Source organism: Notolepis coatsorum (genome assembly GCF_963971535.1).
Source record: "Notolepis coatsorum genome assembly, contig: SCAFFOLD_546, whole genome shotgun sequence".
Classification (NCBI taxonomy): domain Eukaryota; kingdom Metazoa; phylum Chordata; class Actinopteri; order Aulopiformes; family Paralepididae; genus Notolepis; species Notolepis coatsorum.
Window position 1 is genome coordinate 81,822 of NW_028169069.1, and position 59,931 is coordinate 141,752.

General features: G+C 47.9%; 1 protein-coding gene across 1 annotated transcript; it reads left to right on the forward strand.

Moving 5' to 3' along the window:
- Nucleotides 1–38,920: 38,920 nt before the first annotated feature.
- Nucleotides 38,921–45,869, forward strand: neff1 (neuronal intermediate filament family member 1; the record flags this gene model as incomplete). Its single annotated transcript, XM_084339626.1, has 4 exons — nucleotides 38,921–39,679; nucleotides 43,446–43,763; nucleotides 44,832–44,956; nucleotides 45,497–45,869. The coding sequence occupies 4 exons, from the start codon at nucleotides 38,921–38,923 to the stop codon at nucleotides 45,867–45,869; spliced, it is 1,575 nt and encodes a 524-aa protein (XP_084195752.1).
- Between the last annotated feature and the right edge of the window lie 14,062 nt (nucleotides 45,870–59,931).

Consider the following 59,931-nt stretch of genomic DNA (forward strand, 5'->3'; position numbering starts at 1 on the left):
AGGATGCTATGAGATATGCTGTTGATTCATGTGACACCGTTCTAGTTGAAGAGGCTACAAGGCCTGACTTAGGCTGCCAGCCTTCCCACAGTAGCTCTATTGTCCCTGATGTTTCACTTGTGGGAAGGGATGGTCCCAGTATGTCAGTTGATGGTTCTGACATTGATTCACGTGTCCACACTGACTCTCTGCCATGCACTAGGTGTGCTAGTCAACCTAGTTACCTGTGTCCTGTGGAGCAGGAGTTGCCTTCGCGACCTGGTCTGATGAGTGGCAACCATTTTGATCAGGACAATGTTATTTTGTGTGACGCCATTTTAGTTGGTGTTCCAGACGCTTTTGTGACTGATGTATTGCCATGTTCCAGGGACGGTGGGGCTGTACCTGAGGCGGTGCATCCTACTCTGGATGTTCACGGTTTGCAGTATCCTGAACTGCCAGTGCCAGGTGGGATGGATATGGGCGCTGTGGTGGTATCAGAGATCTATGGTTTTTGTTTTTCTGTGTTCTGTCCTGTTGAGCGCAGTGAGCTTAGCTCTCAAATTGATTTTGGTTTGCAGTCTATTTTTGACAGGTCGGTATCGGTGGAGGGGCCTGTTGAAATGGAGCTCATATATGATAAGGTCTTGGTTTGTCGATGGGGTCCTAAGTCTTACGCCTCAGTGGAGGAGGCGCCTGCCCCACTCCAGTCATATACCGCAGTGGCGGAACCTTTTGTGAGGTCTAGCTTGCCCGAGAGTCGGGACAGGGTTGTTTTTTGTTTTACACAGCATTGGCGAATGTTCCACAGTGGGGAGCATGCGACACGGTTGGTGGTCGTGTTCGACAGGGGCCGGCCCGTTATCGCTGTCGTGGTAGTGGCCCTGACAACTAATGGGTCACAATATTTTTTGGTTATGGGTTTGATGTGTAGTGGTTGCCTCTTGGGCAACCATTTTGGTGGGGGAGGTGTTATGTACCATGAGCTTGATCACTCCTGTGTCACTGGGCATGCAGGTGAGGGCTGCTAATTAGCTAATTGCTGCTGATTGGTTACCTGCTGGCAGGTTAAAACCAGTCCCTGAGACACACATGCACTCCGTCTGTGGCTAGAGGAGTGTGTGTTAACAGAGAGTTGTCACGTTCTCCCATTCTTTGTTCTTTAGTTTGTATCAGTATTTCATTGTTAGAGTAGTCTTATGGGTTAAACACGGGTTTTGGTGTCTGTTTGTACATAGGTTGCGTTCCTTTGAGCCAGGGTCGTAACACTATTGCATGCACTTATCTGTGTTTCATTACACATATGAGTGCATTGTTACGACCCTGGCTCAAAGGCACGCAACCTATGTGCAAAACCGACACCAAAACCTGTGTTTAACCCAAAAAGCCTACTTTAACAATGAAATACTAATACAAACTAAAGAACCAAGAATAGAAGACCGTGATAACTCTCTGTTAACCCACACTGTACTCATGGTACATAACACCTCCCCCACCAAACTGGTTGCCCAAGAGGCAACCACACACATCAAACCCATAAACAAAAAAAAAAAAACGTGACCCATTAGTTGTCAGGGCCACTACCACAACAGCGATAACGGGCCGGCCCCTGTCGAACACGACCACCAACCGTGTTGTATGCACCCCACTGTGGAACATTTCCCAATGCTGTGTAAAACAAAAAACAACCCTGTCCCGACTCTCGGGCAAGCTAGACCTCACAAAAGGTTCCGCCACTGCGGTACATGGCTGCAGTGGGGCAGGCGTCTCCTCCCCTGAGGCGTAAGACTTAGGACCCCGTCGACCAACCAAGACCTCATCATATATGAGCCCCCTTTCAACAGGCCCCTCCACCGATACCGACCTGTCAAAAATAGACTGCAAACCAAAATCAATCTGAGAACTAATCTCACTGCGCTCAACAGGACAGAACACAGAAAAACAAAAACCATAGATCTCTGATACCACCACCGCGCCCATCTCCATCCCACCTGGCACTGGTAGTTCAGGATACTGCAAACCGTGAACATCCAGAGTAGGATGTACCGCCTCAGGTACAGCCCCACAGTCCCTGGAACATGGCAATACGTCCGTCACAAAAACGTCTGGAACACCATCTAAAATGGCGTCACCCAGAATAACCTTGTCCTGATCAAAATGGCTGCCACTCAACAGACCAGGTCGCGAAGGCGGCTCCTGCTCCACAGGACACAGGTAACCAGGTTGACCATCACACCTAGTGCATGGCAGAGAATCAGTGTGGACACGTGGATCAATGTCAGAATCATCAACTGACATACTGGGACCATCCCTGCCCACAAGTGAAACATTAAACAATAGAGCTACTGTGGGAAGGCTGGCAGCCTAAGTCAGGCCTAGTAGCCTCTTCAACTAGAACGGTGTCACATGAATCAACAGCACCTCTCATAGCATCCTTCCCACACTCATCCTCCAATACGTTCGTGGCCTCAGCCACCATACAGGCTGGGAAGACCTTGAGACACTGCGCTGCCAGATCATCTCCTACCACATGCCCCTCCGGCACGCATGTCAACCCTGGTTTCACCACCGGGCCTAACACAAAGGCACAATCAAGAGAATCATTATGCAGAGGTACATCCGCAGTGTGCTTTCCAAAATTCTCAACAGGTACACATTTCAATTCAACAAAGAATGTGTCACTAAGTGTAATGTCCCAAGTCGAAGTATCAACAACATCATTTTTGTCCTTTGACATTTCCCGTGTCACAGCACACACAGGGAACACTCCTGGATGTTTCTGTGCCAGCTCATTAGGGACCTCAGAAACCACAGGAATGGGAGTTACAACTGGAGTAGCCAACACTTTTTCACCAGCCAAATCATTCCCTAGAATGAAGGACACCCCCCTTATGGGAATGTGAGAACATACCCCCACAACAACATTGCCTGATACTAAGGGAGAATTGACCTCATGCAAAGGTGCATCCACAAATCCACCCCAAAGCCCAGAACAACAACACCGGAATGCAAAGAAGACTTTTCTAAAAACGGCAAAACCCCCTCCAGAATGAGGGACTGAAAAGCACCGGTATCTCTCCAAATTGTTATAGCCTGTTTGGACTCTAGTGCATTAGTCAGGGAAACAAATCCATCCATCATAAATCTTGAGGAACCCTCGAGCTCTTTGTCCACACGTTTGATACTTCCCCCATCACCATCTAACGTTGGCATAGGTGTTCTGCATATGGTTTCTACCAGAGCCACCGTTCTGAAATTTTTCTGCTCAAGCACCGGGCACCCAACAACGATATGACCAGGTTCTTTACAGTAGAAACAGATAATCCCTTCTGGGAATGCACGAGCAGAACCACCCCGCCTAGGAGGTGAAGTTAACTGACCAGCAGACACAGGTTTTGGGAAACGGCCCCCCTGAACAGGACGCCTATCCCTGGACTCAACACAGTAGTCCTCCAAAAAAACGGACTTGTGTGTCAACACAAACTCATCAGCGAAGACAGCGGCGTCGCCTATCTCCGATACCCTACGCTCGTTTAGATGAGTGGAAACGGTATCAGGAACACATCTTTTAAATTCCTCTAGGAGAATCAACTGTCTAAGCTGCTCTCTTGACTCTGCTTTCTGAGAAGTGCACCACCTGTCAAACAGGTTCTCCTTCTCTCTTCCAAATTCAACATAAGACTGTCCTTCCGACCTGCGATAGGCTCTAAAACGCTGACAATAGGCCTCGGGGACCAACTCATAAGCCCTCAATATGGAAGCTTTAACAAGCTCATAGTCAGCGCTTTGTTCAAGGGACAGAGCAGTATAGGCTTCTTGTGCCCTACAAACAAGAACGCATTGCAGCAGCAGTGTCCAGGCTGTATCAGGCCACTTCAATGTGGTTGCCACCCGTTCAAAAAGGGGAAAATATCTTTCCACCTCTTTCTCAAAAAAAGGAGGCACCATCCTAATATTCCTGCCTACATCAAAACCGGAACGCGACTCTGACTGCAGAGCCCCCGCCTGTAAGGCAGCATGTGAAGTCACAAAGGTCTCTGTCCTGGTTCTGATGGGTCAGAACCAGCTTGATCGTCCTCTGCGTTGTGAATTGTTTCCCCTAAAAACCCTTGTACTTTCAAACAGACCAAGAGGTCTTGTTTGACGACCAGCGGAGCAGCAGGAGAAATGGAGTGGAGAAGGTGTACTGGCAGCTTGTTTAATTTCAGAGTTAAGAGTATAACAAATTACAATAAAGAAAAGATTCAAGGTACCGGAGCACTATGCCGCTCTCGTCCTTCTAAGAAATTAGATTAAAGAATGCTAGTTGATAAGTTGTTGATGGTCTTCGTTCTCTGGCTGATGAACAAAGAAAAGTCTGTTCTCCCTCCAAATGTTCTTTGTCTTGTTGATCTCCTCTGCCCGCGTCGTCCGCTGTGTGAAAAGGTGGGGTGTTGTCCTGGTGGTTCCGTTTCAGAGTCTCCTCCCACCATCCCAACACCCCCCTTATATCAAAAGCCTGGAGTCTCTGCATGATGTCATCAAAGTGACATCAGCAGATGTGTTCCTCCAATCCCAGGCCTCTCTAAGTTTGAATTTGAAATAGGAGGTTGTCCTCAGCAAGCCAACCCTCTATTTCCTTTGTTTTCCAGTCAAAGAACAAACACCGTCTAACTAACATAATACTTTAGTTATTGATCTCAAGATATATATATTCGAGTTGCGATTGATTACATAAACACAGAGATATCATAATTGAACAGTTTATCTTGATGCTTCATGAGTATCACAGTCTGTTACCATTAAGCCTAGTTTCAACCTAAGTAAAACTAGTCTTACTATGCAGGGGATTAAGTCTTCAACACCGTCTTTCTGGCTTTCATTGAATAGCTACAATATAATCACACCATTCTATTCAGCCTCATCAGTCCAGCCTAACAGTCATATATGCAGGTATTTCACATTGATGGTAAACCTCCTACCTCAGTAAACACACATTTAAGTATTTTCCAATGTAGATTCAGACGTGGCCTCATTTCAAACTCTGTGTTTCCCCGTCATACCCATGTCATATTTCATATCATTTAATTCAGAATTATTACCACAATATAAACAGGCCCATTTGTAGTTCATATCAACCTAATCTAAGTATAGTAATAGACATTTGAAAATGTACGTTGTGTTAAGCAAGGCAGGAGACAGCCAGGTGGTCACATGAAAATGCCGGTGCGTCTGTTGGGACACCCGATACTTCTTTGAAGTGAGATAACCAACTGTTCTCAGGGAGATGTTATCTCTGGTTTTACATAGAACTGGCCGACCTGCGTGACCAGTATCCTGTCTGTCTGCAGCTGCCAACAGTTAAATGCAAATCACCTCCTGTGGTGATCCCCCGGTCTCTGTTAACACCCACACACACTCCCGAAGGGGTGCATGTTCTCTCGAACTCGTGTTCCCCGGACATGGAACACCTTTCTATCCTGTGTCGTCCGTTTCACCTCCCGAGGGAGTTCACCGCGGTCATCATGACCGCCGTATATATATTCCCCCACACGCGAATACGGGCAAAGCGCTGGGAGAACTACACGATAACCTCAACAGACACCAGATCAAACATCCAGACGCAGCGATGGTAGTGGCCGGCGATTTCAACCAGGCAAACCTGAAGAAAGTGATGCCGTCCTTTTTTCAGCACATCGCTTGCTCCACCAGAGGGAAGAACACACTCGACCACTGTTATTCCCCGTTCAGAGCCGGCTACAAGGCAGTAGCCGCTCCGCCATTAACGGGGACCTCAAGCTCGAGCGACCACGACTCCATCTTGCTATTTCCGGCATATCAACAGAGATCACGTGACGCCGTCGTGTCACGTGAGACAAAGAAGTGGACCGACGAATCAGAGGCCACGCTCCAGGACGTGTTTACAGATACGGATTGGGATATGTTCAAAGGAAGCGCCAGTGACGTCAGCGAGCTCGCAGACACAGTGGTGAGCTACATTACAACAATAGCTGATGGTATTGTCCCCAGGAAAACGGTGCAGGTTTTCCCAAACCAGAAACCGTGGGTGGACAGCACTATTAGAGCAGCTCTGAACTCTCGCACCACCGCCTACAACCTGGGTAGAGAGTCAGGAAACATGGAGGAGTATAAGGCTTCAGTCTATACTCTACGCAAGGCTGTTAAACTTGCTAAGAGGACATATGCTGACAAACTGGAGACACAAATGGCACAAAACGACACAAGAGGATTATGGCAGGGACTGAAGACAATAACTGACTATAAAGTCAGCGCCCCCTCAATGGGGAGCGACAACGCCTCCCTCGCGGACAAGCTCAACATCTTCTACGCTCGGTTTGGTGTAGACAGTGGCGCTGCTGGCTCTCCGGCTAGTGACGTCACTGGTGCGCCGGCTGTTGTGGAGGGGGGGGGGGCAACCGCGGGGGCGGGGACGCTCTCTCATTGTCGGAACACAGTGTGAGAAGAGCATTTATGCAGGTGAACACCAGGAAGGCTGCTGGCCCAGATGGCATAACAGGACGCATACTCAAGTCCTGTGCCAACCAGCTGGCCCCAGTGTTCACCGCCATATTTAATCAATCCCTGGCGGAGTCAGTGGTCCCTGCCTGCTTCAAGATGTCTACCATCATCCCTGTACCGAAGAAACCCTCCCCAACATGTCCAAATGACTACAGACCGGTGGCACTCACCTCTGTGGTCATGAAATGTTTCGAGAGGCTGGTCAAGGACCACATTTGTGCCTCCCTCCCCAGTGATATGGACCCTATGCAATTTGCATACAGGACAAACAGGTCCACCGACGACGCGGTCTCCCAGGTACTGCACAGCACCCTCTCGCACCTTGACCGTCAGAAGGGGGGCTATGTGAGACTGTTGTTCATTGACTACAGCTCAGCGTTCAACACCATAGTCCCCACCAGACTGGTGGACAAGCTGATCGAGCTAGGTCTGAGCTCCGCCCTGAGCGCCTGGGTACTGGACTTTCTGAGCGAAAGACCCCAGGCGGTCAGGGTGGGGGGTCAGACCTCCAACACCATCACCCTGAGCATCGGGTCCCCCCAGGGCTGTGTTCTGAGCCCCCTGCTGTACTCACTCTACACACACGATTGTGTGGCCAAGTTCAGCTCCAACTCCATAGTGAAGTTCGCAGACGACACGGTGGTGGTGGGGCTGATCTCGGACAACGACGAGAAGGCCTACCGGGAGGAGGTTGAGGTACTGGAACGCTGGTGCCAGGACAACAGCCTGCTCCTGAACATTGGTAAAACCAAGGAGCTGATCGTGGATTATAGGAGAGGACAGCAGGAGACGCACACACCACTGATGATTAACGGGGCTACCGTGGACAGGGTGAGCAGCTTTAAGTACCTGGGGGTCCACATCTCAGAGGACCTGACATGGTCAACACACATAGACACAGTAGTAAAGAAGGCGAAACAGCGCCTCTACCACCTGAGACAGTTAAGGAAGTTCAGAGTATCGGGGAAGATACTCCAGTCCTTCTACTCAGGAGCTGTAGAGAGCATCCTGACCGGAAACATCACTGCCTGGTATGGAAACAGCACGGCACAGGACAAGAAGGCCCTACAGAGAGTGGTGCGCTCAGCCGAGCGTACCACGGGTATTGCACTACCCCCCCTGCAGGTTCTATACAACAAGAGGTGCAAATCCAGAGCCTGCAGGATAATGAAAGACCCTCACCACCCCAATTACAGCCTGTTCCAGCTGCTGAGGTCAGGCAGACGCCTGCGAACCCCAGCTACTAGGACAGAGCGGCTTAGGCTCAGCTTCTTCCCCCAGGCCATCAGAGCCCTGAACAATGAACATTGAGTGCTCAGAACATTGAACTATCCACACACAAGCACACATGAACACACACACGACACACACGCTGTGCACGCCCACACACGAGCAGCCACTTAACACTTTAACATGAGCGGGCACACACTCATGTCGCACACACGCACACTTATGGCCAAAAGGAAAGGACACTTTAAATTAGAATAACAGGAACAGTGTATTGCACTACCAAAGCTAACTAGCATGTCCCATATGCTCTGTAAATAACTATGTACAGATACCGAGATGTCACTCCATGTTACCTGTTACCTGGTTACTGCACAATGTTGTTTTTTCATTTTTTGATTCTATTATATGTTGCACCACTGTATTGCACATCGTTGCGGGCAAGACCACCCGCATTTCATTGTATACCTGTATGCCGTGACAATTAAAACTCTTGACTTGACTTGACTTGACTAAGCTTGTCATCCTCTTCAAATCAGGTTTAATGATAACCTATTTTTGATTGACATGTTTCTACAAGACTAAAACACATTAGTTTGATTTGAACACCAGTTTCAGGCAACATATGTCTATCTATGGTTACCAAATACTACCACAGTCCACACTTGGATAGAGATTAACTATCCTTAATTGGCTAGTATTATATGTTAACCATAGATCCCAACTTCTACGTATTGCTTTCCACTACCTGGATATAAATAAACCATTTTAAATCATATTACATACAGCATCCCACACTTGGATCCTAAAAAATCAACACAACATTCTTTTTCTACATCTCTTTCTTATGTATACTTATCATCACCCATACATTTTTATTTTCAGTCTATTTTCATTATTGTGCGCAGTGTGCAGTCTTTGACACTCTCTTTCGTACCAGGATCAATTTCCACTGGTTTCCAGTGGAGGTTTGTCAAATTCTGACTTGGAGCAGGGAGAAGGGGGGTCAATGTTTTCTGGATTGACCTGGCCCCCCTCCTCAATTCTCAGAGCTGGTGCAGTTCAAGACTGCTGATTGCTACAACCAACTCTGGGAGGTAGAATCAGAAAGCCAGTTGCCTTTCGATCCCACCCCGTCTTCTGTCGAGACCTTGTGCCACGTGCTGTTACTCGAATAGGGGTATGACCCCCTGCTGTATTGCCAGTTCAGTTGAACCAGGAGCTCTTCCCTCGGGTGTCAGTTGCGTCGATCTCAGGTGGGGTGATTAGATCTCCCCTCTGGCGCTGTCACGGCTGTGAGGAGGTTGTTGTTGTCTCCCGCAGTCGTCGCTGGCTCAATCCCCGTTGACCCTCGAATTAGTGGAAGAGGTTTGATTCTCCCCACCCTCCGCCTGGTCGTTGATAGGGGCGATAGCGGCTCCACCCTTTCGCTTGATGACACCCTGGTCAATTGCTAAGGCCTTGCAGCCTGTCTGTTGACAGCCGGAGTTGATGACACCCTGGTCAATTGCTAAGGCCTTGCAGCCTGTCTGTTGACAGCCGGAGCAGTTGATGAGGCCTAGCAGCCTGTCTCCTCGTAGATTGCCTGTCGTTTGGCCTCTCTCGTTCCCCTCCGAAGCCTCAAGACCCGGTCACTGCGTTGGCCGGAAACTCTCAACGCTTGAGAGTTAGGCTTCTCCTGGATCTCTTGGTACCCGCAGTGTTGTGATTCCCCATGGAACCTCTGGGTAGACACTATCCAGTGTCCTGGATCAACAGTACCGCTGGAGTCCTTGGTCTCCCTCGTACCACACTCGGATGACTGCTGATTCCCCAATCTCCCATTCGTATCCTGCAGTGAATATATATCGCTTCGGTGGACAGCGCAGGTTACTTCTACCACAACAATTGATTGAGAATCCATATTTTTCCTCCCTCAGACACTCTTTACTGGTCTGAGTTTGACAACTTTCTTTTCCAAATCATTTATCTATATATTTCATGGCTTCTAGATCGTTAATATTCAAAATTCAGAAAAATTCACATGGCTCTCATTATATTATGCTGTCAAAACAGTATAACCCCACCACCCTTTGATGTGGAATAAAATTCTAAACATCATACCTTCATCCCTGGACAGCTGCCTCCGGGCCCGGACAGCCAGTACTGACACGACCTCTCTCCCAGTAGTCCTACACGTACGGCAACAAATCACAGTCTGCCTTAAACACACATCTTCCACATGCTCTGCCAGCCTCTACTAAGCCGTCAGAGTCCCCCACAAGCCAATTATCAATTGCACATGTCCACACCCTATACAAAGACTATTTGGCCAATGGCGACCAAAACCTACTGAGCTTATCAATGTACAGAGAATCATGTTTCCCAACACTTTCACCCATCGCGACACAACCCCCAGATCCTAGATCCGGATTTTTAATGGGCGGAGAACAAAAATCCATGAACCAGCTCATGTCCATTCACTTTGTTCTCAGTCCATTATATAGACATATACTACCCAGTCCTGCTGTGTCGAGATCACTCCCACCCTGCCAGGTTTCCTAAGAAAAAATATAGAAAAGAAACAAAACTACGAAAAACATGCCCAAAACAATAATTGAAAACAATAAACAAAACTTGTGAGCATTTCCTTTTCAACTCACTCTTAGAAACAAAATTAACCTATTATCTAGGGGTGTATCCACCCCCGTATATACTAAGAAACAAAAACGGAAAAATCAAACGAATAAACAAAATGAAAGCTTCCGGCCCAAGTCAGGAATTGCTCGTAACACACTAGGAAAGAAAAAATATGCAGAAATAAAAATAAACACCTATATCTATTACTCATGATTGTTGATGTCCATCTATCAATATCATAAAAACCTAGGAACAACTATGGGTCTTTTTAATTTCTTAATCATGCAGTCCACCCTTTGACCAATCTGAATGTTGATCAAACATGGATAATCTACTGACCACTAGCTGCCGCAGTGTCACATCATTTCATTGTCTAATATTGAATACCTAATATTAACCGTTTAACATTTGATTTGATGTTCTTGTTAGTCCGATTAGTTCACGCATCCGTCAGTTACTCCATCACGCCATATTAATCACACATCCCTTTTAGTAACTTCCACTCATAACCTAATCACCTAACCCCTCTATTTATTTTTTATTCTATTTTTATTCTAATCCGTAGTATATATTTTTTATTCTGCCGGCGGCCTCTGCAGACATGACCTTTGAAAATGACCTATCAGTCCACAGATCCAGCAAACCTGTCCTTGTTCCCTCGGTTGTGGGGCCCGGTGGGCCCCCCGCCTGTAATCGGATGGCCCTGGGGTCACCAGGCCCAGAGTCTGTCCTTGCTCTCTGCCATTACCGCCATGGCTCTCACCTCTGACAGTCCCTTCCTGGTCTCGCCCCCCTTGAGCCTGTTCTGGGGAGAAAACCACGTACCTATTTTGTTCAGCCACAGTTCTTTGAGCCTGTTGTTGGGAGGGGTCTGGAAACCTACCGCGCCCGAGACTCCCAGCACCCTGTCGAGGCCCCGCTATCTGTCCGGGCAACGGGGCACCAGGCATTGCTTGATCATGGCGGCCTAACTCCGACGCCCGAAGCATGATCTCAATAGCTGTACCATCTAGCAGTACAATCTTTCTCGCCAGTTCTTGTTCCAGTCTCTGCGTCTCGTGTGCGGCTTGACCGATCTTCAGCTGTGTCTTCATCAGATCTCGATGAACTGCCTCGTGCCGTTCGAACGCTGCTATAAACGCTCTCGTTTGTCATCTGTAGGTCGGCGCCCCTTCCCCCATCTCAGCGCTGGCGGTCTGACTTCCCATCGCTGGGCCCCGCCTCTCATCTTGGCTCTGGTGCTGAGGGGGTCCTGGACAGGGGGAGCTTGCGGGCTGTGGGCATTGTTCTTGATACCGACCTTGGTTTTGCCCATACCCACCTCCTCTGTTCCCCCATCGAGGGCCTCCTGTTGTGGATAGATAGTCCCGCTCACAGTTTTTAGAAATATGGCCGAGATTCCCGCACCTCCAACACACAATTGACTGTGCTTTGGATCCATTCACACTCCCTCTTTTGTTTCCACCTTGTCCCTGTGACTGCCAAGGTGTTCTCCTTGGAGTTTGTTGTTGTTCTGGCACAGGACCCCCCTGTGGCCCCAACTGGGCCCGTCTCTGGTCATTTGGTTCCCCGTTGGAGCCCGTCTCCCCTCTTGGCTGTGCGGACTGGACTAGGGCTTGGAGGTATCCCACTACCTGTCCTGCCTCGGTTGGCTGTTGTTCTTGAGGGAGGCACGTCCTCCGCTCTTTCTCCACCCTGGCCCTTGCTGACTGGCTCCTAGTCATCGGGCCACGTCTCTCAGTTTGGTACTGATGGTGGGGGTGGGGGAAACCTAGGCACGGGACACAGGTGGGCTGTAGAAACTGTTCATGTATTATCTCATACCTGCTGTCGGTCTCTATTCCAGCCGTACGGCCAGAGTCAACTCCCTGGGACTGCTGCAACAACATCGCTCTCCTCAGTTGCTTTCTTTGTCTCTTGGTTAACTGGCAGTTACCTGCAACGGACACTTCAGCGTGGATCGGCTCGGGTAATACCGTTGTCTCTGGGTCGCTCTCCTCAAAGACCCCCTGTGTTGGAGTTAAAGACATTATTTCCAGTCCCTCCGTCACACTGGTCTCAGGAGGGGAGTCGGTCACACTCAAGTCAATCAAGTTAACGTCACTGTTCAATTCGGTCAATGAAATGTCTGCAGAAGTTATCGGCATTCCCCCTCCCTTGGCCTGACTACTGTTGGCCATTTTTATGTTGCTTCTATTTATTATACTATGGCTTAATGAAATAGACTAATTGTCAACTCTTGTTTTTGTTATCTTATTTTTTCTTCTAGTTGCTCCTATCAATTTTGTTGTCTCTGCTCTATATTAATCATTCACACGTGCTCTCATACACTCAAATTTCACCGTTTGGAAAGCAAGTTTCTCTGTATTTAAACTATTTTTACAAACTTGAGTTAATATCACTCACACTGGCAGAGTTACTGGTGCAAACAGGAATTGACAAAACGCTTTGTGTGATACTACACCCAGACTTTCAACAGTCAATTTGATCCCCCGTTTGGAGTTTGGAATTGTCAGCACTGCCTCTGTCTGCCCTGGAGCAGCTGTGAAGAGAGAAAGAAAAAGCATACACTTAATTATCAGTGGCATTTCCCTTTCACAATCCATCATTTATCTTTAAGCATGGAATGTCGGGCATCTTCTATACTAATATCACTTTAGAGAGTGTTTGTGCAATTTTCTTTCGAATTTTTAACGACACGGCCTTAATTGTTTTCTGTTGTCTCCATCGGAAAACTGGATCTCCCAATCCCGTTGTCATGCTCCTTCTTCACACAACTCTGGGGAACCCTATTTCGCATCAGCCTTTTCCTTCTGTTGATCAATCAGAAATTTGTTATTCACAGCCTATCATTTCTAAACATTTGTGCTGGATATGGTAATTTAGGTGAATAAAATCACTTTAACTCTTATTGCTCTGCAAATGACTATGTGTATCTTTAATTCTTCTATGTGTAGCTTTATTTATTTCTATCTGAGAAAGCCTAAAAATGTATCCCTCGCTCACATCACATTTTACATACCAGTAATACACATATTTCACACATAATTTTGCACACAATTTCTACACATTCCCCCGTAACACCTAATCTCTAGGTGTTAGACCCACTTCTCACGAGAAAAGAAATAAATTTTCAGTGACTCATGTCACCGAATTCTCGTGGCTTGGAACAATGTCCCCCAACCTGTTTATTAAACCACAGGCGCAGACACCACCCCCATTTTGAAATCCCTGCAGACCAATGACATCCCACTGGTCCGCCGACTTGTAGCCCACGGCGTCCCCCCCAGTTTGCAACCTGGAACGCAAAACCCCGGGCTTCCTACTCAAGGATATCCAAAGTCCATACAACTCTCAACCACTGCTGCACACACACAGCACCTCAGACTCAAATTAACCACCGCAACCACCTCCACCTAAACATCCACACATAATATGACTCAATGCGCGCAGTGTGGCAGCGAGCTTCGACGAGCGCACACATGGCGCATCCCCGTTAATGCGCGGAGGCAGACAGCGAGCCACGACGAGCTGTCTACCACCCACGCCACGACATCCGCAAAAAGCCTACTTTAACAATGAAATACTAATACAAACTAAAGAACCAAGAATAGAAGACCGTGATAACTCTCTGTTAACCCACACTCCTCTAACCACAGACCCTGCATGTGTGACTCAAGGGCTGGTTTTAAAGCTGCCAGCAGGTAACCAATCAGCAGCAATTAGCTAATTAGCAGCCCTCACCTGTGACACAGGAGCAAACAAGGTCATGGTACATAACATGCATGCTTTTGGACTTCATGGTGTTTTTGTTTTGTTCTTGATTTATTGTGATGTTTCTTCTTGACTTGTTTAAAGAAGACGTGTCCGGCCCATGGGGACATTAATGTGTTGTCGGGCCTTAAAAATACATTTGATTTGATTTGTGTTCCTGACACCACCTGGTCCTTGTGTTCCTGACACCACCTGGTCCCTGAAGACACCTTGTGTTCCTGACACCACCTGGTCCCTGAAGACACCTTGTGTTCCTGACACCACCTGGTCCTTGTGTTCCTGACACCACCTGGTCCCTGAAGACACCTTGTGTTCCTGACACCACCTGGTCCTTGTGCTCCTGACACCACCTGGTCCCTGAAGACACCTTGTGTTCCTGACACCACCTGGTCCTTGTGTTCCTGACACCACCTGGTCCCTGAAGACACCTTGTGTTCCTGACACCACCTGGTCCTTGTGCTCCTGACACCACCTGGTCCCTGAAGACACCTTGTGTTCCTGACACCACCTGGTCCTTGTGCTCCTGACACCACCTGGTCCCTGAAGACACCTTGTGCTCCTGACACCACCTGGTCCCTGAAGACACCTTGTGTTCCTGACACCACCTGTTCCTTGTGTTCCTGACACCACCTGGTCCCTGAAGACACCTTGTGTTCCTGACACCACCTGGTCCCTGAAGACACCTTGTGCTCCTGACACCACCTGGTCCTTGTGTTCCTGACACCACCTGGTCCCTGTGTTCCTGACACCACCTGGTCCTTGTGTTCCTGACACCACCTGGTCCCTGAAGACACCTTGTGTTCCTGACACCACCTGGTCCCTGAAGACACCTTGTGCTCCTGACACCACTCGGTCCCTGAAGACACCTTGTGTTCCTGACACCACCTGGTCCTTGTGTTCCTGACACCACCTGGTCCTTGTGTTCCTGACACCACCTGGTCCCTGTGTTCCTGACACCACCTGGTCCTTGTGTTCCTGACACCACCTGGTCCCTGAAGACACCTTGTGTTCCTGACACCACTTGGTCCCTGAAGACACCTTGTGTTCCTGACCCCACCTGGTCCTTGTGTTCCTGACACCACCTGGTCCCTGTGTTCCTGACACCACCTGGTCCCTGAAGACACCTTGTGTTCCTGACACCACCTGGTCCCTGTGTTCCTGACACCACCTGGTCCCTGTGTTCCTGACACCACCTGGTCCCTGTGTTCCTGACACCACCTGGTCCCTGTGTTCCTGACACCACCTGGTCCCTGAAGACACCTTGTGTTCCTGACACCACCTGGTCCCTGTGTTCCTGACACCACCTGGTCCCTGAAGACACCTTGTGCTCCTGACACCACCTGGTCCCTGAAGACACCTTGTGTTCCTGACACCACCTGGTCCTTGTGTTCCTGACACCACCTGGTCTCTGAAGACACCTTGTGTTCCTGACACCACCTGGTCCCCGTGTTCCTGACACCACCTGGTCCCTGAAGACACCTTGTGTTCCTGACACCACCTGGTCCTTGTGCTCTTGACACCACCTGGTCCCTGTGTTCCTGACACCACCTGGTCCCTGTGTTCCTGACACCACCTGGTCCTTGTGTTCCTGACACCACCTGGTCCTTGTGCTCCTGACACCACCTGGTCCTTGTGTTCCTGACACCACCTGGTCCTTGTGTTCCTGACACCACCTGGTCCTTGTGTTCCTGACACCACCTGGTCCTTGTGTTCCTGACACCACCTGGTCCTTGTGCTCCTGACACCACCTGGTCCCTGTGTTCCTGACACCACCTGGTCCCTGAAGACACCTGACACCACCTGGTCCCTGAAGACACCTTGTGTTCCTGACACCACCTGGTCCTTGTGCTCCTGACACCACCTGGTCCCTGAAGACACCTTGTGCTCCTGACACCACCTGGTCCCTGAAGACACCTTGTGTTCCTGACACCACCTGGTCCTTGTGTTCCTGACACCACCTGGTCCTTGAAGACACCTTGTGTTCCTGACACCACCTGGTCCTTGTGCTCCTGACACCACCTGGTCCCTGAAGACACCTTGTGTTCCTGACACCACCTGGTCCTTGTGTTCCTGACACCACCTGGTCCTTGTGTTCCTGACACCACCTGGTCCCTGTGTTCCTGACACCACCTGGTCCTTGTGTTCCTGACACCACCTGGTCCTTGTGCTCCTGACACCACCTGGTCCTTGTGTTCCTGACACCACCTGGTCCTTGTGTTCCTGACACCACCTGGTCCTTGTGTTCCTGACACCACCTGGTCCTTGTGTTCCTGACACCACCTGGTCCTTGTGCTCCTGACACCACCTGGTCCCTGTGTTCCTGACACCACCTGGTCCCTGAAGACACCTTGTGTTCCTGACACCACCTGGTCCTTGTGCTCCTGACACCACCTGGTCCCTGAAGACACCTTGTGCTCCTGACACCACCTGGTCCCTGAAGACACCTTGTGTTCCTGACACCACCTGGTCCTTGTGTTCCTGACACCACCTGGTCCTTGAAGACACCTTGTGTTCCTGACACCACCTGGTCCTTGTGCTCCTGACACCACCTGGTCCCTGAAGACACCTTGTGTTCCTGACACCACCTGGTCCTTGTGTTCCTGACACCACCTGGTCCTTGTGTTCCTGACACCACCTGGTCCTTGTGCTCCTGACACCACCTGGTCCTTGTGCTCCTGACACCACCTGGTCCCTGTGTTCCTGACACCACTTGGTCCCTGAAGACACCTTGTGTTCCTGACACCACCTGGTCCTTGTGTTCCTGACACCACCTGGTCCTCGTGTTCCTGACACCACCTGGTCCCTGTGTTCCTGACACCACCTGATCCTTGTGTTCCTGACACCACCTGGTCCTTGTGTTCCTGACACCACCTGGTCCTTGTGTTCCTGACACCACCTGGTCCTTGTGTTCCTGACACCACCTGGTCCCTGAAGACACCTTGTGCTCCTGACACCACCTGGTCCCTGAAGACACCTTGTGTTCCTGACACCACCTGGTCCTTGTGCTCTTGACACCACCTGGTCCCTGAAGACACCTTGTGTTCCTGACACCACCTGGTCCTTGTGTTCCTGACACCACCTGGTCCCTGAAGACACCTTGTGTTCCTGACACCACCTGGTCCCTGTGTTCCTGACACCACTTGGTCCCTGAAGACACATTGTGCTCCTGACACCACCTGGTCCCTGTGTTCCTGACACCACCTGGTCCCTGTGTTCCTGACACCACCTGGTCCCTGAAGACACCTTGTGCTCCTGACACCACCTGGTCCCTGAAGACACCTTGTGTTCCTGACACCACCTGGTCCCTGAAGACACCTTGTGCTCCTGACACCACCTGGTCCCTGAAGACACCTCGTGTTCCTGACACCACCTGGTCCCTGAAGACACCTTGTGTTCCTGACACCACCTGGTCCTTGTGCTCCTGACACCACCTGGTCCCTGAAGACACCTTGTGCCCCTGACACCACCTGGTCCCTGTGTTCCTGACACCACCTGGTCCCTGAAGACACCTTGTGTTCCTGACACCACCTGGTCCTTGTGCTCCTGACACCACCTGGTCCCTGAAGACACCTTATGTTCCTGACACCACCTGGTCCTTGTGCTCCTGACACCACCTGGTCCTTGTGCTCCTGACACCACCTGGTCCCTGAAGACACCTTGTGTTCCTGACACCACCTGGTCCTTGTGTTTCTGACACCACCTGGTCCCTGTGTTCCTGACACCACCTGGTCCTTGTGCTCCTGACACCACCTGGTCCCTGAAGACACCTTGTGCTCCTGACACCACCTGGTCCCTGAAGACACCTTGTGTTCCTGACACCACCTGGTCCTTGTGCTCCTGACACCACCTGGTCCTTGTGTTCCTGACACCACCTGGTCCTTGTGTTTCTGACACCACCTGGTCCTTGTGTTCCTGACACCACCTGGTCCCTGAAGACACCTTGTGTTCCTGACACCACCTGGTCCTTGAAGACACCTTGTGTTCCTGACAACACCTGGTCCTTGTGTTCCTGACACCACCTGGTCCCTGAAGACACCTTGTGTTCCTGACACCAACTGGTCCTTGTGCTCCTGACACCACCTGGTCCCTGAAGACACCTTGTGTTCCTGACACCACCTGGTCCCTGAAGACACCTTGTGTTCCTGACACCACCTGGTCCCTGAAGACACCTTGTGTTCCTGACACCACCTGGTCCTTGTGTTCCTGACACCACCTGGTCCCTGAAGACACCTTGTGTTCCTGACACCAACTGGTCCTTGTGCTCCTGACACCACCTGGTCCCTGAAGACACCTTGTGTTCCTGACACCACCTGGTCCCTGAAAACACCTTGTGTTCCTGACACCACCTGGTCCTTGTGCTCCTGACACCACCTGGTCCCTGAAGACACCTTGTGTTCCTGACACCACCTGGTCCATGTGTTCCTGACACAAGACACCTTGTGTTCCTGACACCACCTGGTCCATGTGTTCCTGACACCACCTGGTCCCTGAAGACACCTTGTGTTCCTGACACCACCTGGTCCTTGTGCTCCTGACACCACCTGGTCCCTGAAGACACCTTGTGTTCCTGACACCACCTGGTCCCTGTGTTCCTGACACCACCTGGTCCCTGAAGACACCTTGTGCTCCTGACACCACCTGGTCCTTGTGTTCCTGACACCACCTGGTCCCTGAAGACACCTTGTGTTCCCGACACCACCTGGTCCCTGAAGACACCTTGTGCTCCTGACACCACCTGGTCCTTGTGCTCCTGACACCACCTGGTCCCTGAAGACACCTTGTGTTCCTGACACCACCTGGTCCCTGAAGACACCTTGTGTTCCTGACACCACCTGGTCCTTGTGTTCCTGACACCACCTGGTCCCTGTGTTCCTGACACCACCTGGTCCTTGTGTTCCTGACACCACCTGGTCCCTGTGTTCCTGACACCACCTGGTCCCTGAAGACACCTTGTGCTCCTGACACCACCTGGTCCTTGTGTTCCTGACACCACCTGGTCCCTGTGTTCCTGACACCACCTGGTCCTTGTGTTCCTGACACCACCTGGTCCCTGAAAACACCTTGTGTTCCTGACACCACCTGGTCCTTGTGTTCCTGACACCACCTGGTCCTTGTGCTCCTGACACCACCTGGTCCCATCGGTCTGAAGACACCTTGTGCTCCTGACTGACACCACCTGGTCCTCTGGGTGATTATAATGGGATCTAGGATCTCAACGACAAACAAGACCTGACTGATCATTCAGCACCACAGCTGGAAACCAAGATGGAGGGATATAGAACTGTGTGCGTGTGAGTGTGTGTGTGTGTGTGCGTGCGTGCATGTGTGTGCGTGTGTGTGTGTGTACATGCGTGTGTGCGTGTGAGTGTGTGTGTGTGTGTGTGTACATGCGTGTGTGCGTGCGTGTGAGTGTGTGTGTACGCGTGTGTGCGTGCGTGTGTGTGTGTGCGTGCGTGTGTGTGCGTGCGTGTGAGTGTGTGTGAGTGTGTGTGTGTGTGAGTGTGTGTGAGTGTGTGTGTGTGTGTGTGTGTGTGTGTGTGTGTGCGCGTGTGGAGACAGATGGAGCAAATTGTCCACGTGCGGCAGGGCGATCTCAGGGGACTTGAATGAAGACGAGATCAGTACGTCCAATACAGGGGGGGAAAGGAAAGAATGGAAAAAAGGAGAGTAGAGAGGTAGACGGTAAAACCCTTCACAGAGATATAGCTTAGTGCATGTGAGTAACACCTGGCATATCAAAGCACCTGGGAGAATGGGTTTCAAAGGAGCGCTGTTGGTAGAGAGCCTTTGTATCAGGGCTCTGTGGGGAACCGACAGGAAGGAGCGCTGTGGACAGCAGAGAGAGAGAGAGAGAGAGAGGGCTTCCAAGAGAGCCACAGTGGGCATACTGTAGTGAGGCTGTGTAGTTATTAAGAGGAAATATCCCATAGTTTGTTTGTTTTTTTACCCTGGGACAGTGCACATTAATGAACATCTTCAGTTTCCACATCAATGTAAATGTGCCAGATTTGAGCTAATGAGCTAGTTTTCATCTGTAGTCCCTGCCTAACATGCATGTCTTTATGGTGTGGGAGGAAACCGGAGTACATGGAGGAAACCCACGTGAACACGGGGAGAACATGTCAACTCCACACAGAAAGGCCCCCTGCTGGGGTTCGAACCCAGGACCTTCTCGCTGTGAGGCAGCAGTGCTAACCACTGTGCCACCGTGCCGTATATGTACTACGCTACAATGTCTATACTACTATCTACCATGTACTATGCGTTTATGTCTATACTACTATCTACTATACTATGTACTATGCGTTTATGTCTATACTACTATCTACTATGTACTATGCGTTTATGTCTATACTACTATCTACCATGTACTATGCGTTTATGTCTATACTACTATCTACTATACTATGCTACTATGTCTATATACTACTATCTACTATGTACTATGCTACTATGTCTATACTACTATCTACCATGTACTATGCATTTATGTCTATATACTACTATCTACTATACTATGCTACTATGTCTATACTACTATCTACTATGTACTACTACGCTACAATGTCTATATACTACTATCTACTATGTACTATGTCTATATACTACTATCTACTATGTACTATGCTACTATGTCTATATACTACTATCTACTATGTACTATGCTACTATGTCTATATACTACTATCTACTATGTATTGATTGATTGATTGAATTGATTGAAAAGTTTATTAACAGATTGCAGAATGGGTACAGTACAGTACAGCTCAATACATACAATTGTTAAGAGGATGCAGACCTGAGAAAGACTTTCGTCTTGTTTCCATCAGGGTCCCCCATTTTCAATTCATCATATGACACACACGACATACAGATAGACAGTACTGCTACATCTATACATTTATGACATACCAGATTTTCAAATACAGTACTGTTTGTGATACTAAAAAAATCCAGAAAAAGAGTGTATATACATTTGACATAGAAACTGTGCATTGGGGGAGGTTGGGTAGGTGGGGTGGGGCTGTACATTGGAGGTGGGGGGGGGACACTGTACATTGGAATACTGACATACATTTGACATAGAAACTGTACATTGGAGGAGGTTGGGTAGGTGGGGTGGGGTTGGGTGGGGCTGTACATTGGAATACTGACAAAGCCATGCTTGGTCTTTATTGTACAACTGGGTTAGGACATTTGTAGGGGCCAGTTTTGAATTGCAGTCTCCCGTAGGTGTTCTTTGAGAGTGTTTGTGAAGGTGGGTAGTGATTCACATTCCTTTACAGCTTTGGGTAGGGCGTTCCACATTGTTGGCATAATTGCGAAACGTCTTTAGTCCCTTGTTTGAGCCGAATCTGGGTTTTACATGATTTGTGGAGCTCCCTCTGGTGTTGTGATCGTGGTATTCACTGACCTTTGGGAAGTATTTTGACATGTACATGGGTACCTTGGTCGTGTAGTGTATCTTGTAGACCAGGCCCATTGCAAGTTGCTGTACTCTGTCGTCTACTCTAAGCCATCCTAGGTTGGCAAAGTGTGCAGGGGTGAGGTGGGTTCTAGGAGTCAGGTCAAGCAGTAGTCTGACTAGTTTGTTTTGAGATGTTTGTAATTTGGTTTTTAGTGCCTTTGAGGTGCTTTGGTACCATGAGGTGCAAGCATAGTCCTAGTACCCTTGAATGAGTGCTCCTGCCAGAGTCTTCAGGGTATTCTTGTTTACCAGGGAGGAGATCCGGTACAAGAATCGAGTTCGTTGATTGACTTTTTTTATTACATTGGATGCCATTTTGTCACAGGAAAGATTAGCCTCTAGGATGGAACCCAGGTAGGTTATTTCATCTTTCCTTGTGACAATATTGTCACCCACTGTAACTGAGAAGCCGTCGGTTTTGCTGAGTTTGTTATTTGAACCGAAGAGAATGGACTCTGTTTTGCCCATGTGTAATGATCGTTTGTTGTCGGCGAGCCATATGCAGATTTTGCCTAGTTCCGAGCTGAGGGTTTTTTCAACCTGTAACTTGTTCTTGTCAGAGACCAGCAGGGCTGAGTCGTCCGCAAACAGGAACAAGTTGCAGTCACAAGCTGACGACATGTCATTTGCATAAATTAGGACTATGTACTATGCTACTATGTCTATATACTACTATCTACTATGTACTATGCGTCTATGTCTATAATACTATCTACTATGTACTATGCTACTATGTCTATACTACTATCTACTATGTACTATGCTACTATGTCTATATACTACTATCTACTATGTACTATGCTACTATGTCTATACTACTATCTAATATGTCCTATGCTACTATGTCTATATACTACTATCTACTATGTCCTATGCTACTATGTCTATACTACACTATGCTATTAGTTGCTAGTAGCATAGTACATATGCTGGATGCTGCTCCACTCCCTGCGCCAACTTCAAAGGTTTGGTGTGTCCAGGGAGGCGATGCTCAACTTCTACAGAGCCACTGTGGAGAGCGTCCTCACCTTCTCAGTGACGGTGTTGTACGGTAACACAACCGTCCATGATAGGGGACAGCTAGAAAGAACCTGTATGCACGGCTTCAAAAATCATTGGCTGTGATCTTGCTTCTGTTGCCTATATATATGCCGCACACAATAGGCGGAAAGGGGAGAAGGAGATTGGTGACCCCTCTCACCCTTGCTTACTACCTCTTTAACCCCCATTCCCTCTGGTAGAAGACTCCAATGTCTCAGGTGTAGGACATATTGTTTTAAGAATAGCACATATCCCGAGGTTGTCCGTCACCTGAACTCATGCCCTAATGCACAGGCACTTTGTACTATAAGGGCTAGCACTAGCCGACAGGCACTTTATGGCAATATACATTTTAAATGGAGCACTGAGCTCTTTTATGCACTGTAGCACTGTTTTTTTTCCCTTTTTTATGTTTGTGAAATACTTCTTCTACTTCAGGGACTATCTATCTATCTATCTATCTATCTATCTATCTGTCTGTCTGTCTGTCTGTCTGTCTGTCTGTCTGTCTGTCTGTCTGTCTGTCTGTCTGTCTGTCTGTCTGTCTGTCTGTCTGTCTGTCTGTCTGTCTGTCTGTCTGTCTGTCTGTCTGTCTGTCTGTCTGTCTGTCTGTCTGTCTGTCTGTCTGTCTGTCTGTCTGTCTGTCTGTCTGTCTGTCTGTCTGTCTGTCTGTCTGTCTGTCTGTCTGTCTGTCTGTCTGTCTGTCTGTCTGTCTGTCTGTCTGTCTGTCTGTCTGTCTGTCTGTCTGTCTGTCTGTCTGTCTGTCTGTCTGTCTGTCTGTCTGTCTGTCTGTCTGTCTGTCTGTCTGTCTGTCTGTCTGTCTGTCTGTCTGTCTGTCTGTCTGTCTGTCTGTCTGTCTGTCTGTCTGTCTGTCTGTCTGTCTGTCTGTCTGTCTGTCTGTCTGTCTGTCTGTCTGTCTGTCTGTCTGTCTGTCTGTCTGTCTGTCTGTCTGTCTGTCTGTCTGTCTGTCTGTCTGTCTGTCTGTCTGTCTGTCTGTCTGTCTGTCTGTCTGTCTGTCTGTCTGTCTGTCTGTCTGTCTGTCTGTCTGTCTGTCTGTCTGTCTGTCTGTCTGTCTGTCTGTCTGTCTGTCTGTCTGTCTGTCTGTCTGTCTGTCTGTCTGTCTGTCTGTCTGTCTGTCTGTCTGTCTGTCTGTCTGTCTGTCTGTCTGTCTGTCTGTCTGTCTGTCTGTCTGTCTGTCTGTCTGTCTGTCTGTCTGTCTGTCTGTCTGTCTGTCTGTCTGTCTGTCTGTCTGTCTGTCTGTCTGTCTGTCTGTCTGTCTGTCTGTCTGTCTGTCTGTCTGTCTGTCTGTCTGTCTGTCTGTCTGTCTGTCTGTCTGTCTGTCTGTCTGTCTGTCTGTCTGTCTGTCTGTCTGTCTGTCTGTCTGTCTGTCTGTCTGTCTGTCTGTCTGTCTGTCTGTCTGTCTGTCTGTCTGTCTGTCTGTCTGTCTGTCTGTCTGTCTGTCTGTCTGTCTGTCTGTCTGTCTGTCTGTCTGTCTGTCTGTCTGTCTGTCTGTCTGTCTGTCTGTCTGTCTGTCTGTCTGTCTGTCTGTCTGTCTGTCTGTCTGTCTGTCTGTCTGTCTGTCTGTCTGTCTGTCTGTCTGTCTGTCTGTCTGTCTGTCTGTCTGTCTGTCTGTCTGTCTGTCTGTCTGTCTGTCTGTCTGTCTGTCTGTCTGTCTGTCTGTCTGTCTGTCTGTCTGTCTGTCTGTCTGTCTGTCTGTCTGTCTGTCTGTCTGTCTGTCTGTCTGTCTGTCTGTCTGTCTGTCTGTCTGTCTGTCTGTCTGTCTGTCTGTCTGTCTGTCTGTCTGTCTGTCTGTCTGTCTGTCTGTCTGTCTGTCTGTCTGTCTGTCTGTCTGTCTGTCTGTCTGTCTGTCTGTCTGTCTGTCTGTCTGTCTGTCTGTCTGTCTGTCTGTCTGTCTGTCTGTCTGTCTGTCTGTCTGTCTGTCTGTCTGTCTGTCTGTCTGTCTGTCTGTCTGTCTGTCTGTCTGTCTGTCTGTCTGTCTGTCTGTCTGTCTGTCTGTCTGTCTGTCTGTCTGTCTGTCTGTCTGTCTGTCTGTCTGTCTGTCTGTCTGTCTGTCTGTCTGTCTGTCTGTCTGTCTGTCTGTCTGTCTGTCTGTCTGTCTGTCTGTCTGTCTGTCTGTCTGTCTGTCTGTCTGTCTGTCTGTCTGTCTGTCTGTCTGTCTGTCTGTCTGTCTGTCTGTCTGTCTGTCTGTCTGTCTGTCTGTCTGTCTGTCTGTCTGTCTGTCTGTCTGTCTGTCTGTCTGTCTGTCTGTCTGTCTGTCTGTCTGTCTGTCTGTCTGTCTGTCTGTCTGTCTGTCTGTCTGTCTGTCTGTCTGTCTGTCTGTCTGTCTGTCTGTCTGTCTGTCTGTCTGTCTGTCTGTCTGTCTGTCTGTCTGTCTGTCTGTCTGTCTGTCTGTCTGTCTGTCTGTCTGTCTGTCTGTCTGTCTGTCTGTCTGTCTGTCTGTCTGTCTGTCTGTCTGTCTGTCTGTCTGTCTGTCTGTCTGTCTGTCTGTCTGTCTGTCTGTCTGTCTGTCTGTCTGTCTGTCTGTCTGTCTGTCTGTCTGTCTGTCTGTCTGTCTGTCTGTCTGTCTGTCTGTCTGTCTGTCTGTCTGTCTGTCTGTCTGTCTGTCTGTCTGTCTGTCTGTCTGTCTGTCTGTCTGTCTGTCTGTCTGTCTGTCTGTCTGTCTGTCTGTCTGTCTGTCTGTCTGTCTGTCTGTCTGTCTGTCTGTCTGTCTGTCTGTCTGTCTGTCTGTCTGTCTGTCTGTCTGTCTGTCTGTCTGTCTGTCTGTCTGTCTGTCTGTCTGTCTGTCTGTCTGTCTGTCTGTCTGTCTGTCTGTCTGTCTGTCTGTCTGTCTGTCTGTCTGTCTGTCTGTCTGTCTGTCTGTCATGTATATCTATACTACTATGTAATATGTACTATGCTACTATGCCTATACTACTAACTACTATACTAAAAAGTATGTCTGTAGCACTCAAGTTCGGCCCTGCTAGACGAACAACACCACGTACTCTTAGCCGCCAGAGGTGTACCCTCCTGCTGACTGGTTGTACACAATTTGTAAGTCGCTTTGGATAAAAGCATCAGCTAAATTAATAAATGTAAGTGCAGACCATGTTATGTGTCTGAGTGTTAATATTTTTTCTTTCCACATGCGACTGCACGGCTTGCTTTTCAATCAAACCTATCCATTCACTCAACACTTGAAGTGAAGTGAACGTTTTCTAAGAAGATCCTTGACCTATTCTATATATCTACTATGTACTTGATACGGAAACCCACAGCAGTGCTTTTTCTGCAGCTTTTTTATGAATCAAGTGAAAGTCAATTCTTAAAGGAACATGCCAACATTTTGGGAAATGAGCTTACCGTCTTCTCCAGAGAGAGACAAGGAGATCGTTTCCTCTTTATGCGTTCAGTAGAAAGCTATCTGGCTACACGTTAGCCTAGCTTAGCACAATGAATGAAAGCGGACATGACCGGTTAGCCTTCGAGACAGCTGGTGTTAGTTGGACAATGCCTAGGCTAACCGGTCATGTCCACTTCCATTCATTGTGCTAAGCTAGGCTAACGTGCAGCCAGATAGCTTTCTACTGAACACACAGAGAGGAAACTGGTATCATCGTCCAAAATCAGGCATTTCTAGTTACCTGTGATTTCCTGCTGAGTCACAGTCATCTTTCTCCTCAATGGGGCCTTTTGTTGCCACTCACTCTCACTCTCAGCTGCTCTCTCACTCTCACTCTCACTCTCAGCTGCTCTCTCACTCTCTCTCTCAGCTGCTCTCTCACTCTCACTCTCAGCTGCTCTCTCACTCTCAGCTGCTCTCTCACTCTCACTCTCAGCTGCTCTCTCACTCTCACTCTCAGCTGCTCTCTCACTCTCAGCTGCTCTCTCACTCTCAGCTGCTCTCTCACTCTCAGCTGCTCTCTCACTCTCAGCTGCTCTCTCACTCTCAGCTGCTCTCTCACTCTCAGCTGCTCTCTCACTCTCAGCTGCTCTCTCACTCTCACTCTCAGCTGCTCTCTCACTCTCTCTCTCAGCTGCTCTCTCACTCTCACTCTCAGCTGCTCTCTCACTCTCAGCTGCTCTCTCACTCTCACTCTCAGCTGCTCTCTCACTCTCAGCTGCTCTCTCACTCTCAGCTGCTCTCTCACTCTCAGCTGCTCTCTCACTCTCAGCTGCTCTCTCACTCTCACTCTCAGCTGCTCTCTCTCTCTCAGCTGCTCTCTCACTCTCAGCTGCTCTCTCACTCTCAGCCTGCTCTCTCACTCTCAGCTGCTCTCTCACTCTCAGCTGCTCTCTCACTCTCAGCTGCTCTCTCACTCTCAGCTGCTCTCTCACTCTCAGCTGCTCTCTCACTCTCAGCTGCTCTCTCACTCTCAGCTGCTCTCTCACTCTCAGCTACTCTCTCACTCTCAGCTGCTCTCTCACTCTCACTCTCAGCTGCTCTCTCACTCTCAGCTGCTCTCTCACTCTCAGCTGCTCTCTCACTCTCAGCTGCTCTCTCTCTCTCACTCTCAGCTGCTCTCTCACTCTCAGCTGCTCTCTCACTCTCAGCTGCTCTCTCACTCTCAGCTGCTCTCTCTCTCTCACTCTCAGCTGCTCTCTCACTCTCAGCTGCTCTCTCACTCTCAGCTGCTCTCTCTCTCTCACTCTCAGCTGCTCTCTCACTCTCAGCTGCTCTCTCACTCTCAGCTGCTCTCTCACTCTCAGCTGCTCTCTCTCTCTCACTCTCAGCTGCTCTCTCACTCTCAGCTGCTCTCTCACTCTCAGCTGCTCTCTCACTCTCAGCTGCTCTCTCACTCTCAGCTGCTCTCTCACTCTCAGCTGCTCTCTCACTCTCAGCTGCTCTCTCACTCTCACTCTCAGCTGCTCTCTCACTCTCAGCTGCTCTCTCACTCTCAGCTGCTCTCTCTCTCTCACTCTCAGCTGCTCTCTCACTCTCAGCTGCTCTCTCACTCTCAGCTGCTCTCTCACTCTCAGCTGCTCTCTCACTCTCAGCTGCTCTCTCACTCTCAGCTGCTCTCTCACTCTCAGCTGCTCTCTCACTCTCAGCTGCTCTCTCACTCTCAGCTGCTCTCTCACTCTCAGCTGCTCTCTCACTCTCAGCTGCTCTCTCACTCTCAGCTGCTCTCTCACTCTCAGCTGCTCTCTCACTCTCACTCTCAGCTGCTCTCTCACTCTCAGCTGCTCTCTCACTCTCAGCTGCTCTCTCACTCTCAGCTGCTCTCTCACTCTCAGCTGCTCTCTCACTCTCAGCTGCTCTCTCACTCTCAGCTGCTCTCTCACTCTCAGCTGCTCTCTCACTCTCAGCTGCTCTCTCACTCTCAGCTGCTCTCTCACTCTCAGCTGCTCTCTCACTCTCAGCTACTCTCTCACTCTCAGCTGCTCTCTCACTCTCAGCTACTCTCTCACTCTCAGCTGCTCTCTCACTCTCACTCTCAGCTGCTCTCTCACTCTCAGCTGCTCTCTCACTCTCAGCTGCTCTCTCTCTCTCACTCTCAGCTGCTCTCTCACTCTCAGCTGCTCTCTCACTCTCAGCTGCTCTCTCACTCTCAGCTGCTCTCTCACTCTCAGCTGCTCTCTCACTCTCAGCTACTCTCTCACTCTCAGCTGCTCTCTCACTCTCAGCTGCTCTCTCACTCTCAGCTGCTCTCTCACTCTCAGCTGCTCTCTCACTCTCAGCTGCTCTCTCACTCTCAGCCTGCTCTCTCACTCTCACTCTCAGCTGCTCTCTCACTCTCAGCTGCTCTCTCACTCTCAGCTGCTCTCTCACTCTCAGCTGCTCTCTCACTCTCACTCTCAGCTGCTCTCTCACTCTCAGCTGCTCTCTCACTCTCAGCTGCTCTCTCACTCTCAGCTGCTCTCTCTCTCTCACTCTCAGCTGCTCTCTCACTCTCAGCTGCTCTCTCACTCTCAGCTGCTCTCTCACTCTCAGCTGCTCTCTCACTCTCAGCTGCTCTCTCACTCTCAGCTGCTCTCTCACTCTCAGCTGCTCTCTCACTCTCAGCTGCTCTCTCACTCTCAGCTGCTCTCTCACTCTCAGCTGCTCTCTCACTCTCAGCTGCTCTCTCACTCTCAGCTGCTCTCTCACTCTCAGCTGCTCTCTCACTCTCAGCTGCTCTCTCACTCTCAGCTGCTCTCTCACTCTCAGCTGCTCTCTCACTCTCAGCTGCTCTCTCACTCTCAGCCTACTCTCTCACAGACAAAATGGCTGGCCAGCCAAGGTGAAGTGCTGCCGTGTGTGTGTATGTATGTGTATGTCACGTGTGCATGCTAATGCTTGTGTGCATGCATGCATGCATGCATGTGTGTATGCATGCACACACATTTGTGTCAGTGTGTGTGTTGTGTGTTGTGTGTTGTAGTGCACCAATTACAGCTTTGTAGGGAGTTTAGGTAAAGGTGACTAACTAAGTGATGGTTGTGATGCAATGACATATTTAGTGGTCATTTCTGTGGATGTTCCAATGAGTCCAACACCAGCATCAGTGTGGTCTCTCTGAGCTGAGGCCTGCTGGTGAGAGAGACGGAGGAGTTCCCCACCATACATGGTTGTTGTTGATGATGATGATGATGCTGCTGCTGCTGCTGATGATGATGATGATGATGACCATGACGATGATGACGATGATGATGATAATGATAGGTGTGCATTTTGTGTCTGCAATGTCTCTAAGTACAAATATCTTCTGTTTAAGATCTATCAGTGAAGCTGAGTTAAAGGCTATTGTTTACTGCTCCCCTCAGGCCAAGTGCAGATGTAAAACATTACTGAGAATGCTGCGCCCTCTAGTGGTTGATATGGGCAAGCGAAAAAACAAAAAAAGTCTCCTTATATCATTTCAGACAAAACATGGAGTGAATCCCCTAAAATGTCAGGTAGCTTTATGTGGCCTGTTGTTTCTGTCAGTTTGTCTGTCTCTACACAAACTATCTATCTATCTATCTATCTATCTATCTATCTATCTATCTATCTATCTATCTATCTATCTATCTATCTATCTATCTATCTATCTATCTATCTATCTATCTATCTATCTATCTATCTATCTATCTATCTATCTATCTATCTATCTATCTATCTATCTATCTATCTATCTATCTATCCTATATCTATCTATCCTATATCTATCTATCTCTATCTCTATCTCTATCTCTATCTCTATCTCTATCTCTATCTCTATCTCTCTCTCTCTCTCTCTCTCTCTCTCTCTCTCTCTCTCTCTCTCTCTCTCTCTCTCTCTCTGTGTCTCTGTGTCTCTGTCTCTGTCTCTGTCTCTGTCTCTGTCTCTGTCTCTGTCTCTGTCTCTGTCTCTGTCTCTCTCTGTCTCTCCAGTATCTATCTAAGTTCCTGGGGGCTACCATATCCAACTTCCTCAAATGAGAAGACAACATCACCATCATCATAACAAACAAAAAAACAGCCCAACAGAGGATGTACCTTTTGAAACAAATTAACAAGCTGAACATCTGTTACAGTTTTTCTCAATTGCTTTGGTGCATTTCTCTGATCAGAATTAAAGTTCTCATAACTGTTAGTTCAACCTCCACAACATTTTGTAATTTGTGCACATCATAGTAGCAGTTTCTCATTCCTCCGAACAAATTGCAAATGCTTTTGGACATGCATCAATTGCTTTCATACAATTCTCTGCTGTTTTATAACATTATCATTTGCTTAGGTCATGTCAGTCAAAATGAACTATACTTATGACTGCTGAATAGTCATTCCCTATAAAACTAATAGTCCTCATTTCATTGCTTGAGTCATTACATACAAATATGTTGAACTAGTTGTCAAAATCTGTCAAGCAAATTTTATACATTTCTTTATAATTTTTCCCCTGAATGGAGCTGGATGCCAGGGAATCGCTGCACACATTCATATATGTTGATGAGGCGGGTTTCAATCTGGCAAAAGGTAGAAGGCGTGGAAGGAATCGCATTGGACAGAGAGCAACCACTGATGTCCCAGGCCAACGAGGAGGGAATATTACAATGTGTGCAGCCATCTCAGAAAACGGCGTCCTCACCCATATGCCCCGCATTGGTCCATACAACACACAACATCTGCTGACTTTTTTAGACACTCTTTACAGGGACATAATCCCTGAGAATGAGAGGGGTCTAAATGGCGACCATCTGACCAAGTACGTTGTTGTATGGGATAATGTGCGTTTTCACCACGCAATTCTGGTCACACAGTGGTTTGCAGCACATGAAAGGATGCTGGTGGAATATCTCCCTCCCTACTCCCCATTCCTGAATCCAATAGCCAGACAGACAGGAACGTCTGGATGTGAATGAATGATTTACAGTACTGTGTATGTTGTATGTTCCAATTCAGTTCCAATATGTACTGCAATATTGTTTACAGTTGTGCACAACTCTACCCAAAGGCCAAAGGGTGTTTCTTATGTTTGTTGTAAATTAGTTTGTATTTTTCTTTTGCACAATGCGGTGAACAAATTAAAATTGCAAAGAGCATATGCAGTAAAAATGTGAAACATACGTGTCTTGTACTCATTTACCTCACTAAATACAGCAATGTGTAACTGTAGATTTCAAATGGCTGTGCTGTCTTGAGCATTTTCAGAAAGTGTCACCAAGATCTGACTTTTTTGCATTGGAAAACACTTACAGAGTGAACTGTCATAACAAAAACATGGCAAAGCCATTTGACTATCTTGTTCATAAACAATGGTGTCAGGACTTTTCATTTTGATGACAGTGACACTTTCATTGACATGAATACTTGCTTTTGAGGAATGAATTATCCATTTTGAGCAAGTGACACGCTTCTGCAGGTTATCACCTAGGTTTTGCAGTTTGTACTAATTGTTTTGAGAAATGCACTAACAGTTATGAGAACTTTAATTCTGATCAGAGAAATGCACCAAAGCAATTGAGAAAAACTGTAACAGAATTCGGCTATAGGGAGACAATAATGTGGTATCACAAACAGTACTGTATTTGCAAATCTGATATGTCATAAATGTATAGATGTAGCAGTACTGTCTATCTGTATGTCATGTATGTCATATATGTTATGATGAATTGAAAATGGGGGACCCTGATGTAAACAAGACGAAAGTCTTTCTCTGGTCTGCATCCCCTTAACAATTGTATGTATTGAGCTGTACTGTACTGTACCCATTCTGCAATCTGTTAATAAACTTTTCAATCAATCAATCAGTCAAGAGGCATGGTTTCTTCATTGAGCCCTAACTGGCGTGGTTTATTTATTCACATGGTGAGCATCAGTTCTACAGGTCTTCTCTTACTGAGAGACATGGGGGAGAGAAGGAAGTGGGAGGAGACACCTACATTTATACTCACCACATGGTGGTGTACCTGAGTGGCTCCGCCTAGAGCGCCCTCTAGTGGAAACAGTTATATATGCAGTTAGACAGTTACTAACAATCCTACACAGAATCTCTGACTTCAACACTCCCACTTAGGTTTGTATTAGCATACTGGATAACTTCGTTGAAAAACATTTTACAAAGGAAATAATATACTCCAAAAACATCAAAAGAACATGACAGTCAATATCTACACACCAAACATGGCCTCTGAAAATCTCTTCAATTTCAATTTGGAGGCAGGTTTCGTCATAGCGTCTGCTACCATGTCGTCCGTTGGACAATACATCAGTGTCATCCTTTCTTCTCTGATGACAGATCTAATGAAATTATATTTTATATCGACATGTTTACATCTCTGTCGGCACACAGGGTTTCTAGCAATCGCAATGGTTCCCTGGTTGTCCAGTTGAAGAAAGTAAACAAACACTGCTCCTGTGCACACGTCTGTAAAAGACTGTACATATCTAAAGCCTCCTATGGACTCGTTCCTTACCAGACCGGCAAGATCTGTGTTAACCAACGCAAGTGGTACTTTTACTTTTTCTGTGGGATTCCTGTTTCTCGATTGAGCAAACTTCCCCTTTATGCACACGACACATTCTTTATCAGGTCTACGCTTTTTGCCTTCAATGTGCATGCCCTCTGTCACGGCTTGCAGTTTCAGTAAATCCTCGTAATTACAATGACCCATAATCTCATGCCATGTCTGAATATCGTGGCTGACGGTTACTTTACACATATCATTGTCATTACACTCTGTTTTCAGGTAATACATTCTCTGATACACCTCTATGTCAAATCGCATACCGTTGGGCTCTACAAGAACATTTTACCTTCCATGAAGAACACTCTGGCCCCATTCGCAGTAGCAGCTATTACAGAGAATAGTCCTTGTGGGAACGATGGCACATAGAGAGCGTTCTTTAACGTCACTGTACGCCGGCGCCCCCCGCTGTCCGTGAGGCATACCTGTGCGTCCCCTCTCTCTTTCGCCAACCCGTGGGTGCGCTTTCCGTCTGCCAGCTCCATGCTGTGTCTCTCCGAGCGGAAAGTTCTGTCAAAGTTCTTGAATAGACTCCTGTCGTTGATGACGTGGGACGACGCACCTGTGTCCACGATCAGTCCCCTCCTTTGGGCCTGTTGCAGCTGTGTTGGCCTGATGACGTACGCTGTCTGCGCCCTGGGGATGAAGTCCTCTCGTTCCGCTGCTCGCCAGTCGTCGCCTCGATCCGTCTCATGCCGACCATCGCCGCCATCTTATCCATGCGCGTGTCGCGCGCCCTGGTCGCGTTTCTTCATGCACGCTCTGCCTGCGTGCCGCGTGGATCTGCAGGGGCCACACCAGACAGTCCTCGTGCAGTTACTTCTCCGATGGCCTTTCTCTCCGCATCGCCAACACGCCTGCTCCGTCGTGGTCCTGGTCCTCTCCCTTGGCGTCGCTCGGGCCTTTAGCGCCCTCTCTCCCGCCTCCGCCGTGGCTGGTTGGGTATCTTCTGAGGCCTCGAAGTTCCTTAACTTAGCCTTGAACTGTCCCAACGTCATGTCCGTTGAACCGTGTGTTACCAGGAGTGTGAACGGTTTGTACAGCTCCGGTAGTCCTCATTATCATCGCCATCATTAGCCCATCGCTTGGTGCTTCTCCGGCACCCCTCAATGGCGTCGTGATCCGCTCCGCTCTGTTGACGTATTCGGTCACAGTCTCGGTTTGCCCCTTCCTCAGGGTCGTCAGTGCTATGCAGAGGGCCATGACTCAGGGTCTCCCTCGTCCTATGACCTATGTAATGCTCTCTCAATACCTCCAGGCTTTCTCGGCCTCGGTCTTTAGTGTCGCGGAATATCAGCCCCAGGCTGGCGTCGTCGAGCAGCGGCGCTCAATCACAGTACGCATCTGCGTTACGCTGGTTGTCCAGGGCTTGCTCTTCCGCCGTCGGTTCTCCCGTGGGGGCCGCCAGGATCGTCTCCTTCAGCCCCGTACCGTGCATGTAGCATAGCATGCGCTCTTCCCAAAGCTCATAGTTCTCTGCTTTTCCATTGAATGGGGGCCCTTTGTTCCTCCTTCTGGCCGCCACGTGTTCTAAGATGGGGTTCTCCCCCTCGCCTCCGTTGTGCTCAGCATGCTCCGTCTCCCTCTGTGCCGCCTCCTCGGGGCTCTTGGCTGCTATCTTCCCGCGACTCCCGGCTGCTGCCTTCTTGACTCTCCTGTGAGGCTTCTTGGCTTTCATGTTCTCCGTGGGTGGTAGGCGTAGCTTTAGCTCTTGTTGGCCTAGCGTCTAGCCACACGGTGCTCCCGGCGCTAACCTAGCCTATACTTCAGCTAAGCTTGCTACCCTTATTATTTCGCCCCGGCGTTATCTGGGCCCATAACCTGTTAACAGAATTCGGCTATAGGGCGACAATAATGTGGTCAAGAGGCATCATTGAGCCCTAACTGGCGTGGTTTATTTATTCACATGGTGAGCATCAGTTCTACAGGTCTTCTCTTACTGAGAGACATGGGGGAGAGAAGGAAGTGGGAGGAGACACCTACATTTATACTCGCCACATGGTGGTGTACCTGAGTGGCTCCGCCTAGAGCGCCCTCTAGTGGAAACAGTTATATATGCAGTTAGACAGTTACTGGTGGAAACAGTTATATATGTAGTTACTAACAATCCTACACAGAATCTCTGACTTCAACAACACCTCCCCTCTATATCCTGGTTCAGTTCAACAGAGCAGTCACTGGAAGCATCCTCACCCCCTCCATTATCAGCTGGTTCCCCTCAGCCTTTACACCCTGAGACTGAGAGCCAAGGTCAGGTAAGATCGCCTCTGACCCAACCCTCGTTAACTCCTCCATGGCAGGGGATGGAAGGCCGTACACACCAGAACCTCCTGCCACCACGGCCATGTATAAAACGAATCCCCTGATATGGAGGCAAACACCCTTAAATTAAAGCTGAAAGTCGGCGCTTTAACCTTATACTAGTCTTTTAATTTATAGTTTTTCTCAGTCGCTTTGGTGCATTTCTCACATCACTATTTACATTTGCACAACAGTTAGTGCATTTCTCAAAACAATTAGTACAAACTGCAAAACCTAGTTGATAACCTGCAAAAGTGTGTCACTTGCTCAAAATGGATAGTTCCTTCTTCAAAAGCAAGTATTCATGTCAATGAAAGTCCTGTCATCTAAATGAAAAGTCCTGACACCATTGTTTATGAACAAGATAGTCAAATGGCTTTCTCATGTTTTCATTATGACAGATCACTCTGTAAGTGTTTTCCAATGCAAAAAAGTCAGATCTTGGTGACATTACCTGAAAATGCTCAAGACAGCACTATACACTATTTGCACAGTGTTACATCCGAATGTATATATTCCCCAGTGTGTGTCTCCATGTGTGTGTGTTCTCCATTTTGTTTCCTCCCTCCAGCCATTGTTCCCTTCACCATTGGTCCCTGCCAGGCCTGCCCTTCCATTATAGCAACACAGCACCGATTGGTGGATGGCTTTCCAGAGTCCAACACTCAATCCACACCACCCAATCATGGATCACCCCACACCTGTTAAAACATGGCTTCTCACTTCAGTCTTTCTCTCTCTCTGGCATGAGGCTAGGCCTGTTGTGATTTTGTAAACCTGTAACTTTGACAATATTGCATTTCGTTTATTGGCCTTTGGTGCTTAGTAGAAATGTCCTTGTGTGTGTATGGCCACAGAGAGAGCATTGTTAGTTATAGTTTGTTTTTGTATATATTCTGCCTTTGTTTTATGTAATCATTAATGTGTTTTTCTCTCTTTCTCAGGAAGCACAGATGGGGTGAGCTGCCATTTCCTTTGGATATTGTTTTCTCCTGTTTTGGTTAGGTAAGAGTAGTTTAGGTAATGTAATCTCTTTTACCATAGATTAGATTTGGGTTTATTTGGAGTATAGTGGTGTTTGTTTGTTGTTTTGGCCTGGGCTCACCCCTGAGCTACATGTGCTTCCTTTGCATTTACCAATAAATATCATTGTTGTTTACAAACGTGGTCCATCTTTTCTGTCAACCAACTGTTATGTTACAGCCCTTTACCCTTAGACTCACAGGGGTCGTAACACACAGCCATTTGAAATCTACAGTTACACATTACTGTACACACTGTACACATTGTAATATTCCTTCCTTGTTGGTCTGGGACATCAATGGTTGCTCTCTGTCCAATGTGATTTCTTCCACGCCTTCTACCATTTGCCAGATTGAAACCCGCCTCATCAACGTATAATGTGTGCAGCGGTTCCCTGGTACACGCTTTATCCCAGAAGAGAGAGAGAGAAACTATAAACTTTTCCTGTGTAACATAATGCATTTTGGACAACATATTGTACAGTATTACTGTAACTGTCATAAGTGTACTGCATGGCACTATACAAAGTAACCAGTTTACAGCACTGAACATTAGAGTATGCATAGAACACATAAATGTTTTACTTGTACATATAGGTGGCGGATCTCCTTCACTCTGTCGCTGTTCCGGTCAAATGGCACATTGTACTACAATTGTTTCATGCGCATTTAATTTCCCCTGAGCACTCTGTCAATTGTAGCGATTGAAACAGATTCAATATTCCCAAAAATATTGTCATCCTCTATAACAGCGCTTTGTATCTCTCTCAACCTTATGGCATTGTTTGCAATCACCATTGCACAAATGGCTTCCTCTTGTTGTGGAGTAAAAAGGGGCCCTCTTCCACCTCTGCAAAGTTGTCTTGCAATCCTATGTGGTGCAGAGTAAAACTACAGTAATGCACAGCAAACATGAGATATACTGCTTTACAGTAACCCATATTAATGTAGTGTACAATAACACTTGTAAAATGCTGCAGTACAGTACCATACTGTAAATATGGCAAATATTTACTGTAACACTACTTTACACTACAATACAGTAAATCTGTGCTGCAGTAAAGCTGCCTAAATGTAAAATGTAAAAAGTGACAAGTTCTTGTCCCACTGCAAGCTTCATGTATGACACAATGGCAGTAGTGCAGTGCAGATTGTTTAGTGCTGAATTACTGTCCAGTATTCACACCTGCTCTCCCGACGAAATGTTTGAATACAGTAATTTTATTTACAGTGGTTCTCAGCCATTGTGAGGCCGTGATTGACAGATTTTGACAACTAGTTCAACATTTTTGTAATGTATGTAATGACTCAAGCAATGAAATGAGGACTATTAGTTTTATAGGGAATGACTATTCAGCAGTCATAAGTAGTTAATTTTTACTGACATGACATAAGCAAATGATAATGTTATAAAACAGCAGAGAATTGTATGAAAGCAATTGATGCATGTCCAAAAGCATTTGCAATTTGTTCGGAGGAATGAGAAACTGCTACTATGATGTGCACAAATGACCAAATGTTGTGGAGGTTGAACTAACAGTTATGAGAACTTTAATTCTGATCAGAGAAATGCACCAAAGCAATTGAGAAAAACTGGTACAGTAATTGGATTTGAAATTGTTTAATTTCAAATCCAATGTGTACAGGGCCAGTGTAATATCACCAAAGACACTTTGCACACCATCAAAGCAATTCGAAAAGTGATTGAAGTAGCCTATAGCTAAGCCTTGATTAATAACCAAACAAACAGGATTAGGGGTTCATTACTGAGTCAACGTCAAATAAGGCACATTTCAAAAAGCCAAAAAAAGTTGGAGAAGAGCCTTTTGATTTAAGATTTATTGACATGGGATCATGATCAAACGACCTGTCGTCCAGACGGGCAGGGTCTCACAATGACACCTTGTCTGGTGTTTAAAGAGGAGCTGATAAAACGACAGAAAACCTGCAGTCCTGACACCGCTGGGCGCGTCCTTTGCAGGGGCGTGGTCGGTGTGCACTGCCTGGATCAGGACCAAGGCCAGCGGCGAGAGAGAGAAGGAGAATACCGCAGCACCACCTCCCCACAACCCGCCCTCCCACCACTGGGTGCGGTGTGGATACTTCAAAATTGTCCCAAAAATGATTTCCTCTGTAAGAAGAGATTGATTCTTACATGCTTATGGCTATATAATACATTCCGATTCAGTTTTGTTTTTTCTCTCGAAATGTTGACACATAATAACGAGCCTATAACTCAAGTCGTGCACACACACACACACACACACACATGAATCAGACCACCATGTGTGTCTCATCCCGTATTCCGATCTTGCGGAGGTCGGGGCGTGAGGAGGCACACGGGATGCAGACTGCACCAAAACACACTCTTGCTGCACAGTTCTACATACATCGATCCCGTGCCATTCTGCAGGGACAGCAAAGAAAAACTGCACTGACAGTGTTTAGTTGGATAAGATAACACGGGGAAGTGTTCACTCCGTGGAAAATTATCCATACGCCTGCAGGAAATGAAATGTGTACATGATAGAAGTATGTGTGCCAAGTGTACCAACATAATACTTAAAACTTTCTTTTATCATAATATTGTATTTATTTCCCAGGTCGCGGTTTGTCATTTTGAGTGTATTATAAGCTATAACATTTCCGCACGTCGTGTGCTTGGCGTGAAAGCACAACAGAGACCTTATACTAATTCAATGTTGTTCTCGCTATTTAAATATTCCAAATTGGCTGAGGACGCTTCCCTCCTCCCGACCCACACAAGGCGAAAGACGAGCTGCATGCGTGAATTCGTGTTCCCCTGAGAGTGGAGCTTTTTTGCAGAAGCTTGCAGGTTTCCCCATCTCCCGTTGCCCCTGCGTCAAATGATGCTCCGGCCGGCATCACTATAAAAGCACCTGTCGTCGTTCCGATCACTCGCATCTCACTTTTCTCTCCCACACTCCCAAACTCACACCGCAGCAGCACTCTCACGCACTCGGACAGAGCGGTGAGAAGAACGGACGCCATCAAGGCAAAAGGTCACCATATTTCCACCTCTCTTCACTTTGCAAACATGAGTTACTCCGGCGGCGACATGTACTCCAGCAGTTCCTATCGGAAGATCTTTGGAGATGCCCCGAGGTCCACCCGCTTGTCTATGGGCAGCAGCCCCTCTCGCCCCTCCGCCGGATACCGCTCCTCCAGCCGCCGCGCCTATGCCTCCCCATCCTCCTCCTCCATGCAGGGCGCATCCTCCGGGTACCGCAAGGCGGGCGCCGGACGCTGCTTCTCCTCCTCCATCATGCTGCCCGACTCCATGGACCTGACCCAGTCCACCGCCGTCACCAACGAGTTCAAGATCATCCGCACCAACGAGAAAGAGCAGCTGCAGGGCCTCAACGACCGCTTCGTGTCCTTCATCGACAAAGTGCACCACCTCGAGCAGCAGAACAAGGTGCTCGAGGCCGAGGTCGCGCTGCTGCGCCAGCGCCACAACGAGCCCTCTCGCCTCCACGACCTGTACGAGCAGGAGATCCGCGAGCTGCGTGCGCGCGTCGAGGAGCTGACCCACGAGAAGAGCCAGATGCACCTGGACTGCGTGCAGATGAACGAGACGCTGGACCAGGTGAGGGAGAAGCTGGACGAGGAGGCGAGACTCCGCGAGGAGGCCGAGGGCACCCTGAAGGCCTACCGCAAGGACGTGGACGACGCCACGCTGTCGCGCCTGGAGCTGGAGAAGAAAGTCGAGGCGCTGCTGGACGAGATCGCCTTCCTCAGGAAAGTGCACGAGGAGGAACTGGTGGAGCTTACGGCGTCCCTGCAATCCACACAGGTACACGCACTGTCTGTCACGACCATCCATCACAGTATATACAGTACGCACTGTCTGTCACGACCATCCATCACAGTATATACAGTACGCACTGTCTGTCACGACCATCCATCACAGTATATACAGTACGCACTGTCTGTCACGACCATCCATCACACAGTACGCACTGTCTGTCACGACCATCATCACAGTATATACAGTACGCACTGTCTGTCACGACCATCATCACAGTATATACAGTACGCACTGTCTGTCACGACCATCATCACAGTATATACAGTACGCACTGTCTGTCACGACCATCATCACCGTATATACAGTACTGTCTGTCACGACCATCATCACAGTATATACAGTACGCACTGTCTGTCACGACCATCATCACAGTATATACAGTACTGTCTGTCACGACCATCATCACAGTATACAGTACGCACTGTCTGTCACGACCATCATCACAGTATATACAGTACGCACTGTCTGTCATGACCATCATCACAGTATATACAGTACGCACTGTCTGTCACGACCATCATCACAGTATATACAGTACGCACTGTCTGTCACGACCATCATCACAGTATATACAGTACGCACTGTCTGTCACGACCATCATCACAGTATATACAGTACGCACTGTCTGTCACGACCATCATCACAGTATATACAGTACGCACTGTCTGTCACGACCATCATCACAGTATATACAGCACTGTCTGTCACGACCATCATCACAGTATATACAGTACGCACTGTCTGTCACGACCATCATCACAGTTATAACTCTCGTATCCCCCACGCAGCCTGCTTTTATTTACCTTGGAAAGTTGCGTGTGTCCTCCAGTGCTCTTTTTCACAATCTCCCCCTCACAATACTCTCTCAACTATAGTATAATGACCAGTAACACACGCTAATAATGATTATATTTATTGGCAGTCCGCTTCGTGTCTGCTATGTGGGGCCAAATAAGTTATTCGCAACATATGTGCCATTTTGAAAATAGTGAACATTGCGCATTGCGATTAATGACAGCTATGGAAAATTTATGACACTGCAGTTCCGTTTCAGCACCATGGCGCTGCCCCCCCCCCCCCCCCCCCCCCCCTAACAGGCTGCGTCCCGAGCCGACCAGCTAGGACTGACATTGAGTTTTAGAAGTTACAGTTGTAATCGATGTCATTTGATGTTTACAAGCTGTATGATATATTCACTCATTTAGCTTTTGCGCACGCTTAGATGTGTGTGACTGGAGCCTATGTCCAGTGGTGGAAGAAGTACACGATTTCTTTACTTAAAAGTAGGCATACCCATATAGATCAAAGTAAAAGTCCTCCATTCGAAATTCTACTAAAGTAAAAGTTCATAAGTGTAAGTGTTTGATATTGAATGTGAAGTTGACAGGCTTACATTTGTACATTGTACATTATCTTCATAAATAGGTTTTCTATGCAATACTTTCTTCTTCAAAGTACCTATAGTAACTGATGGGTTCAGTTAAATGTAGTGGAGTAAAAAAGTGCAAAGTTCCCTGAAATGAAAATACTCAAGTAAAAGTAAACACAGTACTTGAGTAGAAATACTTTCCACCACTGCCTATAGTCTGTGTGTTCATGTATGCATTAATCTCTGTGTGTGTGGTGTGCGTTTTAGAGAAAGAGAGAGAGAGAGAGAGAGAGAGAGAGAGAGAGAGAGAGCTAGAGAGAGAGAGAAAATGCGGATAATCTAGGGGTGTGGTCTTCTAGGATGGGGGGGGGGGGGGGGGGGGGCAGGATCAGCTGGGTAGCCTAAGGCAGAAAGCCCCACAGGAAGACACACACACACACACACACACACACACACACACACACACACACACACACACACACACACACACACACACACACACACACACACACACACATGCACACGCACACGCGCACGCACGCACACACAACATGTATAGTCCACACTTAAATGCAACTTTAAACAGAAGTCAATGCTGAGAATGTCCATTATTGAGAAAGTCATTCACCAGAGGTTGCTGATGGGTAGATAGATGTCTCCTTCTCTCTTCTGACCTGCGGGACGTCATTATTGCTATGTAAGCTATTGGCAGCTCAACGGCCTGAGCCAGAGGCCTGAGTCAGCACTCCATTCATTAGGCCTCAGCATCCCACTTCACTGGCTGCACCCCAAGCCTCAGAGCTTCTTTTTTTTTTAACCCGTTCACCACCACACTAGTTTCAAGTTTCAAGTTTCTTTAATAGTTGTCATACAGAAGTACAGAATACTTTTATACAAAATGCTTCTTACTGTTACGCTCCAGAGACTGTGCTAGACAAGATAAGTATGAAATAAAATAAAGTAGCATGTAAAAAGAAGTAAAAATAGAGGTCACAGTGTTCAGTATAGACATATGTACAATGTTCGATGCAGACTAGAAGTAACTGAGTTACCATACAATATACAATATACTATGCAATATACTTATATACAATACTATATAGTGCAAAGCAGAAATGGGATGAGAAGGTTATACTTTCACTACCACACTACAGACGGTTAACCGTCTGTAGTGTGGTAGTGAAAGGGTTAACCTTCTGTAGTGTTCAAGTTCAAGTTTCTTTATTAGTTGTCATACAAAAATACAGAATACTTTTACATGAAATGCTTTTTTCTATTTTGCTCCTAAGAGTGTGAGATCATAGGATGCTTGGTTCATACACATACAGCTCATTATAGTAATATTCCACAATTATTACATTTTAGATAGTAATAATGGCACAAAACATAAAATCACCGACATGCGCATTGTTGATACATGCAGAACTATAGCCTTAAGACAACGACAGTGCGGCGGCATTATGCAGAGTGTGTGGAGTGTATAGTGTGTAGTGTGGTGGTGAAAGGGTTAACCCTTTGTCGCATGGCAGTGAAAGGATTAACCTTCTGTATTGTCGCAGTGAAAGGGTTAACCATTTCAGTATGGTAGTGAAAGGGTTAATGCATAATATACATAATATACATTAAATGGACGGCATTTATGTAGCACCTTTTATCCAAATCGCTTTACAATTTATGCCTCACATTCACCCATTCGTTCACACACTGGCAGTGGAGGCAACCATGCATGCGAGGTGCCAACCTGCTCATCGGGAGCAGTTCGTTTTTTTTTGCTCAAGGACACTTCGACAGGCTGCCCGGGAGGAGCGGGAATTGAACTTTGAATCTTATGATTACCAGACGACTGCTCTACCTCCTGAGCCACTGTCGCCTCCGTTTGCACTCCATATTATGTAGTCCAGTATATAGCTTGGAATAGGATTGTTATCAATCCCCCCCCCCCACACACACACACTTTATTATTATTATTATTATTATTATTATTATTATTATTATTATTATTATTATTATTATTATTATTATTATTATTATTATTATTATTATTATTATTATTATTATTATTATTATTGTTGTTATTGTTATTATTATTATTATTATTATTATTATTATTATTATTATTATTATTATTATTATTATTATTATTATTATTATTATTATTATTATTATTATTATTATTATTATTATTATTATTATTATTATTATTATTATTATTATTATTATTATTATTATTATTATTATTATTATTATTTATTTATTTTAATAAGTGAAAGCTAATGTAATGCAGTACATTCAGGTTAGGCTTACCTACACTTTATCTTTAAAGTATTTAGCTGATGCTCTTACCTTCCCCCTCCTGCCCCCCGTGGCCTGCCCTGTACCCAGGTGTCAGTGGAGATGGACATGAGCAAACCAGACCTGGCCGTGGCTCTGAAGGACATCCGCGCTCAGTACGAGACCCTGTCCGCCAAGAACCAGAACCAGGCAGAGGAGTGGTACCGCTCCAAGTTCGCCAGCGTCAACGAGGCGGCCGTCCGCAACCAGGACGCCATGAAGCACTCCAAGGAGGAGCTGAGCGAGTACCGCCGGCAGGTCCAGTCCCGCACCCTGGAGATCGAGGCCCTCCGGGGCCACAACGAGGCCCTGGAGAGGCAGATGGCTGAGATGGAGGATCGCCACGGCAACGAGATGGGAGAGATGCAGGTACACGGTGGACTGGGGGGATGAATGAATGAATGAATGAATGAATGAATGAATGAATGAATGAATGAATGAATGAATGAATGAATGAATGAAAACTTTATTTAACAGATTGCAGAATGGGTACAATACAATACGGCTCAATACACACAATTGTTAAGGGGATGCAGACCAGAGAAAGTCGTTTGTCTTGTTTACATCAGGGTCCCCCATTTTCATTTCATAGTGACATTTATGACGTAACACAACATACATGACATCATGACATTTATGACATAGGGACATACATGACATACAGGTATATAGTACTGTTACATTGTGACATATACGATATACAGTACTGTTACCCAGAGATCCTGACAGAAAATATATACATATGATGCGGAGGAGACTGTACATTAAGAGGGGGTGGGTGGGTGGGAGAAAATATATACATATGATGCGGAGGAGACTGTACATTAGGAGGGGGTGGGTGGGTGGGAGAAAATATATACATATGATGCGGAGGAGACTGTACATTAGGAGGGGGTGGGTGGGTGGGAGAAAATATATACATATGATGCGGAGGAGACTGTACATTAGGAGGGGGTGGGTGGGTGGGAGAAAATATATACATATGATGCGGAGGAGACTGTACATTAGGAGGGGGGGGGGGGTGGGTGGGTGGGAGAAAATATATACATATGATGCGGAGGAGACTGTACATTAGGAGGGGGTGGGTGGGTGGGTGGGAGAAAATATATACATACATGGGGATATGAGTAGCTATGTGTTCTATGCATTCAGTTCTCTGTACTCAGTGCTATACGCTAAGGGTGTGTAGTGGAGCGTATGTGTGGGTTTACGGAGTAGCCTGTACACCCAGGTCTCCTCTCTGGGCACGTCTACACAGTCTACAGTAGCCTATACTCTGCTGCCCACCAACCAGCCTGGTGGCCAGTCGGAAGGGTCAGTGTACCACCATACTGCTGGTTTGTATCACGCATCACGTTGAACATTGTAGATAGAGGTCGTTGGACTGATCTTTCATTGTGTGTGTGTGTGTGTGTGTGTGTGTGTGTGTGTGTACAGGAAACCATCCAGCAGCTGGAGTTAGCTCTGCGCGGCACCAAGGGGGAGATGTCTCGCCACCTGCGTGAGTACCAGGACCTGCTGAACGTCAAGATGGCCCTGGACATCGAGATCGCAGCCTACAGGTTCGTCGCCAACTGTCTTTTCACACTCTTCCTCTTACAGTATGTATTGGATGGAATGGAATAGAGTTTGAATCAGATTTCTTTATCTAAAGTTCTATATAAGTAATTTCTTTATTTTATTGTATTTTTATAGTTGTTCATATGATGCTATTTGTTTGTTTGTCTGTATGTGTGTTACTATTGTGAGCTTGCTTGCTTGCGTTAATACGACAATAACGTTTTGAATCGTGAATCTTGAATATCCCACCCAAAGCATGGCTGTGATGAAGTTATTGAATTTGAAATGTGTGGATTAGCTATTTTTTTTTCCTATTCACCGACAACAAAGGTGAAATCAGATACCTTCTTATGGTTTTTGATATCCTCTAGTTCCTCTATCAAATAGAATGTTCAGTTTAATTCCACAGTGGTGAGATTTGCACTGCTGACTTCATCCCTTTCCCTCCCTCCCTCTCCCTCCCTCCCTCCCTCCCTCCCTCCCTCCCTCCCTCCCTCCCTCCCTCCCTCCCTCCCTCTCTGTCTGTCTGTCTCTCTACGCAGGAAGCTGCTGGAGGGCGAGGAGTGCCGCCTGAGCTCTGTGGGCGGGGCCATGCTCCAGGCGGGCTACCCCGGCTTCTCCTATTCGTCGACTCGCTCCTACGCCCTGGGAGCCTACAGGAAGGCCGCAGCCAAGCCAGAGGAAGAGGAGGAGGATGAGGAGGAGAAGGAGGAAGAGGAGGATGAGAACGAGGAGGAAGGCGAGGAGGGAGAAGATGGAGAGGAGGGAGATGACCAGGAGGATGGAGATGAGGATGAGGATGAGGAAGAGGAGGATGAGAAGCAAAAGGGGAAAGATAATAAGGATGACAAGGATGCCAAGGATGAGAAGGAGAAGAAGAAGGCCGGCGCTACCGGGAAGAGCAGCAAGAACTAAACTGTTTGTGTTAATGTCCTCATCACTATCGTCATTACCATGGTTACAGTCGTTATCATGGTTACCGTCATTATCAACATAATCAACAACATTGACATCATCAACGCCTTTTGCAATCCATTTATTCATAATGATCTCGTCTTCCCCCTTTCATGTCCTCTCTGTCTCACCACACACACACACACGCACACACACACGCACACACACACACGCACACACACACACACACACACACACCGCACCCTCTCTGTTTTCCTGGGCTGTTTTTGAATGGGATTTAGCATTCAAAACCTAACAGTCAAAAAGAGACACAGAGCAATGCACTGTAGATGGACTGCCCTGACAGAAGAGCTTCTTCCAGTGATATATCCTGGGTAGGGTGCTCAAGAGCCTCTCTCGTGGCTTTACATCTTCAGTGCGTGCAGAGTGAAAGACATTGAAGCTAGCGTGCCAGCGAGGGTGACGTCAGATTAAGAAGTGGCAGCAAACGTGCCACTGATGATCGATTCGCGGAAACATTTAGTATCCTTAAAAGTAACAATTCTGGTAGCGCACAGATTTCTAGACAAATGCACAGATCTGGAGCCAACTTTACCGGTCCAACTTTTATGGTGCTATTTGATTCCTACATATAAAAGTTGGGAAAGTGCTGGAACAGGGATTTCATCCCTGGAATACGTTCAATCGACCTCTTGCTGAATCCTTCTTGTGAAAGTACTTACCGCAAATCAATTGACACACAATCCTGAATACTTGACACGTCTCTCTTTCCTTCACGAGAGACAGAATCTTCTGAACCCGCGCGGCTATAACTTCACTCCCCTCTCTCTCTCTCTCTCTCTCTCCAGCACGACAAAAGGAAATGTAAACATTGAGCCAAATCATTCACTCCACCCACCGCCCACTTTGTCTTTTTGTCACTGCAATGTCATAGCACGGCAAGAATGGCAACTTGGAATTCAGAAACAATGTATATAAAAAGTGAATATGTGCAGGGAGAGGTCTATTTTCAGTGGTGGGTAGGGGAGGAGTGCGTTATTACAACAGCTCCTCTGAGGGAGGTGCACCTTTGGGAATGAAAAGAAACGTAGAGTTTAAATGCTGCTATAAAAAATCATGTATGATATTATTTTTTGAAGTATAAATGCCCCCCTCGATCGGTTCATTTGTCAATGAGTCACAGCATAATCCCAAACTAACCCGCTTGTGTGTCCCAATAGTTATGATCAGTCGACACCTCTCACTAACCCCTATAGCGAAGGAAGACGACCTTGTCTGTAGTCATTTTGTAGCCTTTATAGTTCTGTCTAACCTCAACGTCTGGTAGTCTGCCTGCTGTTTGCAGGGAAGAGGCTGAGAACGGTAGCGTCAGCTGGTGGTGACAGTGACGGCCCTCCACTGGGACTGCAGGTGGCAGCGCCAGGCGGGACACACGCCACTGGGGTCATGGTTACATGGTACGGCGTCGCATATATAAGGCAAAGAGTGATATAAGGGCTATTATCACCATAACACCCCCCTCTCTCTCTTTCCAAACCCCCCCCGCCACCCTCACCATCAACCCGCCACTCTACAGTCTGAGAGGGACAGGTGTGTAATTGGGAAGGTTTAGGTGCAATAGAATGCCATGGGGAGGGAAGAATCTGAGACACACTTGGCACTGTGAGAGTAGGGTATAGGGTGGAGGCAACTTAAATTGTGTTTACAAAACGTAGCTGTAAAAAAAAAGCGAACAGGCTGTTTTTCCTAAGCATTTGGCCAATGAACTCTAGGATCCAACAGTAAAATGACCTGTTCTTCTCGAGGTATGTTTTGTAAACGTGTTGAGAAAAGGAATGAAAAGAGTATATAGATGGACAATTCCAATCAAAACAAGATGTCAGAGACTTGGAGCTCACTGTGGAAGGCTTTGATCTTTCATTTTATACATTGTTCCCCCAACCCCCACCCCTCCCACCCATGACTTTATTGACAAATGAATTGATTGACAGGCATGAATGCATGGCCTGAGTCTTGGTGCTTGAATATCTGGGGATGGGATAGATTATTTTGCTTGTTGAGTGCTCGTATGTGCTGCTATCTCATGCAGTGATGTTCCTCCCGAAGCCAAATAAAGCCATTTATTAACCAAACACTCACCTCCTTGTGTCTTCAATTATATTCATAAGTGCATGTAGCCTCCTGTATACTGTGGCCTTGACATTAACCCTTTCACTACCACACTACAGACGGTCTTGTGTCAGTGAAAGGGTTAACCTGTATTGTTGCAGTGAAAGGGTTAACCCTTTGGTAGTGTGGTAGTGAAAGGGTTAGGAAAAAATGAAATGGCAAGAAATGAAAATGGTATTTCCCCTTACATTCCATCATGTTTTGGTTACTAACATCACGTTTGTGACCAAATCATTATGGAAATACCATTGGTATCATGGTTTAAATTGGATTTATTTGGATTAAAATGGTAGCCTAACATGGCAAAATATGACACAGTGCCATTGTAAATTATTTATACAATGGCAAAACTGAAATTGTCATCTAACTACTTGCTGTCAGGGCTATTATGTGACAAGAAATTCAGTCCTTCACAATATTTATTTTGTCATGTCCAGTATACCTAATGACATTGCGTAAACATAACACTCTGTAATTCTATAATTCTAATGTAGAATAACGTCACTACTAATTAGTGTATTGCACATGGAATTACAGTATTCACAGCAGCAACAAATTATGCTATTCAACAATGTAATGACAGGGATTAGGATGAAGATGGTTATGACAAGGATGAATATAAACACTGACACGGACAGAGAGTTAAAGCTACCATCCGTGATTTATTTGACCACTTGTGAGGTAGCCCTGCCAAAGGGTCTAGGAGGGTGGTAGGAGGCAGACTCAAGAGGCAAAATTGAGGTCCAATAGTGAACATTTATTTGCAAAAAGTGAATATCTTTACAGATGTGAAAAACTTTTAAAAAAAATACAAAAAGAAAATCAACAATACCAACTGAGTCACGTGACTAAGTTACCCTGGACCTCCACGAGTTGCTGCGCCAAAAGAAGTACAACAGGGCTCTATGGAGAAACCATGGCACTCCCCCCGGACTAAAAGTAGTTTCAAATGAAAACGGCTGGATGTCATTTAGCCAAATCAGCATGGCTGTGAGTGTGAGTCTTTCACCTTTTACATAACTTAAATTCATCATGTATTTATTTCTTTTCTTTTCTTTTTGAGACATGCGAGAAACATTCTACAATAAGCTTTTTCTGACTGAACTAACATTGTTTTAACTATGGTTCAAATCAGGACTCGGACCTCATCATAGCACAGAAATGGCCCTTATAAGAGTTGTCAAATACCTCAATACCACTCAAATACCATGTCTGTTCTTTTACTGTTGGATTTCTCTGCTGCTTTTGACACAGTAGATCACCTGTTTCTGTTGAGACAGACTTGAGAAATGGGTAGGAATGTCAGGCCCGGGTTTCATCTGGTTCAAGACATATCTGTTAGAGAGTGATAAGGTCCCTGTGGGGTGCCGCAGGGTCCTATCTTCGGTCCTCTCCTGTTTAATGTTTACATATTACGCAGTATCATGATGAAATGGATGATACTATGCAGCTCTCTATATATAATAATATCACTTTCCTCTGATCTTGGTCCTGTTGACTCCCTGATTAATTGACCTATCTCAAAACCCGCCCTCTTTTCTGATCTTCCAATCGCAACTGTTGCTGTCGAGGGAAGCAACAGTTGTGATTGGATAATCAAGAAAAGAGGGCGGGTGTGAGATTTGCATTGCATAAATGATTGGATGTGCCACAACTATTTGCAGCTAAATAAGATAAAACTGAAATCATCATTGGATGACCTTGATGTTCTGTCCCTTAAGTAAGGAACCTTGGAGTTATCTTAGACACTGACCTTCATTTTAACAGCCATATTAATAGTATCGAAGAATATTGGTAAAATAAGAGGCCAAACATCAAAAGCTGATCTTGAGAAATGTGTGTACATGCATTTGTTACCAAATGCTGTCATTTGGACTAATGCAATTGTCTTTTCTCCTCTGGGCTTCCCAAAAAAGCTGTGAGATTAGATAGCTCCAGCTCATCCAGAAGGCTGCAGTCTGACCACATCTCACCTGTTATTTGATCTCTCCGTTGGCTCCTTGTGTCTGCTAGAATTGATTTTAAGATGCTGTTACTTGTTTTTATAGCACTGAATGTCCTGCACCCTCAATACATTTCAGACCTTTTTTGTTGTCCTCTGCATTTAACCCATCCCAACTATTTAGTAGCTGTGGACAGCCATGGTCCGATGTCCAGGGACCAACTCTAGCCGCAATGTACGTATATACCTAGCATGCGTGTCTTTATGATATGGGAAGAAACCCACGCAAACACGGGAGACACTGTGAGGCAACAGTGCCAAACCACTGTGCCACGGGGATGCCATACCTTCTGAAATACCACTAAGGCAGAGATGGTGGGCACAATAGGTTTCCCAGTGTATGAATTATACAAATAAAGTATGACTTGTGTTATGGTTTGTAACCGACCTCAAACGCAACGGCACAGACAGGAAGTTCAGAGTTAGCCAAAAGCTAGGGCGTATTTATTTACAGAGTCAAAAGATGGATAAGGTACAGTAATCAAACAAACGGGGAGACTGCCTCCGGCAGAGTCATCAGCCGCTCTGCAGAATCCTCCTGGCGACAGTGGTGGGAATTTGGCATATGATGTTGTAGCGGCTCTGCAGATACTCCCAGATACTCCTCGAGGTGGGAAACGGAGAAAGAGAGAGGTATCAGTGTTCTCCCCAACACACAATTAGCAGAGTCAGTGCAAACAAAAGATGTCTTCAGTGCTTCTTCTATAACACACAATCCGGCTGAGTCCAGTGCAAACAAAATTATATCTTCAGTGCTTCTTCAATAACACACAATCAGAATTATCCAGAGCAAACAAAATGATCTCTTCAGTGTTTCTTCAATAACACACAATCCGAACTATCCAGAGCAAACAAAATGATATCTTCTGTGTTTCTTCAATAACACACAATCCAAATTATCCAGAGGGGTTTGGTTCCACTCACCCAAGTGCAACGCGTAACGGGTAACAAGGCGCAGCTCCAAACAGTTCTCCACAGAAAGGTCCTGGAGAGAATATAGACCAGGAAACAGCAACGGGAAAAAAAGCAGGCAAAGCAGTTGTATTCCAGAACGACCCGACAACGATAGCAAGAAGGTCTGTGTATATAAAGCCTTCAGGGGCGCTAATTACAAACTGTGACAGCTGCGTGATGAGATCGATACTTGCTCCAAAAGCGTGTAGCGGGGAATGCACCAATCAACACGGCACCTTAATGGAATGGAGCGCGTGGCGGGGAATGCATCAATCAACATAGTACCTTAAAGGAACGGAGCGTGTGGCGGGGAACGGACCAAACCTCACAGTACCCCCCCCTCCACGGGAGCCACCCGGCGACCAGCCCGACCCGGCTCGCCCGGATGGGCACGATGGAAGTCGGTGATCAGGCCGGGATCCACGATGAGCTGGCGGGAGACCCAGCTCCGTTCCTCCGGGCCGTACCCCTCCCAGTCCACCAGGTACTGGAACCCCCGACCCCGCCGTCGAACGCCCATCAACCGGCGGACCTGCCACTGGGGGTGACCGTCCACCATCTCGGGAGGAGGTGGTTCCGGAGCAGGAGGCATCAGGGGACTGAGAGAGACAGGCTTAACCCGGGACACATGGAAAATGGGGTGAATGTGCATGGACGCAGGAAGCTTAAGACTCACCGCCGCCGGACTGAGTACCTTCAGAACCTCAAAAGGACCGACGAACCGGGGGTTAAGCTTCTTGGCCGAGGACCGAAGTGGAAGGTCCCTCGCGAAAAGCCACACCCTCTGCCCAGGGTGGTACGTCGGCGCAGGGACCCGGCGCCGGTCAGCCCCACGACTGGCGCGCTCCGATGACCGGAGCAGCGCAGTCCTGGTGATCTCCCAGACCCGACGGCACCGGTTGAGGTGGTCCTGTACGGAGGGAACTGCCACCTCCGACTCCTGTGCAGGGAAAAGAGGGGGTTGGTAGCCCAGGGATACCTCAAAGGGTGAGAGGCCGGTGGCGGAACTGACCATGGAGTTGATGGAGTACTCGACCCAGGGAAGGAAACGGCTCCAAGAAGCGGGTTTCTCGGCAGCCACACACCGAAGAGCAGACTCCACACTCTGGTTCATCCTCTCCGTTTGTCCGTTAGTCTGGGGATGATAACCAGAGGAAAGACTGACCGTTGCCCCCAATCCCTTGCAAAAAGCCCGCCATACCTGGGAAGTGAACTGGGGCCCCCGGTCCGAGACGACGTCCTGGGGAAAACCATGGAGGCGAAACACGTGGCGTGTCAGGAGGTCCGCCGTCTCGGGCGCCGAGGGAAGCTTGGGAAGGGCCACGAGGTGAACCCCCTTGCTGAACCGATCCACCACGGTCAGTAGGCACATGTTCCCCTGGGAAGAAGGAAGACCCGTGACGAAGTCCAACGCCACATGGGACCAAGGACGGCTCGGAATGGGAAGCGGCTGCAATAGCCCGGAGGGTGCCTGGTGGGAGGCCTTGCTGCGGGCGCAGACTGCGCAGGCCAGTACGAACTCCTTGACGTCGTTCCTCATGGTGGGCCACCAGAATCGACGAGCCAGGAAGGAGAACGTGCGATGAACGCCCGGGTGGCAGGCGAACCGGCTGGTATGGCCCCACTGGAGGACCCGTGACCGGACCGAGTCGGGGACGAAGAGACGATGAACCGGTACATTGCCTGGAGCGCGATGGAAGCGTAGGGCACGCCTTACCACCCCCTCGATGCCCAAGGTGACTACTCCTACCACCCTGGCCTCTGGGAGGATGGGAGTCGGGTCCTCAGTGGTTGGAGCCCCCTTGGAGTGTAACCGGGACAGGGAGTCGGCCTTCGTGTTGCGGGAACCAGGGCGAAACGTCAGCGAGAAGTCGAACCGACTGAGGAAGCTGGCCCATCTTGCCTGCCGGCCATTGAGGCGCTTGGAAGCACGGATGTACGTCAGGTTCTTGTGGTCCGTCCAAATGGTAAATGGCTCCTCGGCCCCCTCTAGCCAATGCAATCCACTCCTCCAAGGCAGCCACAACCGCCAGCAGCTCCCGATTGCCGATGTCATAGTTCCTCTCGGCAGGGAGGAAACGACGCGAGTAGAAGGCGCACGGATGTACCTTCTGGTCCGTTGCCGACCGCTGGGATAAGATAGCTCCTAGTCCAGTATCCGAGGCGTCCACCTCTACGATGAACTGTCTCTTGGGGTCTGGATGGAGCAAGATCGGGGTGGAAGTGAACCTCTTCTTGAGGGAGCGGAACGCAGCACACGCCGCTGGGGACCAGTCGAACGGCAGGGCGGGAGAGGTCAGCCTGGTAAGCGGTTCCGCCACTTGACTGTAGTTCCGGATGAATCTTCGGTAGAAGTTGGCGAACCCGAGGAAGCTCTGTAACTCCTTCCGAGAGGTGGGTTCCGGCCACTCCTCCACGGCCCGGATCTTGCGAGGGTCAGCTCGGGTCAAGCCTCTCTCCACGATGAAGCCCAGGTAATCGACGGAGTCGGAGTGGAATTGGCACTTCTCTGCCTTGACGAAGAGCCGATTGTGGAGGAGGCGCTCCAGCACACGGCGGACATGCTGGATGTGTTCCTCGAGGGTCTTGGAGAAAATGAGGATGTTGTCTAGGTATACTACCACAAACTCCTCCAGCATGTCACGAAGGACGTCGTTCATGAGCGCCTGGAATACCGCCGGAGCGTTGGTGAGGCCGAACGGCATTACCAGGTACTCGTAGTGGCCCCTGGGAGTCTTGAAGGCGGTCTTCCACTCATCGCCCTCTCGGATACGGACTAGATGGTAGGCACTCCGGAGGTCCAGCTTGGTAAAGACGGTAGCCTGGGTGAGAGGCTCGAAGGTGGAGTTCATGAGAGGAAGAGGGTACTTGTTCTTAATGGTGATCTCGTTGAGCTGGCGATAGTCGATGCAGGGTCGAAGGTCTCCGTCCTTCTTCCCAACAAAGAAGAAACCGGCCGCCACAGGAGAGGAGGAAGGCCGAATGAGTCCTGCTTCCAAGGACTCAGAGATATATTGATCCATCGCTGCCTTCTCAGGAACGGTCAGACTGTAGAGGCGGCTGCCGGGAAGGGGAGCCCCTGAGCGGAGGTCGATGGCACAGTCGTAAGGCCGGTGAGGCGGAAGGGCCTGAGCCCTGGACTTACTGAAAACCTCCTCGAGGTCGTGGTACTCGGGGGGTATGGTCGAGAGGTCCGGAGGCGGCTCACAAACGGATCTCCGGGGTGAGGGACAGGACGCCGCCTGAAGACACTGGGCATGACAGGAGGAGCTCCACCCCCTGATGGTACCGGAGGACCAGGCGATGTGGGGCTCGTGCAGCGCGAGCCAGGGCCGGCCCAGGACTACTGGGACAAGAGGGGATCTGGTGATAAAAAACTGGAGTCTCTCAACGTGGTTACCAGCAATGGTGAGCAGGACAGGACAGGTGCGTTGAGTGATGTCAGCCAGGCGGTGTTGGTCCAATGCGAACACCTCCAATGGCCTCACGAGGTCCTCTAGTGGAATGTTGGCCCGGGTAGCAAACTCGAAGTCTAGGAAACTCTCGTCAGCACCCGAGTCAATGAGTGCCTCCACCGTGGCCCGTTGGTCCGCCCAGGCCAGGGTGACGCTCATCAGACGGCTAGGTGGTGCACGGCTCTGGGAACGAGAAAAACAGCTCACCAGGATCTCCCGGGGTCCCGGCGAGCCTGGTCTTTTGGCCGGGTGGGGCAGTTGGCGATACGGTGTCCCTCCCGACCGCAGTAGAGGCAAAGGCCGGACCTGAACCTCGCCTCCCGTTCAGCTTGGCTAAGATGTGAACGTCCCAGCTGCATGGGTTCCTCCCCGGGCACCGAACGGGAGGGGAAGGAACCACCAGTCGTGTTGGGAGCAGGGCGGACCGCAGTACCGTCACGAGTACGGGGGGTCTGGGGAACCTCTGGAGGTCCCTGTCGGGTTCTCTCACGTCTTCTCTCCTGGAGGCGTCCGTCGATGCGAATGGCGAGGCTGAATAGGTCCTCGAGGGACTCAGGTTCCTCACAGGTCGCGAGCTGGTCCCTGACAGCGTCGTTGAGCCCCCTCATGAAGGTGAGACGAATCGCTTGATCGTTCCAACCGCTCTCCGTTGCTGCCAGTCTGAACTCCAGCACGTAGTCGGTGACCCCGCCACTGCCCTGCCGGAAGGTGCCCAACCGGGCTCCAGGGTCCTGGCCACAGGCTGGGTGGTGGAAAACCCTGCGGAGCTCAGCCACGAAGTCTGGGTAGGAAAAACAGAAATCAGCCCCCATTGCCCAGGAGGCAGTGACCCACTGGGCTGCCCGGCCTGAGAGCAAGTTAGTCATGTAAGCCACTCGGGCTCCCCTTGAAGTGAATCGGCTGGGTTGATGACGAAAAACCAACTCACATTGCATGATGAATGTGGCACAATCCTCGAAGTTACCATCAAACAACCGTGGTTCGGAGAGACGGGGCTCCCGAGGTGCGGGATCGGGAGGCGCAGGGCCTGCCAGGGCTGCGGGTGATGCTCCGGCCGAGGCTCCTGAAGTAGGTGGGGTTACAAGCAAGGTGTTAACGGCTTCACTCAGCGCTTGTAATTGGTGGAGAATATTAGTCTGCTGATTACCCTGGGCTGTCTGCTGGCTAGCCAGAGAGCCAAGGGACTCCTGAATAGGCAGGACCTGGTCTCGGAGCTCCTGTACAGCAGCCGCAGCCGCACCTAGCTGTAGGCTGTGGTCGTTGGTTAACTCAATCTGGACCGCCAACGCTGTTCTGACCCTGTCTGTGTCGGCTGAGGTCGTCATGGTCGGGTCGTAATGTTATGGTTTGTAACCGACCTCAAACGCAACGGCACAGACAGGAAGTTCAGAGTTAGCCAAAAGCTAGGGCGTATTTATTTACAGAGTCAAAAGATGGATAAGGTACAGTAATCAAACAAACGGGGAGACTGCCTCCGGCAGAGTCATCAGCCGCTCTGCAGAATCCTCCTGGCGACAGTGGTGGGAATATGGCATATGATGTTGTAGCGGCTCTGCAGATACTCCCAGCTCCTCCTCGAGGTGGGAAACGGAGAAAGAGAGAGGTATCAGTGTCCTCCCCAACACACAATTAGCAGAGTCAGTGCAAACAAAAGATGTCTTCAGTGCTTCTTCTATAACACACAATCCGGCTGAGTCCAGTGCAAACAAAATTATATCTTCAGTGCTTCTTCAATAACACACAATCAGAATTATCCAGAGCAAACAAAATGATATCTTCTGTGTTTCTTCAATAACACACAATCCAAATTATCCAGAGGGGTTTGGTTCCACTCACCCAAGTGCAACGCGTAACGGGTAACAAGGCGCAGCTCCAAACAGTTCTCCACAGAAAGGTCCTGGAGAGAATATAGACCAGGAAACAGCAACGGGAAAAAAAGCAGGCAAAGCAGTTGTATTCCAGAACGACCCGACAACGATAGCAAGAAGGTCTGTGTATATAAAGCCTTCAGGGGCGCTAATTACAAACTGTGACAGCTGCGTGATGAGATCGATACTTGCTCCAAAAGCGTGTGGCGGGGAATGCACCAATCAACACGGCACCTTAAAGGAACGGAGCGCGTGGCGGGGAATGCATCAATCAACATAGTACCTTAAAGGAACGGAGCGTGTGGCGGGGAACGGACCAAACCTCACAACTTGACTTGACTATTATGGTCTTGAAGAGTTTGACTTTTAGGTGGAACATAAACCTTTATTTATTTTTATTAGTGAGCCAGATAACTTTGAACTATATCTTAATGTGTTTATGTGTTAAATAAAACGTGTTGTTATAAGTTTAAGTTTAAGTTTATTTGGATCCCCATTAGCCACAGCAGTGCTGGGGCTATTCTTCCTGGGGTCCATAACACATAAAATACAGTTACAGACTTATACACTCACAACATTTACATGTCATACAGACAATTAAAACAACAAATAGCCCCCATCTGGCCAAATAGCACCAAATTCTACACAGCGCTATCTTGAGTCCTCAACAATACACCTGCTGCGTGTGAAGACGAATGGTTCATCAAGATATGTGAAGGACAGACACTCAGTATAGCGCCACCATCTGGCTAAATTGCACCAAATTCAACACCGGACTCCCGCGGGTCATCAGCAACACACCCGCCGAGTGTGAAACCGATTGGATGATCGGTTTTCGAGATATGAGACAGACAGACGCACATATTCAGTGAACAGTAGTTAAACGGTGCATTTATATTGCGCTTCTATACAATTTTGTTCCTCACATTCACACAGCGACAGCAGAAGCAACCATGCAAGGTGCCAACCTGCTCATCGGGAGCTATTGGGGGTTAAGTGTCTTGCTCAGGGACACTTTGACATGAAGCGGGAATCAAACTGGGAACCTTCCTGTGGTGTGTTGTGGGGGGATAAGTCTATGGCTTAATGTGCTCCTCATCTTGGCTAGCTCCTCATAGAGAGAGGGGGGGGGGGGTCCGGTATAGTGTCCAGCTTTCTCCTTGTCCTCCTCTCGGCCACCACCTCTAGTTTGACCAGCTCGAAACATGTTGTGACCTGTGTATTTAGCACGTAAAAAAATAAAATAATAATAATTACTAGACATTTTTGTTTTCTAAGCAGATATATAATCGGACTTTTTTTTTTGACGAGCCACTGCTGCAGTGATTTCATCACCTCAAAAGCCCTGTTTATTTTTTAAACTAAATATATATATGCTTAGAAAACAAAAATGTCAAAAAAATTAAGAATCCTCCACATGGTAAATAGTACAGGTCACACCATGTTTACAGGAACGTTTTGGAGTTGTATTTGGACTGTATTTCGTGACTGTTGGGAACTAGGCTACACTGGCACACCTACTTCCAGTGAATGACGCTAAGCTAGGCTAACGGTGCGGAAAAGGCCGTGGACTAGCCAGGGCAAACGTTCGACAAATGTATTCATGTTAGATCAAACGAAGGCCTCAAAAGGTTCTAGGAAGCAGAAAATGCAACCGAACAACACGCCACTGAAAGGTATACCATTGATCAGGACGTTCTGCTCTGCAGATGTACGTGAAGGTGTTATAATTTTCCAGACAGTTCTATGCTGTCAGAGTTAACGATTGCTGTTTAGTGTACTCAAACTGGCTTAACGATTTGGGGGGGAAAAAAATCGAATTGTGATTATTTTGACTGATATTGTGATTGTGATTATGATTCGCGATATTAGAGGGAATTATAATTTTTGTGTCATTATTTTCATGACACAATGATCAAAATGATCATGGTGTGATTTCTGTGAGGATCTGTGCCAAACAACTATGTTGTCTTAAGTCTGTAGAGTATTATTTGTAGACATCTCTGCAGCACCACAATACTTTTGATACATATTTCGCCTTTAACAAATATAGCGCCTCCTCCTCCTGCACCAGGCCATAATTCAATCAAATTTAGAGTAATTGTTCAGCCCTAAACACCATCACGATTAGATAAGGATGATCAAGGTAAAAGGTATTAAACTCTGTCTGTCTGTCTGTCTGTCTGTCTGTCTGTCTGTCTGTCTGTCTGTCTGTCTGTCTGTCTGTCTGTCTGTCTGTCTGTCTGTCTGTCTGTCTGTCTGTCTGTCTGTCTGTCTGTCTGTCTGTCTGTCTGTCTGTCTGTCTGTCTGTCTGTCTGTCTGTCTGTCTGTAAATGGTAAATGGACTGTATTTAAATAGCGCTTTTATCCAAAGCGCTTTACAATTTGTTCCTGGCATTCACCCATTCACACACCGATGTGGAGGCAACCATGCAAGGTGCCAACCTGCACACCGGGAGCAATTAGGGGTTAAGTGTCTTGCTCAAGGACGCTTCGACGCGTTGCCGGGAGGAGCAGGAATCGAACTCGAATCTTCCGATTACCCGACGACTGCTCTTCCTCCTGAGCCACTGTCGCCCCTGTGTCTGTCTATCGGTTTGTCTGTTTTTCTCTCTATCTTTGTGTCTGTTTGTCTTTCTGTGTGTGTGTGTGCGTGTCTGTCTGTCTCTCTGTCTGTGTGTCTGTCTGTCAGTGTGGGTATGTATGTAACTACATTAGCATCACCATACTGTATGTGTTAAACATTAATGCTGCAGTATGCAACGTCTTCATTAGCAAGGGTGAGTTTACCTGCCCAGCAGAAATAAAGCAAGCTCTGCATCTCTTTTCAAGCCAATGGACATGCAACACAGGTTTTACACTGACTGCCACAGACACCAGCAGCTTTAACCCTTTCACTACCACACTACCAAAGGGTTAACCCTTTCACAACCACACTACAGAAGGTTAACCCTTTCACTACCACACTACCAAAGGGTTAACCCTTTCACAACCACACTACAGAAGGTTAACCCTTTCACTACGACACTACCAAAGGGTTAACCCTTTCACTACCACACTACCAAAGGGTTAACCCTTTCACAACCACACTACAGAAGGTTAACCCTTTCACTACCACACTACAGACGGTTAACCTTTCACTGCCAAAGGGTTAACCCTTTCACAACCACACTACAGAAGGTTAACCCTTTCACTACCACACTACAGACGGCGCCTGTAGTGTGGTAGTGAAAGGGTTAACCTTCTGTAGTGTGGTAGTGAAAGGGTTAAGATGAATATTGTTCCAAATAAATAAATACACATATTTCCCAGCCTCTGATTGGCAGGTGGTTTTGCACATTGTGTGTACTTGATGAGGAACATGGTCTTAGTTTTCTGACCACTTGACAGGCCAAGAACATCTGATTGTCAGCTTCAATGTGTCTTGCCCACCAACACTCCCTCCCCATCTGTATGCAAGGCACAGCATGAACGCTGCTGTGTCCTCCCTCACTGACACGGGGAGAGTTATGAACTGCCAAGCTGCCAGGGTGACCAGGGCTTAGAAGGTATAGCAATGAGAGAGAGAGAGAGAGAGAGAGAGAGAGAGAGAGAGAGAGAGAGAGAGAGAGAGA